Genomic DNA, 72,089 nt, shown 5'->3' with positions numbered 1-72,089 from the left:
CACATGCATGTAGACATCACATTCACAACACATGCATGTAGATGTTATCACATTCACAACACATGCATGTAGACATCACATTCACAACACATGCATGTAGACATCACATTCACAACACATGCATGTAGACATCACATTCACAACACATGCATGTAGATGTTATCACATTCACAACACATGTTTCTCGTATGGCATGTGTAAAACTCGCCTGTGTGATTTATGCAAATTATATTCCATTGTTATATTTGGGCCAATGGGGTATAACGCTCGAAAGAGCATATCTAGAAACGGAGCACGTGGAACGGACAATGCAAACAAGGACGTAAAAAAAATTATCGATGGAACTGTGATCCTGAATTTTGAAAATCCAGCATGAATCACTGCGCGCGTCTTGAAAACCGAGTGTGGTAACTCGGAGCGATATTGAACTAAAACATTCAAACGTACAGCAGCGCACGCCAAAGGGCGCACAACGGAGATAGAGAGAGAGAGAGACCGAAACCAAAGACAAGGAACATGCGTTCAAACAATTGTGTCGTCAGTGTAAACGTAAGATAACACACGCAGGTGTCGAGTTATATAAGGCGGGCGTTACGGGGAGGCCGGTACGCTCGTGGAATCGTCCGCTAAATTGTCGACGACGGCGTGGACAATACCATTATCATCATCAGCCATGATCTCTATCCACTGCTGGATTATTAAGTCAACAGCGTGGAGAATGACTATCATCAATATGAGCCATGATCAATCCACTGCTAGGATTTAGTAAACAGCGTGGATAATAACATTATCATGAACATCAGCCATGCAATATCCACCGCTGTATTATTTAGTAAACAGCGTGGATAATAACATCACCATCAACATCAGCCATGATCTATCTACTGCTGTATTGAGCAAATAACGTGGATAATAACATCGCCATCAACATCAGCCATGATCTATCCACTGCCGGATGAAGTCAATCCCCAACACCACCCCCCTCCTCCCCCCCCCCCCCCCCGTCGCCATCTCCCGCGGTGCTCAAGTGATCCTAGCTCCAACAACACGAGCAAGATGTCCTCGCTCCGTCTCCGCCGTGGATGGCGCTCGGCTCTGTGTTTGCTGCCCTTCCTCTGCGGCCAACCGCGTCGTCAGCCCTGTCGTCGGTGCACGTCACTCTTCACCGGCTGCTGCGATGCGTCTCAAGCGCTCGGGAAAAACTGGGAGCGCGTTACATGTCGGTGTTCGTCACAAGATTGTCAGAACAACAACAGCAACAAACAACAACAACAACAGCAACAACAACGGCAACAGCAGAATCGCATTTCACACGCCTAGAAATATTCAGCGGCCGCGCCGATAGCAACAAAAGTGCGCGTGAGGAATTGGACACAAAACACGCATGCACAAAAACCAAAAATATGCTGGTGTAACTCTCGCGGAAAGGAAGGGTTCCCGTCTCCCCTGGCCATCGCAGAAGTGGAATGACTAATTGCGTCGTGGGGATCCTGCCACAATGCCATTTCGTTGGCCGCTGATGGAGCTGTAATTCCCTTGTTAGGAGTGAAGGCATGCGCGCTGGTGACGCGCTCGTGTGTGTGTGGGTGGGCGGGGAAGACTGAGGAGGTGTTGGTGGGGAAGTGGTGGGTGGTGGAGAGGGATCGGTGAGGAGAGTAGAGGGTGGGGGGTGAGTTCGGGGGGGGGTGGGGTGGGGGCGCGGTGAGAGAGTGTGGGCGGTGGAGGCTCACGCGCGCGCGCGCCCATGAATTCCTAAAATGATGACATTGATCGCCGCGCAGACTCTGGTTATAACACAGCGAGGAGTGATGTCTCCTCGCCCCCGCCACCGCCGCCAGTTGCTTTTCGCTGCGGGGGGGGGGGGGGGAGAGCCGAAAGGATTTGGTGAAGGGGACGCGAGAAGAGGAACGGGTGGGGCGTCGAGGGGGTGGGGAGGATGTGGCGAGGGTTGAGGGGTGGCGAGCGACCAGCGAATGTGTCCGGTGACATGGCCGTCGCGGGCTCTCTTCGCGCTGTCCGAGGTTGCGTGGTGAGGCAAGAGGGGATCGGTTTCATCTGCCGGGGAATGCCGGAGCGAGGCCGCGCGTGCCCAGCCTCGGCCCTTCATACGATGCAACCATCTGCGAGCGTGGCGCTGAATCGATTGACGGTTTGAATTTTAATCAGAGATTTACACTAATGGTGTCGAGGCGGCAGGCGAATGATAGCGATGAGAAAGAGAGGCACGAAGGCCGTTATTTCTCGTGCTCCGATAACAATGACTCGCAACGTAGAACCCTCGTCAAGATGACAGGCTTTAGAGTTGACGTGTAACGTTGCATCAACATTGGTCCAACGGTTCTAACCACACTTTTTTGTTTAATCATTGCAACAATACAACATTAATTTCACCTTTAAAATATACCGCATTGTGAAGGGGGTAGAGCGGTGATGCAGCGGTTAGCGCACAACACTCATAACCCAGCCATCTCAGTTCAATTCCCACTTGTCCTGGCTAAAAAAAAAACCTTGCCGAGTGATATCCGAACCAGTTCTGCACACCCCTTGACAAATACAAATTGACCAGTGTGGTGAAGTATGGTCAAAAACAACGCCGATAACCGAGACGGCGTGGGGAGGGCATCATCCCAGCAGTGTGTTGACAAAAAGGAGCCATGCATCATTTATGACTCCTATTTCTAAAAACCCATTCATGTGTAAATAATAATAATGGCAGTGAACAGGAGTATAAAAGTTGCACTAAAATATAGGGCTTTTTCATGTTTTGAACAAGGTGGCATATACACGTTGAATTTCTGTGTTGATGGGTTTTTTAGAGGGTTTTGCCTTTCCATGGTCGTAACACTGCACTTAGCACCCCCCCTCCCCCCCCAACTTCCCCCCATTGCAGACTGCACTCATCGCGACTGTGCGAATGCGTGCAAGAACATTCCTTGTAGCCAACGGCAAGGCCACGTGCAGGGGACGTGACAACGGCACTCAGTGGCAGAGGCCCGGGGAAGCGTCGCGTTCGTGCCAGGATCAATGCATGCGGACCGCCGCAATGATTATGCCTTTCGCCCGAATTGCAATGTCGCAAGTCGCCGCAAATCGCAAAGAGGCGGAATGTTGCGTGGAAAATTATAAACCGGGAGTCGCGGTCCTTGCCAAACGGCGCGCCGCCTTTCTCGAGCTTGGTAGTGTTAGCGGAGGATGGGGTTGGGAGGGGGGGGTGATGGATGCGAAGCTTGTGGCCACTGTGATGTTTTCAAGGTAATATATGAGATTATATTTACAATGCTACAAGCCAAAGTGAGCGGAGTGAATCTACAGTTCACGGGTGAAGCTGCGCGTGTTACCTTTCAATTTATTTACCCTTTATTTCTCTTAAAAGTATTTTATATCCCAAGATGCGGCCCGTTTTGTGTTATCGGAGATTCTCGGTGAGCAGCGGGAACATCGCGTGGTTTCGGAGAATCACCCAAAAGAAAAAAGACATCACAGAACTACGTCTGAAGGCACTTCAGTTGGGCCCTTCAATTCACACACGGTAGCCCAATATGCATTGCAGTGTTTTTGCATCACATGAAAAAAATTGATGTCTCTTATCCTCAGAGGTAGAATAAGCCAAATTAAATGACAAATCAAAGTTACTCATCTTGCGATGTGTTTGCATGTAAATGCTATATAAATGCAAATTTGTGTTGCATTTTATTAACATGATAATGTTTTTTGTTGTTGTGCTGTCATGGGCAACTGCAATGATAGGCAGCTGAAATACAGGATTTTAACCCAGCATCTCATAAGTGCCAGCTCAATGTTCTCATCATCTGAGCCATCCAGGCAAGTAACGTAAACTTTTTTCACGTACTTTAACTGTTTTTTTTTCCATCACTGCATAGTTACAGCCAAATTACATTTGCAGTCAACTGCTCAACACATACGCACACCGTTCATTAACAAATAACTATCTATAACATGAGAAGAGCGTTTCCCCTTTTTTTCTGGCAACAAACAGGTGTTAAGATGTTAAAACACCAAACTGAAACCTTTTACAAGGAATCATGTCTGCATTAACCACAATGCTTGTGGTCAGAATGCAAACAAAAAATATACTCTGATAATATATGCAGATAATATATGCAGAGTATGTTTTTTGTTTGCATTCTGACCACAAGCATTGTCGTTAACGCAGACATGATTCCTCCTAAAAGGTTTAAGTTTGGTGTTTTAACATCTTAACACAGCTGTTTTGTTGCCAGAAAAAAGGGAAAAAAAAACTATTATCATTTTTTGGTACTGGCAAAGGACGTCCCATGATGTAGATGCTCACCCCGAGCTCTCATTACTCTGATAGTGGCATTGTCTTTGGGCTGTACGCCTTTTGGCGTCCTCTAGTCTAACACCGTTTGAGACGAGGCTCAAAAGAAAGCCGTCTCTGGTGTGGACCAATCAGTTTCAAAGACGATGCGTATATTATCAGTGTGTTTTTTTTTTGTTTGCATTCTGACCACAAGTATTGTGGTTAATGCAGACATGATTCCTTGTAAAAGGTTTCAGTTTGGTGTTTTAACATCTTAACACCTATTTTGTTTGCCAGAAAAAAGGGGAAAACCTATTATAATATTTTGGTCCTGGCAAAGGAGGTCCCATGACGTATAATATGTAAGTGTGGTACTTTTCTGCGTACATTAATTATGGACATTAACGCATTACATTTATACATGCGTTTTGTAAGTAATATGTATGCAATACGGTTTGAAATGTACACAGAGCCATTGATTGCTCATCTGTACCATGTTGAAGTGCCTCAATCTACCACAATGCTATCTACCTTTTGGTAGATAACCTTGCAGTAGATTGACAGCCGTGGCTGAAAAACAAATAGCGAATAGCACAGATGCCCTCCTTCAAGTACTTTATTCTCCGCGCCCTCTCGTGTTTGCCTTCCACATTTTGAAACGCACGTTCAGATTATTTGCCTGCTGCTATGAATTCCCACGTGTGATGGTGATATAAGCCACTTCGATGAGCGATCGTCACGTGTTGACAGGTGGCCATTGAAAAAGAGCTAAAATAGCTCCGTGGCGTTATGCCTGTTAAAATAAAATAGTTGATTTTTTAGTTGCGTATGCATCTATCCAAGAGGACAAGAGCAAATGGGACAACGAACATTGCTAGAAGCCAATGGCTCTTTCTCATAATTAGTAGAATCGACACGTTTTTGATTTCTCCTCATTTTGGAATGATGTCTGTGCCATGCACAGGAGGTTTTGGGCAGATCCCCCTCCTTGAATGCGTCATTCCCATGTGCGACGGAACAGGTTATTGCTGACTGAGATATCCACTTTCATTTATCCCTTTGATTTCTGTTCCTTTGTTGTGCTTTGGAGAGTGTTTTTGGATTGGGATCCTAGGATGAAATGCGCGTTACATTGTTTAATTATTTATTATTGGTGTTGTATGTCCTGTGCGTTTCCCAGTGATTCGAATGGGACAGGTTAAAATTTATATATAATTATTTGTTTTCCAATCGGAAGTAACAGATATGACATAACAGTTGTTAAGATTATGCTTTTGACGCTCTTTGTCTTGATTATTCCTATTTGTCTACAGATTTGCGACGTTTGCTCATCCGATAAGACGGTCGCGTGCGTGCGTCGCTTTCAGTCGGCAACGTGCGGCGTTGCATCTTTATCGTTCGTCTTCTCCGCTGTTGCTCGATGCGTTGCCTTCACCTGCACTGGACCAGTTGTTTCCCGTTAAAAGCCGACAAGAGAAGAATTACATTTCTCAAAAATCAAAACAGTTGGCGCTCGCACACGAGCTGTGTCTCATTTTTTTATTATTTTTTACGCAAAGAGTTACAGGTACGAACAAAACAAAAAAAACCTAACGACCCACGCAAAAAAGAATAATTATCTTGAAAAATGACATTGAAAAACTCGTGTCCCCAGGCCGTCGTGTAACAGTCATTTAGCATTACGTTGTTGCTATGTGTCGGGCCCAGGGCAGATGGCTCAAACCGCCCTCTCGGTAGGAATGCTCTATTTTTGGCACAAGTCTGATTGGGTCAGTAGAGGGTATGGAAGGTATTGAAGACAGCGAGAGAGAGAGAGGAGCGAGCGAGGGAGAAGGAAGCGAGGATTCTCGGAGTGTAGAAAGCCGCTAAAAATTCCACAGGGCACGCAGGCGTGGGCAGGAGAGCACGGGAACCTGCGTCACGGTCGGCGTGCCGCGCGTTTGTTCCGCCGGGAAGGAGGTTGTGACTCCCCCAAGGGACCCGGCTGCTGTGAATAGGCAAAATGCCACGCTCGAGATTACGGGATCGATAGTTTTGGGAAAATTTGTCGAAGTCGGTTGATGGGGTAGAGCATTCAACAAAACAATCTGCATGCATATATGATACGCGTGTGTCCATGTGGCCTCCCCACATCAGCGATCTGATGAATTGCCGTGATTTGGTGATCTGCGGATGGGAGGGTGGGTGGGTGGGGGTGGGGGCTTGGTCACCGTTCGATTCCAGAATTGATTATCTTCTTGTCTCCGCGTTAATCATCTCATTGGTGTGTCCAACGTTGGGAAGCAAGCGGCGAGGTGTTAATTCGGAGGCGCTGGCTTGTCCCTTCTTATAAATTCACGTCCCCGTGAGAAAGTGAATTTATTGGACGCTTCGTCAAAAAAAATTGTTGCCTCCCTCGTTCAGTGCATCCCCTTCTTGTCCACCCCTCCAGTTACACTGTAATACTCAAATTGTTCTTTTTGTTATAACAATTTTGTTTTGCTGAGTCTCGTCGCTCGTTTTTCAGGAGGGCCCCTGCGTGCTTATCGCAGGTAGGGGACAATCATTGCCAGGGGCGGAGCCAGGATTTTGACTTTGGGGGGGGGCTGACTTCAATTTTCTGAGATATCCAGTGTTTATGTTTTCCAATGGGCGCCACAAATGTATTGAACAAATTTTATTGGATTTGAACGCGGAGTTTATTAATAGGTCGGAGCCGCTGATGTGGCTTAATAAGTTCGATAAGTTCGAAAGGCTGCCGCTCAAGCAGCCTGCAGGGGCAGCACACGGTGGCAGCCTGCAGGGCAGCACACGAGGTGGCAGCCTGCAGGGCAGCACACAAGGTGGCAGCCTGCAGGGCAGCAAGAGGTGGTAGCTTGCAGGGCAGCACACAAGGTGGCAGCCTGCAGGGCAGCACACGAGGTGGCAGCCTGCAGGGCAGCACGAGGTGGCAGCCTGCAGGGCAGCACACAAGGTGGCAGCCTGCAGGGCAGCAAGAGGTGGTAGTTTGCAGGGCAGCAAACGAGGTGGCAGCCTGCAGGGCAGCACACGAGGTGGCAGCCTGCAGGGCAGCACACGAGGTGGTAGCCTGCAGGGCAGCACGAGGTGGCAGCCTGCAGCATTTTGCAGCAGCCGGATTTCCGGTTATCCCAATTACCGACTCCCCCCCCCCCCCCCACCGTGGCTCCGCCCGTGATTATTGCTAAAATCCCAATTTACTCATTTGGCAAAAAAAATGTTGCACCACCGTGTGACACCCATGCACACAGGATCTTCAAACGTCCACTATGATCGCAGAGGACAGGTCAGTTAAACGCGTAGGCTTCGCGAACAATATCATTACTACTATAATGAGCGAAGAATGTCTCTTCTTTGGTTCTTTCGGTAAAGTCACGTAGAATGAGAATAAAATAATAAATTGATAAAATAAAATAACACAAAAATATTCTCACGACGTTTCGGCCACAACACAAGCGGCCTTCATCAGGTGAAGGGACGAGACTGTCTGGTAGGACAGCGCTGGAGTGAAAAAGCCACGTTCAGATCACGACCTTTAAGCTGTGTGAGAGGAAACAAAGCGCCTTGACAAAGGAATTAGCATGTAATTTAGCATTGAAATGGCTGAGTGATTAGCTTGTGACTGGTCACAGAAATGGCTATGTTAAAAGTTAAAGCATACACATCCGCAGAGGCACCCCTTGACAAAGGAATTAGCATAGAATTTAGCATTGAAATAGCTGAGTGATTAGCTTGTAACTGGTCACAGAAATAGCTATGTTAAAGGCAGAGCATACAAATTCATCGAGGCACTTAGTACAAATCTTGTACTAAGTGCCTCGGTGAATGTGTAGTCTGGCAGCAGAGGGTTTCAACGAAAACTGTTTGATCTCATCAATTAATGCTGTTGAATCAGAGATGATTTTGTTCGTTTTGGTGACCAGGCTGTTGGTGATTCAACAGCATTAATTGATGAGATCAAACAGTTCTCGTTGAAACCCTCTGCTGCCAGACCACCAACATTATATGGCCTTCCAAAGATACGCAAAGAAGATACACCCCTTCGTCCCATCGTCTCTACTATCAACTCCCCCACCTACAAACTGGCACGTTTTCTTGCTGATATACTGCGACCTTTCACTCGAAAAACCACCTCTGCGGTACTAAATTCTACTCACCTGTTATCGACAATCAAAGGCATTTCCCTGTCCCCAGACGACCTGCTTGTCAGTTTTGATGTGGTGTCCTTGTTCACCAAAGTCCCGGTACCTGACACCATCGCTATCATTGAAGACCTGGTTCATCAAGGACTGCATACTGATGTACGCCCCCCTGGTGAGACATTGCTTAACCAACACATACTTCACCTGGAATGGAACTTTCTACAAACAAACTGAGGGTACCCCAATGGGCTCCACCCTATCTCCGGTTGTAGCCAACGTATTCATGGAAAAAATTTGAAACTGACGCCATCCAGACTGCCACTCTATGCCCGACCTTATGGAAGAGGTACGTTGATGACACCTTTGTCATCTGGCCACATGGCCAGCCTGCTCTAGACCAATTCCGCGACCACATCAATTCCATACACCCAGCCATCAGATTTACCATGGAGGTCGAAAAAGATGGCAAACTACCCTTTTTGGATGTCTTTATTAAAAGGAGACATGATGGTTCAATGAGCCACTCTGTCTACAGGAAAGCTACCCATACAGATGCCTACTTGAAACCGGATTCCCACCACCATCCATCCCAGAAGAACTCCCTCATCAAGACTCTATACCATAGAGCCCAATGCATTTCCGACCAGGAACACATTACCAGTGACCTCAAGCACATACACCAGGCTCTCAGGGCTAATGGTTACTCCGACTACACAATCCGCAAAGCCATCACTCCAGTCATGAAGAAGGATCCTCTTGTGGAGCCACTCAAAACCATCACCTTACCCTACATTGCAGGGGTCACTAAAAAGATCTCCAAAATCCTGAATAAACACAAGATCCAGGTCCGATTCAACACAGTACATAAAATCCGTGATTTAGTTCCATCTGTAAAATATGCTGTTCCAGACATACAGTACCCGGGCGTTTACAAACTAAAGTGCCTCTGTGGTAGTAGCTACATTGGAGAAACCAAACGACATATCTCGAACCGCATCCGCGAACATAAAGCAGACTTGAAACACGGTAGAACGAACTCCTCTGCCGTGGCAGATCACTGTTATAATTCAGTGGGCTCACATGACATTGATTTCTCCAAGACGGAGGTTCTTTGCAAACCAACCGGCTACCATGAGAGATTCGTTCATGAGGCCATTCACATATACAAGCACAGAGACAATTTCAACCGAGAAGATGGATTCTGGCTTGGTAACCATTGGAAAGATGTTTTAAACCATTTCTGTCCTTAATTAATTGTATTTTACGATGACCTTCAGACCGCAGCTCTTTCGCCAGCATTGACTCTTAATACCTCTCACACCACGGTTAATGGTATGGTTTACAACATTGAGTATAATAGCGCCTCGCAGCTGTCTCTCTCCCCCTCCTCTGTTCCGACCATGGATGAACTCGTCCGTCTGAACGGGGCCCGTAGCTATCCGTGTTGCTAAAGTTGAGGGTAAAAATCCACCCATTTTTTCGCCATATAGCATTGTGATATATAACGACTTATTTTTGGTAGCTTAGCTGATTGGGGAATATAGAGTTTATTGATAACATTAAGGTAATTTATATTTTAGTTTTTTTTTAATTGGTTCACTATATAGTACTGTGAATAGCTCAGATGTGTAGGCCTTGACTTCAACATAGCCATTTCTGTGACCAGTCACTAGCTAATCACTCAGTTATTTCAATGCTAAATTCGCCTAGTTATTTCAATGCTAAATTCTCCTGTTTGATTTGTACTAAGTGCCTCGGTGAATGTGTATGCTCTGCCTTTAACATAGCTATTTCTGTGACCAGTTACAAGCTAATCACTCAGCTATTTCAATGCTAAATTCTATGCGAATTCCTTTGTCAAGGGGTGCCTCTGCAGATGTGTATGCTTTAACTTAGCTATTTCAATGCTAAATTCTATGCTAATTCCTTTGTCAAGGGGTGCCTCTGCGGATGTGTATGCTTTAACTTTTAACATAGCCATTTCTGTGACCAGTCACAAGCTAATCACTCAGCCATTTCAATGCTAAATTACATGCTAATTCCTTTGTCAAGGCGCTTTGTTTCCTCTCACACAGCTTAAAGGTCGTGATCTGAACGTGGCTTTTTCACTCCAGCGCTGTCCTACCAGACAGTCTCGTCCCTTCACCTGATGAAGGCCGCTTGTGTTGTGGCCGAAACGTCGTGAGAATATTATTGTTTTATTTTATTTTATCAATTTATTATTTTATTCTCATTCTACGTGACTTTACCGAAAGAACCAAAGAAGATGAATCATTGCAGTCACGAAAGCTTTAAATCGAAGAATGTCTGTTTGCGTGTAACGCGCGTGACGTCACTGCATATGCCGCACCCCCGTCATGAATATTCATGAGCGGGTGGATTCTTACGCTCACGCAGAAGGAAGGTCGATCGGAAATACTTTATTTCGCAAATTCGCTTTAAGTTTGACGTTTCCTTTTTGAAAGTTAATCTAACAAATAATTATACGCAGCAACAAAGTGGATTTTTGTGTCTTCAGCACTTGAGACAAAAGGTAAGTCAAATTTATGCTTCTGCATTATGGTAATATAGACATTTCTCGGTGATTTTCCAGCTATTGTATCGAATTCCAATTTATTTCATCCCCAGCGACCGAAAGCAGAAGAGAATAAAGTTTCAGAGCAGTGAATTTGAACAAATTGAAGGTCAGTTATATAAACAGTGCTACAGTGAACTGCAGTGAAGTGCTTCATGACTTCGCTTTGTGGCAGATTCACTGCCATTAATACAGTGCTATAGTGAAATGCAGTGAAGTGTTTGATGACATACTGTTATGCAAGATTCACTGCCATTAAATTTACACGAGATACAATTATACTCTGTTCAAATTTTTTCGTAAATATTACAGCTTCTGCCCTAGGACGGGCAAACAAGCTAGTCCATAACAAAAGAACTGGAATTTGTAAATGTTGTGCGGTTTACTCTCCAACACACCGGTGTGCTGAACGAGCAACTAATTGGCACGTATTGTATACGTGACAAACATTACTAATCGGCTGTGTCATGTGGTGGCGGGTTCATATTTTTCGCGATCTAAGCCCAAAGAAAGCAACCTTTTTATATTCTTAGCTCTTTCGGTATAGTCACGTTGAAGGGAAACAATAACGTGACTTTACCGAAAGAGCTAAGAATATGAATTACTGCAGTCACGAAAGCTTAAAATCAAAAACAACCTTTACTAAGGTTTAATATCCCCGGTAGTATTAATCAATTAATACAAAAAAATATTGAATTAATTCGCAGTGTTATGAGATGAAATTAGCGTGAATGACGCTGTGTGAAATAAAAATAAATGTAATAATTAATTCATTTATTATGGCAGGGCCCGCTGGATCCGAGCGGTGAACGGTGGCGCTGCAACAGGCGGCGGTGATGGCGTGGAGCCACGTGGGGCCGAGTCACCGCCCTTGAAGAGGAATGCAAAGAGATCCTATAGCCATATTTGCACAGTCACCGAAACACTTTGACGCATGCACAGATGCACAGTCAAATAATGTAAATGGGATGGGGAGGGGGGGTTGCCACAGCACGCATACATTCATTCAAACCGTGTGTGTGTGTGTGGCGTGTGTGGGGGGCACAGGTGGTGCATCTAACAGTCTTCTCAGACAGTCAACGCCTGGCACCTGCTGGGTCTGCCCCGTGACCTCCTGCCAGCGGGTGTTCGTGACCTTAACGTGCACTTAGCCTGGCACAGGCGACGTAGTGACGTCAGCGCCACTTAGTGGCGAATGGCGGTTGTTGTTGTGTATATAGTGTGCGTGCAAGGCTATGTGAAAATCATGATGCATATTCTTGGTTCTTTCGGTAAAGTCACGTAGAAGGGAAACAATAATATGAATCCCTGCAGTCACGAAAGCTTTCAATCATAACGCATGTCCCCTTGTTTTTCCTGTCATGGAACTGCATTTGAATTTGACACGACCGTTAGTGCCAAAGGTCAAGCTTGGAACGAATAATAAGTTGTGCATTGGGGAGTCTCAGGAATCGTTTTTTTTTGCTTTTTCACGGAGGAGCTTTTGATGCAGTTTACAAACGGGGGCCTGCAGCAAGCATTAACATTCTCCAACGACGACGCTTAATCACGTTTATTGTGTTGTGCACCATTGAGTTTTGCGTCAAACTAGGGACCTTTAACCAATAGAGAGAGAGGGCCCTTTGCCTATGAAACATCTAGAAGTTTACCAGCATTTATTCACGGCCAGCCTGCTCACAGAGGCGCATTTAGGAAAACTTCGCATGTGGGTAGGTGCTGATAAGGTGTATACTCACAGAAGGCCGTGCGGCAAATGGGTTGTGTATATATATAAAAATAATAATGCTGATACAAACTTTTATTTTTTTAATGTGCAGAGACAAATCTGGGAAGGGAGGAATTATTTAATGTGGATGAGGCATTGTTTGGTCCATTTAAATAGCAGGCGTGTGGGTCGCTGGCAAACACGGGGCATTGGATAATGGAGCATAATCCTCCCAAGCTGGTTAAATGTCAGCTGGCGCGTACGGCTCCGTCCCTGGGGCTGGACTACAACAGTGGAAAATAGCGAGGGGTCGCTACGCGGAGAGAAAGGAAAAAAAAACGCAATCTGAAGGGCTTAAGGGAGTAACTCCCCTTATCTCAAATTCACGCGGGCTCTCCTCTCCTCTCGCCCGCACGCCCGCTCGCACGGCCGCCCGCCCGCCAGTCTGAGCGTCCTCAGCGTCGTCGTCATCGTCATAGGCTCCACCAGGTAATCGCGGAGGGCGGCCCAGGGGACTTGCGAGGGAAGCCGGAGCGGTTTGAGGATCGCATCGGAGCGCGGTGGCGCACCACCACTACCGACGATCGCTTTTTGGATGCAAAAATAAAGGGGGGGGGAATCGGTGGATCGCTCGCAGATCGCTAAACATCAGAATCAAGATATGTATTTATCCTGGAGGAATCCGATGTGCTGTGAAGCTCTTTTTTCACAGATGTTCAGTCGGGGCGGGTAAGAACGTCACAGCAACAAACAGTACAAAAGCACGATAGGAGTGCAACGTACAAGGTAACAAAAAATCACCCAAACATACAGATACAACTTGGCCATCCCCATCCTACCAAGCAAAGCCCACTTAGGTATTAACTTACTTTTCAAAAGCGACCTTGCCACAAATAATAGCTCAACAACGTGGCTTATCATTTGGACATTTTTAGCAGCAAAGGTATCTAAATAGTCTAAACGTATGTTTCTAAATGTGGAGGGGAAATCCCGAAGGACCCGGAGAAAACAAATTCCACACGACCACAGGGAGAGAGAGACATCGCAAACTCCAAATATACAGCAGGCGTCAGGCTCGGGATCGAACCCACGACCTCCTGCAAACCAGGGACGTGCGGTCAGGGGAGGCAGTGGGAGGCAGAGCCTCACCTGTCATACTCCAATGAAAATAGCTGTTACGAAAAGTAAAAAATAATAATAAAATAACAATTTCTATTTTTCAACTGATCTGTGTTCTGTCATTTCTGTATGATTCCAATAATTTTAAAGTCAATATCGCAAAATGTGCGGAGCTCCGCTGCAAATGCAGGGAGAGTCGAGAGTCGAGGAGACAGCGACGAGCTCAGCCTCCCTTCTGATTGCGCAGCCACTCAGAAACTGGATGGAGCGCGGGCAAAAAGCGCGTGTCTGTTACAATCTCTCTGTAATGATTGTAATCATACAGAAGTGACATTTACAACACCGATCAGTGGAGTATGACCGGTGAGGTTCTGCCTCCCCTGCATCCCCTGACCGCACGTCCATGCTGCAAAGATCCCACACCCCCCGCAATTTCCCGGGAGCTCGCGGTGTGGGCCTGGTGGTTGGAATCGCGAACAGGTCCGTGTTGAAACTTTCGGTGTCATTTCCTCGCGTGCTCGCTCTGGGGGTTTGCTCACGGCAACCTTCGCTCTCCTACCCCAAAAGTTGACAAAAGTTAATTTTTTATATATATATAATTTGGCCAAACGCCTCAGATGTGGGGACCCTACGTGAAAGACAGTCTCGAGAATCAGTTGGACTTTCTTGGAAGTGAAAAAGAAACACATGACCCACAAAACGTTTGTAACGGAACCCATACTCCTCCGCAATACCTCTTGTAAAAAAAAAACAACTCAGAGGCCTGTGCTGCCCCCATGAGGCACCGGTGCTGTGGGGTAACAAGGCTCATGCGCGTGAAAACTCATCTCAAGTTGTTGGGGTGAATGGTCTGCGCGGCTTGGCGCTGTCCACTCAGCACCACGCGGTTGTGCGGCTGCCTCGGTGTAGCATTACACACGGCATCGGGATACTGCTGGATGTTTCTAGAGCAGCGGTTCTTAACTTTTGCTGCAGCCTTGTGCCCCTTTGGTTCTCAATCGTAAAAAAAAAAAAGTATAATGTTAATACACACATAGGTTTGGTGAAGCAAAGTAGTTGTACTTACGTGCCCGTGCCAAATTTGTGTTTCGATGATGTCTCTTCTAAAAAAAAATCTGGGCATGTCTCGCACCCCCAGAAAGGGCATCTCGCATCCCCAGAGGGTGCGTGCACCCCAGGTTAAGAACCACTGTTCTAGATGCTACCCACGCGCCTCAATCTTTGTTCACCCTGGATACGCATCTCACGTGTTATCGCGGATTGTGCTTTGCCCCACATTATATATTATTTATTATAACGCGATTTGTCAAGAACGCGGTGTTCTCCAGGAACGCAACTACTACCGCGTTGTAGGAGAACAGAGTGTACAAAAAAACCCGTGCAGAAACACCCTCCAGTAAACCCCACGCAGAGCTGGGAGGGTTTTTTCCATTGTTCCCGGCTTGCATGGCTACGTACGGAGCGAAAAAAGTTCAACATACTGTACACACACGGCGCGACATCGTGGTGCGGTACACTTGGGGACACGGTGTTGGAAAAACGCACGGATGAATTTGCTCACTTATCCTACTGGACACCTGTGAAAATAAGTTTTAAAGCTCGTCGGATTGCTCCAGCGTAAATCAACGATTCTGATTCTGATTACAGTTGGGGTGGTTGCGGCGGCGTAGTAGTCAGCGCGGCCATGCACTCTGAGCTCGGCGACATAGGTTCGACTCAGGGTCACGGCCACGTCCACCATCAGTGGCGAGTGATGTCTAAACCGGTCCTGCGCAACCTCCCCCCCCCCTTCATCCTCCCCCCTCTCCCTTTAACGACCCGCACTGACCAGGGTGGTGAAGTATGGTAATGGATGCATGACAGTTGCGAAAGGAAGTCCATTTCGTTTCGTCGTTTTGCATGGCGCTGCCGTCTTCGTGAGGAAGCAGAGTTCGGCGCGACATTTGTGAGCGGGAAAATCAACGGTTTGACGCGTTGCATGGTTTGTATAGATGTGCTTGTTCATTGCTAATTATTATAATCTAATTGAGGTCCAATTTAACTAAAATGAAATAAGCTATGCTTTAGTCTTAAATTAATTAATATTTCACGCGTCATATCGATTTAGCTTAATTGTCTTACAAAGGCTAAAACACCGGGGTGCTGACAATTATTGCATTGGTCGTGGTGCTCGTGCCGTTTGTTGTTGTTGGTGATGATGAAGAATGTATGATGATGATGAATTAATAATGCTAATGATGATGACATTGCCTTAAGGAGAGTTATGCGAAGATGAATCAACAATGCTTGTGACAATGAATTATTCATGATGGTGGGAGTAATGATTGATTTATGATGATGACAATGGTGGTGGTAGTAATGAATAATAATGATAAGAATGTATTATGGATTAATTTTGCTCATGATGATGACTTCATGATGGTGATGATGATGTGACTGCATTGACAGTGCTAAAGGTAACGATTGATTGAAGGTAGTGGTCATGAAGTGACAATGAAAATAATGGCAATGATGAATACAAATGAATGAGAGTGATGTTAAAGATTACTTTATGATGAAGAACTAATGATGCTTTTGGCGATCGTCGTGATTAAGGTGATAATGATGATAGCAATGTTGGCAGTAGTAGCGCTAATAATGAAGATGAGTCGTTCTTCAACTTGATAATAATCTGCTGTTCTTTTTGAAAATGCACTTTTTATAATTAAGTTAGTGCTAATAGGGAAAGTTTGTAATAATGAGGCCCACGCAGGCATGGGCACGGCATGGTCACCGAGGTTTTATCTTATTATAAAAAATTTACCGATATAGATGTTCTAATTTTAGTGCTTGCATTATTTAGCAGCCCTGGTGTTTAGCAATGGGCCATCTGGAAATGTCTGCACGCTGTCAGATGTTGAGCTGTGGGATAGTTTACAAGGCATTTGCAGCCCATAAAAAACACAACACGCCCCTCCCGCGTCTAAAGGAACTGTCTCACAGACCACGTAAAATGTATAATTAACAGCATCCTGCTTGCTGAACTGTCAAGCTTTAGGGGCATGCTGAAATGTGGCTACAATGGGATTTATTTTTCTTCAATATAATAGTTGTTTTTCCTTCCACCAAAATCACTCTGAATGTGCCCGATATCGTCAGATTCTGCACTTTGCACTGTTAAACAGAGCCTGAGCCTGGCTTGTCTTTGGATAGGAGACGACTTAGGAATGCCACGTGTTGTAGCCTTGGCCTGAATTCTGGACAGTCGATGGCAAATAAGTTTGAGCAAAACATTCTTAAATCGAGCTGTGTGGAGCTCTGAGTGTAACCCCCCTGTACGCATGGGGTTTCTAATGGGTTCTCCCGCTTTCTCCGACATGCAAACGCTCATGAATGGAATTGGCCAAACATCCAACTGCAGGACCCTAATTTAAAAAAAATATATACTCTTTTCGACTGAGTGAGGCCTTCCAGGATAAATGAAATAACTTAATCATTTTATATTTTAAAAAGTGGGAAGCTTGGTTAAATATGCATTATCTTTCAAGGGAGAACAGGTCACCATAATTGTTTAAAATAGTTTTTTTTTCAAATATTATATTACAGTTATGCTTACATTTGGGTTATGGACTCTATTGACTCTGGCTAAGAATGATCTACGCCTGCAACTAATTCCACAAGGTGTGTAACACGCAAGACAGAAGGCCACAACACAAGTAGCATCTTCAGTGACATGGCTCTTGGCACTGCATCACGGCCGATGTATGTACAGCAGATGCCAATGAGGGGCGATGCACACCAAACAGGTGTGCGTGTGTGTGTACGTGCGTGTGTGTGTGTGCGTGCATGTGTGTGTTTGTGTGCACGTGTGTGTGTGCGTGTGTGCTTGCAGAAATTGTACCGGGTAGGGCTGACGATTCCTCAGCTGGTTCGGAAATTATCCTGCAACGATTGTGAGCAACATCCCGATTCGTATCCCCCCCCCCCCCCCCACTTTCCCCCACCTCCCTCCCCACTTCCCCCCACCTCCTTCCCCACCTCTCTCCCCCCACCTCCCTTCCCACCTCCCCCACTTCCCCCCCCCCTACTTCCCCCCGACCCTCCCCCACTTCCTCCACCACTACCCCCCCCCCCCGCTGCTGGCGGATGCTCCTTCAGATACATCACACCTGGGGGGGGGGGTGGATTTCTGTCACCCCACTATAAATGGAAAACCCTAAAGAAAATGTAGCCCACTTTAGCATCCACAACAGACCGTGTGAAATGGTGTTCGCGGGGTGGGTAGGGGTGGGTGCGGAGGTTGGGACTGAGCAAAGGAACGCGCGCGTGGTCGGTGATCGGGGCGCGGACAAAGTGGGGCTGCAAGTCGGCGGGAGTGGGGTGGGGGTGGTGTATTTCATCCCATTTACAGATTTGGAAACAATAACTCTCTCCTCGACTAATGGGGCCAGGCAGTCACTGCCACGTGGGAGTTCGGATGATAGCCGCGTGCGTGCTGCTAGCTCTATTTTTGTTCCACCCCCCCCCCACCACCACCACACACCCCCCACCCCATACCCATTGAGCCCCCCGCTCTCCTCCCGCGCCCCTCCTTCTCCTCCTTCCTGCCTCCATCAAGGAGCTCCTGCAGTAGCCATCAATTCTTATACCTCCACACCACCGGCTTGCCTGCCTTGCCTGGCCTGGCACGCACGCCCGCTTGCCTTCCGCTGTGCAAAGTCGTCAACTCTTGCACGCTCAACTCTCTTGTTTAAACATTCCCACGCGCATATTTATATATATATATAAATATGTTTATATATTAATAAATATAGGACCCTCTCCGCCCCGCCCCCCGAGATCGCACCTCCGCTCCACCCCTCCCATCGCTTTGGTTGCTGCTAACAAATGACCCCGAAGTGCGTGGTTGATCAATGACATCGTTTGCATTCAATCTCAGCGGAGATTCGATAATCGCGAGCGACTCGTCAGATGCAGGCAGAGGCGTGAAAATGACACACGGGAGCGAGAGAGAGTGGGAGAGATTGGGTGGTGAAGGGGTAAAATTTTCACTTTTCACAAAGTTGTAATATTGCAACAAACATTTTCCCAAAGCACATCTTGCGAGTATCGCTCTCCCGAGCAGACACGGTTCACATATTGGCACTTAAAAGTTGTCTTGCAGAGGGCAAAGGAGAAAAAAAAGACAAAATGATCGACATACCCCATTTGGTGTCCAGGTATGGTATAGTATCACAAAGGGGGTTTATGGGAAGAGGGGGTGGCTAGTGATAGTGCAGGGAACATATAAGGAAAAAGCACCTGGCAAAAGAGACATAAATCCCCTCCCTCTATAGCCTTAACAGACTGTTGGGGCAAGTGCTGTTAGCGAATAGCACCTATGATGACCGCCACGGCACACGAGGGGGTGGGTGGCCAGCAGCACCACGCCCGGCCGCCTTTGTCTCCCCAGTGGCGATGTTTACACACATCGCACCAGCTACTCATTTGAGGCTGAGTCGACCTAGGTGAGGCCCAGAATTGAGTCATATAACCGTCGCTTCGTGCTGGCCGTGAACGGGAATCGAACTGCTCGTAGCCAGCTCTGTGGATTTGCGAGCGAAATGGACCCCCCCAAATCCCCCCCGCTGTGCCGTTCCATGCTGATAACGGGCGCGCACATTCACTCGTTCACTCGGGCTCGTTGTCATCAGCTGCGGGATTCTCAAGAGTGGGAAGCGGAGGGGAGGAGATGAGAGAGAGAATGAGCGAATGGGTTTCCTGCATTTGGCCGATGTGGGAAGCTAGGGGACGCTTTTAGCCGCGACTGCCGAAGGCGACGATTCTCCCGCAGGTGTTCGTTTTCGTGTCGCTGTGGACGCGGGGAATTACCACCGCCGCGATGTTAACACTTGCATGTGTTGCAAAAAGTATTTTTAAAGGACACATTGTCCGAATGTATATTTACGCGCGTTTTTTTTAATGTTTCCACCCCCCGCTCCCCCGACGTTTGAATTCCAACATGACAAACGGTGTGGTCTCACGAGATGAAAAGAAATGATCTGATGAAACACCACGGCGCAGCAATGCATTGTCCTGCGTTAGATAACCGACCCCCCCCCCATCCCTCGATGACATCCAGAGCTACCACCCCGGGCCCCGCGCTCTGGGGGGGCTCGCGTTCTGGGGGGGCACCACGTTCTGGGGGGGGGAACCGCGTTCTGGGGGGGCCCGCGCTCTGGGGGGGCCCGCGCCCTGGAGGGACCCTGTGCTCTGGAGGGGCACCGCGTTCTGGGGGGGTACCACGTTCTGGGGGGGGCACCGCGTTCTGGGGGGGGACCGCGTTCTGGGGGGGGCACCGTATTCTGGGGGGGCCTTGCGCTCTGGGGGGGGGCTGCGCTCTGGGGGGGGGGCACGCTCTGGGGGGCCCCGTGCTCTCGGGGGGGGGGCGCACTCTGGGGGGGGGCGCTCTAGGGGGCCACCCCGCGCTTGGACGTCACGGTGTCAAATGTAATACTTCCGCTTGGGTTCCAAAGCGTCGGGATTTGCCCCGGGACCTCCACCCCCCTCTATGGACGGGCCCTGATGACATCTCTAGAGACGTCGCTTCAGTTATAATTATTTCAACTCGTAACGCGCCGCTTCCGCACACCATTCAATCGCTCGTTCTCTCAAGAGAGAGAGGGCAACTCAGAGGAGATACAGACGAGTGGACGGGCAGCAGCCACGCAGTGAGCCAGTGCCAAATTCCCCCTCGGCAAGCTCTGCGATCCTCTACATGTGAAGGAAGTTTCGGCCAATTAATGAGTTTTTATATGTGGGGGTGGGGGGGGGAATCATAGCACATGGAGAAAACTCAGGCGTGCAAGGGAGCAACGCTCTACCCCACACAGATGGAACAGGTGGAGATCCACATTTGCTGCACCGCCTTTTCCTGGCAAGCCAGGGCACGACAACTACTAAACGCCCGTGGGAAGGTGGTTTCAGAATTTTCGTGTTCAGCCGCCAACCCTCGCTGTCTCAGAAACATTTCTGGGTCGTGGGCCACGTGCATCAAAATCTACCACCGCCCCACACGGACATCTTCACCAACACTGGATACCCTTGGAAGACTGTTGCATTCCAATAAGTGTTGGTGAAAAGCCACATCGATACGATGCGGTTGTTTTTGTATGTGTGTGTGTGTGCAGGCAGCGGGCGTTCGACACTTCACGTGGCCTCAGGGTGCACATAGCCTGGCACAAGCGTCGTGGTGACGTCACCACCACTTAGTGGAGAATGGCGGTTGTTGTTGTTGTGCAGGCATTGGTCGCTTGGTTTAGAGCAGTGGTTCTTAAACCTTTACTACAGCCCTGCACCCCTTTGGCTCTCAATCTTAAAAAATTAAAACGTGTATAATGTTAATAAATACATAGCTTTTGTGACTGTAGGGATTCATCTTCTGGGTTCTTCGGTAAAGTAACATAGAATGGAGATAAAATAATAGAAATAATATTAATAATAACAGAATTAAATTCTCACGACGTTTTGGCCACAACACAAGTAGCCTTCCTCAGGTGAAGAAACAGGACTGTCCAGAAGACAGCGCTTGAGTGAACCCTGCCAAGCTTGGAAGCGTCTTTTAAGCTGTGTGGGAGGAACAGAACGCCTTGACAAAGGAGTTTACATATAAATTAGCATGTAACTGGGGGATTAGCATGCTGTTGGTGTGAGGGATGAGCACCACGGAGGGCGACGAGCTCGGATCAGAGGAGGGGGGAGAGGAGTTTACATATAAATTAGCATTTAACTGGGGGATTAGCATGATGTTGGTGTGAGGGATCAGCACCACGGAGAGCGACGAGCTTTGTTCAGACGGACGAGTCCATCTATGTACGGAACGGAGAAGGGGGGAGAGGAGTTTACAAATCAACAGTAAATTAGCATGTAACTGAGGGATTAGCACGATGTTATTATGAGGGATTAACACCACGAAGAGCGACGAGCTTTGTTCAGACGGACGAGTCCATCTATGTTCGGAACGGAAGAGGGGGGCGGGAAGAGGAGGAAGCAGCCACGGTGCGCTGCTCTGTCCTGTGTTGCATTATAACTATGCTATAAACTAGACTACTATACATTACAATATTATACCTTCCAATCTAAACTACATTGTATAACATCGTATCCATAGACAAACCCCACCCTTGAATTATACAATGCGTTACTATACAGTACCATATACGTTAGACTATAAAATATTAGACTTGTAGTATTACACTATGTATTATTCTACTAACCCTACTGTATACCATACTGTTGTATATTCACTATACAATTACGGTACTATATATTGCCTTATGTATTATGTTAAACATCACACTGTTATACTATTTAATATTATACAAAATGCTATAAGCTATACTATTGACCGTCGTGTGAAAGGTATTAAGAGGAAGTGCCAGCGTATGGACTGCGGTCTGAAAGTCACAGTTAAATACGATCAATCAAGACCCGAAATGGTTTAAAACGTCTTTCCAATGGTCACTAAGCCGGAATCCATCTTCTCGGTTGAAATTGTCTCTGTGTTTGTATATGTGGATAGCCTCATGAACGAATCTCTCATGGTAGCCAGGTGGCTTGCAGAGAACCTCCGTCTTGGAGAAGTCAATGTCATGTGAGCCCACTGAATTATAACAGTGATCTGCCACGGCTGAGGTGTTCGTCCTACCGTGTTTCAAGTCTGCTTTATGTTCACGGATACGGTCCGAGATATGTCGTTAGGTTTCTCCAATGTAGCTGCTACCACAGAAGTAACTTAGTTTGTAGATGACCGGGTACTGTATGTCTGGAACCACATCTTTTATAGACGGAACCAGATCACGGATTTTATGTACTGTGTCGAATCGGACCTGGATCTTGTGTTTATTCAGGATTTTGGAGATCTTTTTTGTGACCCCCACAATGTAGAGTATGGTGATGGTTTTCAATGGCTCCTCAAGAGGATCCTTCTTCATGGTTGGAGTGATGGCTTTGCGGTTTGTGTGGTCGGAGTAACCATTAGCCTTGAGAGCTTGGTGTACGTGCTTGAGTTGTCTAGCAATGTGTTCCTGGTCGGAAATGCATTGGGCTCTATGGTATAGAGTCTTGATGAGGGAATTCTTCTGGGATGAATGGTGGTGGGAATCCGGTTTTAAGTAAGCATCCGTATGGGTAGCTTTCCTGTAGACAGAGTGGCTCATTGAACCATCAGGTCTCCTTTTAATTAGGACATCCAAAAAGGGTAGCTTGCCATCTTTTTCGACTTCCATGGTAAATCTGATGGCTCAGTGTATGGAATTGATGTGGTCGAGGAATTGGTCTAGAGCAGGCCATGTGGCCAGATGACAAAAGTATCATCCACGTACCTCTTCCATAAGGTCTGGCGTAGAGCGGCAGTCTGGATGGCGTCAGGCTCAAATTTTTCCATGAAAACGTTGGCTACAACCGGCGATAAGGGGGAGCCCATTGGGGTGCCCTCAGTTTGTTTGTAGAAAGTTCCATTCCAGGTGAAGTATGTGTTGGTTAAGCAGTGTCTCACCAGGGGGGTACATCAGTATGCTGTCCTTGATGAACCAAGTCTTCAATGATTGCGATGGTGTCAGGTACAGGAACTTTGGTGAATAGGGAAACCACATCAAAACTGACAAGCAGGTCGTCTGGGGACAGGGAAATACCCTTGATTGTCGAAACCAGGTGAGTAGAGTTATAACGCAACACAGGACAGAGCAGCGCACCGTGGCCGTTTCCTCCTCTTCCCCCCCCCCCCCCTCCTCCGTTCCGAACATAAATGGACTCGTCCGTCTGAACAAAGCTCATCGCTCTCCGTGGTGTTTATCCCTCATAATAACATCATGCTATTCCCTCAGTTACATGCTAATTTACTGTTGATATGTGAACTCCTCTCCCCCCTCCTCCGTTCCGTACATAGATGGACTCGTCCGTCTGAACAAAGCTCGTCGCTCTCCGTGGTGCTGATCCCTCACACCAAGATCATGCTAATCCCCCAGTTACATGCTAATTTATATGTAAACTCCTTTGTCAGGGCGCTCTGTTCTTCCCACACAGCTTAAAAGACGCTTCCAAGCTTGGCAGGGTTCACTCAAGCGCTGTCTTCTGGACAGTCCTGTTTCTTCACCCGAGGAAGGCTACTTGTGTTGTGGCCGAAACGTCGTGAGAATTTTATTCTGTTATTATTATTGTTATTTTTTCTCCATTCTACGTGAATTTACCTATAAATACATAGGTTTGACATTAATATGCTCATCATAATACTTGATTTGAAGCTTTCGTGACTGCAGGAATCCATGCTCTTTGGTTCTTTCGGTAAAATCACGCAGGTAAAAAAATAAAATAACATAATAAAAGCAAAAAATAATATATCATAATATATTAACGGATATTATTGTTTGTTTTATTTTATTTTTCGACCTGCGTGACTTTACCAAAATAACCAAAGGGTATCATCATAATACCTTCGGAAAAAAAATTTGGCCATGTCTCGCACTCTCAGAAAGTGCATCCCGCACCCCCAGGGGGTGCGTGAACCCCTGGTTGAGAACCACTGGTTTAGATCATCAACTCAAGGACACTCGAGAACCCGGTTTAACCACTGGCAACCGAATGGATTTGAACCCAAAATCTCAGCGGTGCCAGCTTAGCGCTCTTGTCGCCTGAGTCGTCACCGCCACCACCACGTGGAATTCAAGTTGAATGCGCAGTGTAATGCCTACCCCGGAGCACTTTTCCCACACAGCTTGCGTTCTCACGACGGAGAAAGCAGAAGAAAAAATAATAACCGGCACAATGTGAGTTTTTTTTGTTTCATTCTCAGAGCTAAAATTATTCAGTCGAAAAACCTAAATGTACTGCCATGGGGATTTGTGTCATCATTGGCGACTGGGTTGAGATCATCAACTCACAACACCTGAGGCCATCTTTCGTCTGTTGTCCGTCCCCCGCACCTCTGATTAGCACGGTGGACTACGGACGGCGCTTGAAAGAAGTTCAACCCACGTACTTAACAACACGATGGCTGAAACACCAGACGCAATCCAAGCTCTCGGCGGTGCTGGCCGAGTGTTCTTAGCTCAGAGCTCCTCCCCACCTCTGTCAGTGATGTGGTTCGTGCTCACTATTGTCCTAGCTGACGCTCCCGTGTTTAAGTCGATCATAGATCAGGATAGTTGATTGAAACGTCGTACTCGAATTGTAAATGTTGTTGGTTTACCCTTCAACACACTAATCGGCACGTGTTGTTTTACGTAACAACCCCTTACTAATTGGCTGTGTCGGGTGGTGATAGGTGAACGACGCATGTATATTTACTCAATCTAACCTAAAAAAACCCCTTTTATTATGAATCACATCGGTCGCGAAAGCCTATGCGTTAAACGAATTGGCTCTCCTTTCATTCATCCATTCATTCATTAATACAATTATCAACACAACTTGTAATGAGTAGCAATTGAACGCGTAAAAGAACGTTCGCGAGCATATTCACTTCAGTCACTCTCCCCATCCTGCGGTCATTTTCTTCGCCACGCTTAAATTTTTCCCACGGCTACTGCCACGGCCATCGTCTCCAGGAACGTCATCCATCGGCACCTCCGCCCGTCCACGTTACGGACTCGTCCCGTCAGACTCGACCGTTTCCTGTCATCCAACTTTAGGCAGCTCGGTTCAAGAGGCAGTGTCGGCTCTGGTGTCCGCCGATTAAAGCTGAATGCTTGTCGTCACCGGCAGTTTTGTCGTCGTTGTTGTTGTTGCATTGTAGATCTTTTATCTCGTGTTCAGCAAAAGTGTCAAGAAACAAAAAAAAACTGGGGGAGGGGTGGTACGGATGCTGCCTCCTCCACTGAGAACCTTGCGCGTCAATGTCGCGTCTCCGCCTCGCGCGCGAAGCGATCTTTTGAAACTGCGTTCGTGCCCAAATGCTTGAAGGGAGAGTTTGTGTGTGGGCTGTTCGCGTGTGGATGTATGTGTGTGAGCGGGATTTACGTGGAAGAGTCACTAAAAATTATCTTTGGGATTTTTTGGTATGTGTGTGTGCAGTAGCGTAGCAATTAGCGCGCTGCACTATAAACCCGGCGACCCGGGTTCGATTCCCACTCACGGCCAACACCAGTGACGATTATCTGAACCGGTCATGGGCCTCCCCTAGGTCGACTCGGCCTCAAATGAGTACCTGGTGCGGTGTGTATACATCGCCACTCGGGAGACAAAGGCGGTCGGGCGTGGTGCTGGCCACCCACCCCTCATGTACCGTTCCGGCCTTCATAGGTGCTCGCTAACAGCAATTGCCCCTACAGTCTGTTAAGGCTATACGAAGGATCGTTGCCTTTGTTTATCTTTTGTGTGTTTGTACGCGTGTGCGTGTGTGCGCGCGCCCGCTTGTGTGGTATGTGGGCTGCGGTAAATCGGTTTGAAAATGTCATCTGAAAAGGAAGAAGAATGAATTCGAAGAAGAGGAGGAGGAATATGAAGAAGAAGACATATATACAGTTTCATATTAATATACCAAATGTTAACTTAAACAATTACAATGTTTGAATGCCAGTGTTAAAATATAATGACCCTATGTGTCCTGACTTGTGGGCCACCCTATACGACCTCGGGGAGGCCCAAGACCGGTTCAGATGATCGAATCCCCCGCCCCTCCAACATCTGCTGCGGGTTTCACTGCTCGAGTCTTGAGTCTCAGGCCCGCCAGTGGAATTCCGAGGGACGGCTCCAGCTCACGCTTAGGTGCTCTGGCTCAATCGAGCCGGCCGAAAAGTCGCCGGATTTCACGTCAAGCCCCCCCCCCCCTCTGAGCCACACTCAGGATGCCCGTGAGCCGAGTGTGAGCCACACCACTGACGGAGCCGCTTACTCACCGCGGTCTTTGAGAGCAAAGGAGTGGCTCAAGCCTTAGCGGGGGCTCGAACCCTAACTCTGAAGCTTCGAACTCTCGCAATGGTCGCAACGCTAATCCTAGCACAGACCCTGTAACGTCAGCAGCATTGGATTGAGCTTCTTATGAAATACTTAAAGAGGCTAAGCGGTGCAGCGAGCGCGAACTCAGCCCATGAGCCCTCCAGAGGCCAGTGGTCGTTTTAATATCAAAAATGCTTCCATTGACTGCATGAAAACCTCTCGAGAAATATTCAAGACGTCTTTCAAGGCCCACTTCAATTCCAATTATTTTAATCATCCCAAACGGATGTTAACCTACTATTATAATGAGAGCTCCTCTAATGATTTAAACATGAAATAAGGAAATCCTTGATTATAATTTAGTGCAAATATGTAAGAATTTTCACGTGCAACCAATTCATTATTCATCACTTTTCTCTGTAATTGAGATCAAAAGTGGCCAAGATGAGAAGCCTTTTTTGTTGCTGCTGCTGCCGGATGTGCCCTGTGGTGTTTATGGTAAATAAACAGTCTCCCCAGGGTGGCCCAGACGTCAGGGACTCTGAGCTGGCTCTGCCGAGACCCTGGGTTCAAATCCAGGCAGCTGCTTGTGGCGATGACTAACACTGCAGTGTTCTCCAGTCCAGTGAATTGATGCGGACGGCCTCAAGCGTCGACGCTCGCCACAACAAATCCGTCACGCTTAATTTGTTTCCGCCGTCCAACTTTGGCGAAATGTCAACTGCGACAATTAAAATAATGGGTTGTGAATGTCACGTGACGAGCGGCACCTCTCATAGGCTGGCGGGTAGGCAGAGGTCACTGGAAGGAATCTCAGAGGTAGCTCTGTGAGATCCGCCTCTGCGCGCTCTTCTCTCATGCAAAATATCCACTTGGAAATTGACGATAGGCCGGCAGACTGAAACATATTGTGGCGGTGTTGTTTTATATATATAAAAAAATCGAAATATCCCGCAACTCAATCGTAAGTCGGAACATTTGATATTGCGCGCTCTTATGAATCCAGTCCATCACGAATTGGCATTGATCACACGTATTGAAGTAGGCTTTCTAAAACAACAGCAACAACGTTTTGAGTCTGTTGCGGAACTGGCTCCGACTCTGGGATGGATCACGACCACGAGCCGGTAGCGCGGTCCACCAGCTCTTTGGGCCGGAGACCCCGAAACTGCGCTTGCCGTTTCGCACGAGGATTACATATCGCGGTTTACGCGAGGTTTACATATCGCACGAGGTTTACACGCGGGTACAGCAGCAGGTCGCCGCGAGCCAGCGGATCGTAGTCGAAGTCGATTTGGGTCTGTTGAAGCTGGTACGCACCGATCGGCGAGATAGGAGGCAGCTGATTGATGGAAACTCCTGAATACGAGTAGAGCAGAATTTTTACGCAATGCTGAATTTAATAGGGAGCCAGTGCGGCTCGTCACGTGTCAAAATCTCCATCGCATCGTCGTATTTCTGTTTGCTATCGGACGAGTGGGAGTATTCAACGCCGACTGGAGCGGCCCTAGTTGAGCGGAAGGAGATGCCGCCGCCGCCGCCGCTGCTGTTACTGCAGTCGTCCACGCGTCTGATTAGATTACGAAATGCGTGGGCGAGCATCCTCGCAGTTTCCACGGTCAGCGCACGGCGGACTGCGCGCAGCTGTCGAAGCCGGTACAAGCACCATGCAAGTCAGGCGCCCTGACGCGCGTATTTCGAATGTTCAGTTCGCGATGGACGAGGATGCCGAGGCACGCGGTCGCCTTGTCCGACATTGGGGTGTCGCAGCCGTCCACGTGGATAGGCTAACATTTGACTCCGGAAAGCTGATGGCGAGTTGTTGCGCCGAGGGCGGTGATCATTCAGTTAAAAACTGTCCCGATGCAATTCACGGTGAACGCACCCAAGAGGTGATTGAGCTCCCAGTTCATTTGTCGATCACCCGCGTTGTGCGTTTGACACGCGCTTTGTGCGCAGCTTGATTACCAAGCAGCGCTCTGAAACCCGGCGACTCGTATTGGACTCACGCTCACAGTCGACACCAGTGACGATGCATTTAAAAACTGGTCCTGGACCTCCCCTAGGTCGACTCAGCCTCAAATGAGTGCCTGCTTTGGTGTGTGTAAACATCGGCACTGGGTAGACAATGACGATTGGGCTTGATGCTGGCCACCCAACCCCTCGTGTTCCGTGCCGGCCTTCATAGGTGCTCGCTAACAGCACTTGCCCCAACAGTCTGTTCAGGCTATAGGGGGATCTTTGTCTTTAAAAAAATGCAAATATATGCATGTTATGTAGTATTCTAGTATGGGTCCGTTTTGTAAAAGGTTATGTAACAAATAACTGCATTGGAATGTGTGGAAACATCGCCGCTCGGGAGCCATTAGGCTACCGTGCCGGCCTTCTTAAGGGCACGCAAGCAGCACGTGTCCCAACAACGGCTGTTAAGCCTACACGGCGGGATCTTTGTCTCTGTGGCTCGAGAGTGTGGGATTTTAGTCGCCCGCTGCCGACGGTTGGAGGTAAATGATGAGCGGAGACTGCTGAAGCAACCGGAACCACCCTCTGGGCGTGTTTTTTTTTTACGGCTTCGCTACTGCGTAACTCTCCAAGACGGTGGTCACTGCATCGTGCGCTTTCAGATGCGCTTCTGCGGCCCGTCTGGAACGCTCTTTCTGATATTAGGAAGCGACTGGAGCTATGCACTTTTAAATCATCATCTAGACTGCAAACTAAAATTCTTCAGAAGGGCTCTCTGTATTTAGTTTGTTGTCCTTCCCCCGCACCCCTGATTAGCACGGTTGACTACATACGGTGCGAAAGAAGTTCAGCATACATACAGACAACGTTGGGGGTGGGTTTTTTTCTGGCTGTATTTAGGCGCGACGTTTTGGCTGCACGTGCTGGGGGCATCTTTAGCTCCCGCAGCGAAACGTCGAGCATATTGCCCAGCAACGCGTGGCACGAACCGAAAACACGCCGGGGGGGGGGGAGGGGGAGGGTGGATACCAGAACCGATCCCCAACGAAGGTTCCTGGCTGAGTCTCAGGACTCCCATTTTCAACAGGCTCCTGGCAAGTTGCACGTTTCGCCAGCTCCTCTTTCATAGGAAGCAGCGCTTTGCGATGTGGGAGAAAAGCCACCGAGGATTTGTGGGTGGTTCTGGATGACACTAGAACTGATTTGTTTGGCTGAAAGTGGTCTGGCTAATACTCCGGTCTTATCTTCATCATCACCGGTCATGGTTTCTCCACTGCAGGATTGAGAGCCGTATCACGTTGTTGTCATCTCTGATGATCTTGTGAATAACCAAAATTACGGGGGGGGTGGGGGAAATGTAATTGGATGTTTGTGACGAAGGAATTCCTGGCATCGTTATTTGAGTGTATCATTGCAAGTTTTTGCACACAGTGCAATTAATGTAACTGCCAGCAGACTGTCAGCTGTGTTAATAGGACGTATTAGCAATTGAGCATGCTTAATTTGGTTATGTGTATGAGACTGCGTGGCATCTCAAAATAACAATTCTCCCCGCTCTTTTTTTCGCATGAAATTTTTCAAACATTTCCAAAGTTGCACAGCCCTTCCTTGCTATCGCTTAATGCAAGTGTCACCAATTAAAATATAAAGTACCACGCTCGCGATGTGCGCGTCACGTGGCGTGCGTTGCAATCTATTGCGAATTCCGAAAATTGCGTGCAAATTGCATGCGAATATATCTCTGTGCTATGATGTCAAAATGAATCGGATTCAGCCCGATGGCTCCGTGCGAGAAGGAGAGGCTCGCGATCGGTACGTTGCGAGTTCGACTCCTGAATGAGGGGGTTGACCCCTGACCCATCATCCCATCTGGGGTCAATATAATGAGTTCCTCTTCGTGGGAGAGTTGACGGCGGTTGTCCTATGGATAGACTTGTCCGTGACATAGCAATATGGAATTTCCACCACTCGGTCAGGGCGGCAAGCAAAATGAGCACCGCTTCAATACTGATTTGAGCATCACATTAATTTAGATTTATTTTTTGTGAATGGGATGTAACAATCAAGACTGAAACAAATGAAACAGACAATACAAACTAGACAGTATAAATGAGACACCAAATCGTGGCAATTCCACCAGCTGGTCGTGGCTATTCACGTGTCTTGTAACTCAACACTGTGGCGACAGCTAGGGTTGGTGTATCACCGCAACATATGTTATGAAACTCCCTTACGGTGGGCATGGAGGTACTATATATATACCCTGACTCGACAGGAGACGGCAGAAGAGTCAAACTTGGACTCCACCTGTTCCATCTGTAGGGGATAGAGCGTTGCTCCCTTGCTGCCTTTGGTTTTCTATGGGCACTCCGGTTTTCTACCACACATTGACTCATGAATTGGCTGAAAACACCTTTACATGTGTGTGTGCGTGTGCTATGTAGAAGAGCCATTGCCCAATAACGTCGCCGATTGCATATGTTTTTTTGTGCAGCATTATTGACGAGTGTGTTGAGTTGTGATTTTGTTATTATATGTAAGAGGACTGCAGAGCTCGGGCAATTGTTTCCGCCGGCTCCTCACTGCGTGGCTCCTGCTGCGTTCCCGTGTGTCCGTGGTTCCTCCGCGCGCCTCTGAGTCGTCATTCCTCTATCTCTCTCTCGTAGAGAGCGAGGACCGAATAACGTGCGGCTCATTATGCAAGTTGAAATTATTATGATTATTCATTTATGGAATCGCCGACGGATGGTCGCTTACAAGTTTTATTATCACCGACTGCACATTGCTTGGGGATGTGCTTACCTTGGTTGTTAATATTCATGCGCGGTTCCAGGACCACAACACAAGAGGCCTAAAGTCGACAAACTGATCTATACTATACGATTTTTTAAAATTTTTCCAGTTCAGGCCCACTTTAGCTAGATAGCTTTTTTTCATAAGTGACCTGGCCACAAATGGTAGTTCAACGAAGTGGCTTATGTGTAAAATACTCTAAACGCGTGTTTCTAAATCTGGAGGGAAAAATCGGAGGACCCGCAGAAAACTTCACGCGACCACAGGGAGAACATGCAAACTCCAAATATACAAGCGTCAAGATCGGGATGAAACCCACAGCCTCCTGTATACCAGGCGAGATAGTTAACATCTCGCCACCGCGGCGACCATCTTTACACAAGTGCACAGATATACCCCGGGCCTACGACTAGATACTCCTGGCATGTGTGCAACCTCGTCAGATCTTGGACTCCAAGCAGGGCGGAAACTCGGGGCAGAGTGCTGGATGTGCGACCACCACGCACGGTAGCTTGTTATGGGCGGTGGGGCTACGTGGTTGGGCAGCGGAGGTCTGTGCAGAAAAATGCAGCGTTTTGCTGCACTTCTATGCACCCCGCCTTCGGGAGCCCGCTCTGAACAACGAGGCGAAGCGTTTACAAAACAAACCCTCGCGGCATGGTTTGGGGAGGCCCTCGTCCAGCAGTAGATTGACATGGAGATGAAGTTCACGCAAACTAGCTGGGCATGCGACGCGGTCCAGTTCGGCAGCAATTGCCACCCCTTGCTTATTAAGGTTGACTTTATCTGAAGTGAGTCGCAGCGATGATGAGAATGTTTACAAATAGAGGCTGGCAATGCAAATCATCGTGTGAATGGTCCTGGCACTTCTGTGCGTGTGTGAAACTACTCGACATTAATTATAACTATCTGTTGACTCCAACGCCAAAACCACGCTTAGTGGCGTTTGTAAATGTTAATTTCTTTCCCCTCCCCCCTTCCAAGTGATTAATTCCTTCCATTAAATTTATTTTTTGAGTAAAAACTCGCCCTCCCACCAAAGGTGGCATCGCGATACTTTACTACAGTACTAATTTACACGAAAGTAGTCCTACCCCGTAAAATCAAGAACTAAGTTTAATACCATTGTGCCGTCTGCATCGTGTGGAGGGATGAAGGCAGCTTTCATTCGCTACCAATGCAGCTCACGGTTCACCGCTCTGTTCGGGATGCCGGTCGTGGGAGGATGACACCGCCACCACTTACGAAGTCACTTCGAGAGCAACGCTCCTCGTTTGTGTCCGTGAACAGGCGGCTTCGCCGCACGTCAATCGAGCCCACACGCTTCACGCTCACAACTTCCACTGATTTCAGTGGACAAAGAAAAACAACGTTTTATTCCGGATTTTTATTTCCGTGCAGTAATTGGTGACCAACTCCGAGCAGAGGTCATAAACTCGCTTAACCTGAGACGACACAATTTTAATCATTTGTGGCTGCCTGTATTCATCAGCGGCACGTCAGCTGAGCGCCTCTGACATGGCCATTGTGAACCTCGTGAGCGTTGAGTGGCCACTCTATCGAGCATGCGAGCGGAGCAACTGGACTGGGACCCATGGCCTCCGGGAGCCAAGTGGCCGGATACAAAGAGAGGGGGGCCGAAATTTGACCAGGGCACCACCCCCCTCCAACCACCCCCATTTCATTTCTTGTCCCTAGCCAAAAACCAACTGGTTATTGCTGAGAGTGTAATAACAGCAAAGAATGAGTCATCTGCTTCACGGTGGACGTTGAAGGGGCCCTGGTGGTGTCTTTCGCGTAAAAAGAGATCGGGCCATTGTGCGCCTAGACTAGACCGTGAATCACTAGATTTGGGATCACACAAACACAGGGCAGACCCCAGCACCTGCGGGCCAGGTGCTGGGGGCCAGGTGCTGCGATCACTTTGTGCCGCACAGGGGACAGCTGCCACTGGGCGGGGGGGGGGGGGGGGTGTGCCCCCTTTCAAATGCGTTGTACCGAGCGGTGACGCGGTTGCGTCCTGAGAATAAGGACCCCCCCCGCACCCCCCCCCCCCGCCCGAAAAACTCTGCCCCAAAGTCCACGCTTTGAAGAAATTTCAGAATGTCGACAGGAAACACAGAGTGCATGTTAAAAATGATAACGTTTATTAATGACCGCAAACTATACATTTTGCAATAAAGTTGATCTGTATATTCTGACGGCTGGTGCATCTGAAGTTTCCGTGTAAACTTGTGGTGTCTAAGAGGGAATGGACTGTGCATTCCGCAGTATTGGCTATAAGCACACTATCGAAGCATAGGATATCCAGTACAAACCTGGACAATGTCTAAATCGTGCAATTTTTTTTATATATACGTACGTATGTTTTTTTTTTCACTTTATCATTTTTGCTTTAAACCTTAGCAATAAACAAGTCCAAAAACACCACTTGTGTGAACGCAAAACAAAGGTCCATTACGTAAACAGTGCACATCAGTAACACAAGCAGGCAGTTACGACTACTGTAAACCTTGTAAACCAGCATATATGGAATGTTTAAGGTCAGGCATGTGGGCATAGCCTGTGTGTCCGTGTGTCCGTGCGCGCACGTGCGCGTGTGTGTGTGTCTGTCAGGCAGTCAAGACACCGGTTTCGTTGCCACTGCCGCCACAGCTGTCTTCGTTCTACATCTGTAGAGCCTTCAGACACACGAAAGCTGACGTAAGCATGCCTGAATTGACTCGGAAGTTTACTTTTTTAATTCCACCCCCCCCCCCCAACTAAGATTCGATGCCATCTAATAAATTCGCCTCTCGAGAGCAACCCTCCCCAAAATTGAGGGCGAGAGATTTGGCCGCCAGGTGGCCGAGATTGTGGGATCGCGAGCGGATCCTCGTCGGGGAAGTGGCCGGGGGCGACCTGGCCACGGCATCTTAAGTTGCCGTCGTCCAAGCGCCTCCTGCCGCACGAATAACCAATGCACGGCAGGAGCATGCCCAGTAAACATCACGGCAACGGCATATGGAGCGGGGAGCATCTTTTGGAAATAGGATCATGGGCAGCAATGACAACGACAACAACAACAAACTTTTCAAGTGATTCAAGATTTGGTCCGGGGGTAATTGCCCCGAGACGCTTCCGCTGGCAGTTGTCTCTGCGTGCGAGCGCCGTGGTGTTTATTGGATTCATGTTCGTTGCGTCAGAGGCTTCATTCGCGAGGCTTGCGTGCCGTTAGTCACTCGTAAATATTCGCGGCTGCGGCGCCGGTCAATATGTAATTGTCTCTCCGGCATTAGCGTTTAGGCTCGTAACAGTTTATCGTAACGCAAACTCGAACATGTCAGCAGCTGAAACGGCGTCGCTATATTATCCGTAAGGACAGCGCTTGAATTTTAAACGCGATAAACAAATTTGTATATCCGAATTCAGATTCTATTCGATTTTGTTTCTCTCTCGTTTCTTAATTGACTGCCAACGCGTATAGACGATGACTGATCCAACCTACGCATACATAGCACGTCAACTACGCACACACAATGAAACAGCATCAGTTTTTTTTTTTTTACGCAATGTAGTCACTGCACAGGCATGTTCAGGTTTTAACGTGTGTTGCAAATAGGACAGTTCAGCCAAACAGTTGCTGTTACCATCACAAATACAAAACAGGGCTTATGTGTGACTATTACAATTATCGATTGAAACCCCCGCCACCACCCCACCCACTCCCCCATCGTGAATGTTTTTGTTTACGCCTTCGAAACAACGGCGACAAAACCCGCAGCGCGTCACTAAGCCTGCCTGCGGACGCCGCGCGTTAAGACAATTTTTTTGTTTCGGGCAGAAACGGGCTCGCAAATTTGTACCGCCGCTAGAAGTGCGGCGGCGACGCGACACGTGCCACAAGTTCTGGGGGGTGGGGGGGGGGCACACTTTGGCTCCAGTCTAACCACACGCGTGGCGGGGGCCTGGCGGTGGGCATGCGCGTGGTCTGACACGCGTGTGGTTGGACACGCGTGACCCCACCACGACCGCCTCCCCACCGCCGCGGCTCCACTACGGACCGACTCGTCGAGAACCGAAGATCGATTTTTGTTTTTTGGTCTGTTCCCCCCTCCCTCCCCCCCAATTGGACGAGCCCTCGGTCGTGCTAGCAAGCTGACGCTGGTGGGCGGCTGAAAGGCGTTTTATTTTTTATTTTTGTTTGTTACTCTGTGCGTGGAAGGGAAGCCCTAAGGCAGTGCAAATTAAAATCTGGCGGGGGCTCAGGCGAGGTGTGTCTGGTCAGGACACTTACCGGCGGGGCCAGGGCAGAAACTAAGTGTCCGCGCAGCGGTCTGTCCATGGGCTTAAGCCCGGTCAGCATGGAGGCCAGCGAGGACACACGCGCTTCTCGCTCAAAGCCTCCGTGGGAACTGTCGCGAATCACAACGACACTGTGCTTGGATTCACGCTGACCCGACAGCAAGTCCCTTTATTTATTCGTCCGCGTAATGTATTCATGCGTTCATTCATTCATTCATTACCAAGTGTCTTGAGTTTAGGGGGGGGGGTTTGTTACTTTTTTTTTGCAAATCCGCCACCGCTCGTTCATCCAATTGTTCTATTGGCATGCAGCTGCAGAGAGAGAGAGAAGGGAGAATTTGGCTCCCATTCTATGACACCGTGGCCGCGGCCCCCTGGCACGAGACGTTGGCAAGATGACCCTCGAGTGATTTCACGGGCCTTTGCCTGATTTCTCGTCGAGGATCCGTCTGGCCAGCACTTGCCTGGGCTAACAGCTCGCAGCGGTTGCCGTGCGGCGCGCCTGTCCACTCTGCGCGAACAACAAAAATCAGCCTCGCTCGCGGGCAAGGGGTGCGTTGAGCGCCGACGGAACGTGTGGCCGTAACAGGTGGCTGTAGCTGGCAACCGGGCGGCAGGTTGATGGAACCAATCTAGGAACACGTGCGGAAATCCCGGCCTCGTCCCCGAGCGGATGCGGGTGACGGCGATTTGAGCGCGCTTAGGTCACCGCGATGCCTCCGCTGTGAGAGCCTCTCCGAATGTCAGAGTTGCGCACAATGCTTTCGCGAGGAATAACGTCACCGCTGTCACACACACGCACGCACGCGCGCGGCACACCGGAAAGCCTGCAAGCAAGCGACGGCACATCGTGAAATGCACACCGCGGAAATCACTGGGCATGGATAGAAACAATGACAACAACCTCGCTTGCCTGCAGGGATCGTTCGCCCACCTCTTTTTGGTAATGCTCACATTTATGCGGCCAAAATTGGGGCTACACACACACACGCTCCAACTAGGACTAAACGTCTAACTCGCATATTAACTAATCGAAGCTGATGTTAGTCTAACTACTACCGCTAACTCTAATCTACACGCAAACAAGACGTGACTTGCAGATAAATATTATTATTGAATCTTGGCGGCATAAACTGAAGTATTACCAAAATCGCTGTGTTTCATTTTTTAAATCGTATTATTATTATTCCCACGTCCACTGTTAAGTTTGTTGACGCGGGTGACTGTGTCGCGTTCGTTGATGGGTTGCGGCAGCTATCGCGCGTTCTGCCCATCGCGATGATTTTCTCCACCCTCCCCCCACCCCGCCAGGATTAGGTGAAGGAGAGAATTGCATCTCACGACGGTCAAGACGGCTGTATTCTAGAGTGTACGGACTCCCAGCGGGCGACAAATCCAGTTAGAGTGTAGCTGCTGCAGTTTATTATTTATTTATTATTATAGGAGTGACACAAAGTTACAATCCGTACACACGACGACAAATCGCTCGGGAGAGGTGGGTTCGTGTGGGTTTGTATCGTTCTTAGCCTTACAATTAATAAAGCATGTTTTGGTCCATTTTACAGTGTTTCACGGACAACGGGGATCAGTTTCTTTTAAACGGTTGCCATTTTTTGGTTTTTATTTTTTTGTTAGGTGTTGTTCTCTTTTTTCGTAGCCACCTGTGCATTTTTTTATTTTTAAAGTATTTTTTTTCTTTTTTTTTAATCATCATTACATACATGTATGTACAAAAATATAGTGCAGGCAGATGTGAGCGAAATAAGCCAAAGGAACAAAATAAACTCCCAAAATAATGTGTGGGTGTGTGTGTCAGCTACGAACGCAAATAAATACGTCTAAATATCGGTAACGTAATTAATAAATAAGTTTTAAAATACGAAACTGAAAAAAAATGTCAAAAGCCGCGCAAAATTCCACGGGGGGGGGGGGGGTGGGTGGCGGAGATGGGGGCTGGGTGAGGTGGGGGACAGTGATGTCCACTTGACAGCGCTACGAGTAAGGTGACCGGTGTCTGGGTGCCTTTCTTTTTTTTACTTTCAATCCTAAAAGAAATACCACCGCATTCGGCTGGACTTTGGCCTGACCCTCTGCCTATACTTGGGGTACTTTCTCTTGCCTAGGACGGTGGACAGGTATTTTTTAACGGCCATTTGTTTGCGGTACCGGCTGTACAGGTCGGTGAATAGTCCGTCCGAGTGGCGCTTGGACGGTTCGGCAATGCTGCTATCGTCCCCGTCTTGCACCGAGCTGAAACAAAGAGGCGGGGCGGTGGGGGGAGGGGGGACGTAAGGGGGAGAGCACAACGCCGCTCAGACATTCGCTCTCACGTCGCTTTCATCCTCGGTCTTATTAACGTACGCATATTTAACAACAACAGCAGCAGCAAAAACAACTACACGCCCCGATACGGTTAAGATCAACCGCAGGATCTGGCAGCGCGAGAGAGGACGGGAGGAATGGCGAGCAGCGGTAGCATCAGCCGTACCCAGCCTGCGGTGACGTCTTGTCCTCAACATCTGATTATATATGCACGCACACACGTGGCCGGTCGTGAGCCACCGATGAGGATTGTAACGTAAGAGAAGGGCCTAATGGTGTCGTGTCATTATGCGTTGCGTGGCGAACTGGCGCGGGGCGGTGCGTCACCCCTCGTGAGAGAGAAGCGTCTCGTGGAAGATCGCAGCCGCCGCTCCCGAGACCGTTGCTATCCACGCACCAGCGGGCAGGATTTTCTGAAAGGGCCACGCCGTCGAGACATGTCCCCCAGCCAAGATGTAAAAATTCCCGGTTGTCATCAAGTAAAAATATATATGTAATAAATAAATAAATAGGGCTTGATTTGAAGCTTTCGTGACTGCAGGGATCCATACTCTTTGGTTATTTCGGTAAAGTCACGTAGTTAGAAATAAAATAAAATTAAACAAATCACGGGCCGGCATTTCTTTTTAAGTGTGGCCGTGAGTGACCCGGCTGAGACCATCAACTCGCTCTACTTGAGGGCCCGCCTTGACATATTCGATTTTAGATTCGATTTATTTAAGCGGCGAAATGGCCCGACATAACGTCTGGGCTCAATTTTACGTGCGCGCTGATCGCGGGCGCCTGGTTGAGACCCGGTTTCGAAATCAGCATCTCGGTAGCCTGTGGCTCGGTTTGCTCTGACCTCCCCCCCCCCACCGAGGCAAGCCGGGGCCACCTCTGCGGCTCGCTGATTCTCAATGGGAGGCAACGCGTGAACCGCCTTGTTAGCGCAGCATCGGGGTGACCCGAGCGTTCGTGTCAACGCCGCAACCCCCTGGCCCTCACATCGGCACCTGCCCAGTTCAACGGCTCAAGATGACGATGCTAACGAAGACAAATCTGGGGTGAACGAGGAGTCCGTTTGGTGGCGAGATGTTAACTACCTCGCCTGGTATACAGGAGGTCGTGAGTTTGATCCCGACCTTGACGCCTGCTGTATATGTGGAGTTTTCGTGTTCTCCCGGTGGTCGTGTGGATTTTTCTCCGATTCCTCCTGTTTTTCCTCCACATTTAGAATCAACATCACGTGTTTTTAAAGTATTTGGCTGCTATAAATGTCCACGTGATCAGCTACTTCGTTGAGCTCTCATTTGTGATGGGCAGGTCGCTTCTAAAAAAGAGCTATACAGCTCAGTGGGCCTTACCCGGTAAAATAAATAAAACAGTAAAGAGTTAATAGACATCATGGCTCGATTGGTTAATCGTTTTTAGGGCGCCCATGTCTCCCGTCTATTCGGCCATGCATCTGTCATATTATTACAGATGCTCTTACGATGTATGGTTCTGTCTTAATTAAGTAATTTGTCGATTGTTTATCTTCATAACCTATATATGTCTTTATTCGTCGTTCCTGTAGGTCTGCCTCGTGACCTCCTTCCATCGGGCGTTCGACGTTTCACGTAGCTTTAAAGTGCACTTAGCCTGGCACAAGCCCCGTGATGATGTCGCCGCCACTTAGTGGCGAATGGCGCTTTTTGTTGTTTATTTATGTAAGCTGCCCTACGTTGCGCCACGCCGTGCACCGTTGCTCTGCAATCGATCGCTTTGTCACCCAGGTCTCCTTTGAATAAAATAAAAGTGCTTTTCATTGTGCCCTCACTTTCTCTGAACAAAGACTTTGATGGATGGATGGATGGACTGTGCCCAACTGTCATCGTCTTGGCACGTCCCACCCCTGTGCCGCTATAGCGGGGAGTTGGGGGTGGGGGGGTTGTGGTGGCGTGCGGCGGGGGTTGCTATTCACCGCCATGGACGAAATCTCGCTCACGGAACCGATAACGGCTTTTGTTTGCTCGCGACAGATAACCCCATGAAACGGAGCGGACGAACGTGCGTGCGGCGCGGCCAACGCGTTCCCAGGCGAAGTCGAATTGCCCCGCTTTGACCGGGATGGATGCGGCTTCTGGATATGAATTGAGTGGCGCTGACAGGCGAGGGCGAGACAGGCGGAGGTCTCTGTCTCTTGCCACGCGAGAGAGCTCTCGCACGCACGCACGCTCGCACACACACACACGCACGCACACACGCGCGCAGTGCGCGTGGCGATGGGGAGGTTCAGAGGAATCTGTTCGGGCTGTCGCTCGCGCTGTGAGAGATTAAAAAAATAATAATAGAAAATCCGCGAGGTGATGCGTGTCAGATTGTTCACGCAAATTAATTCATTTAGTCATGCTTTGTTTTAATTATTGAAGGGGCTTTTGTTTTTTACTCTGTGGCTACTGTTCGGTAACTTTCTGGACGACGACTTTTAAAAGTGGTTATCCGCAAAAACTTTATGAAAAATGTAATTCTCGTCAGGCCCCATAGTGCAGTGCACATTCCTCCAACTCCAACCCTCTCTGTCTCCCTCACCTCTTTATGCGCTATGCAGAAGGGCCATTGGCCCAGACCATCGCCAGTGGTCTACTTTACTTTTTAAGGTCACGGTGTCATTGACGAATGCGTTGAGATTTGCCAACGCAGCATCAGCAAATAGACCGTTCTTAAGTCATTGATTGGCTTCCTTTGCCTATCTACGTCACGGCTATCCTCGCCCTGATGTCCACCAGTTAGATACGTGCACCGCTGTCTCACTACCCGTAGACCTAATAATGATAATAGGAGCTGCTCACAAGTGGCCGACACGATCAGGGTAGGTTTCTCCAGAAATGCGATGTCGTTTCTGTCCTCGGGACGTTCTAGGGAAGAGAGATGCGGGTTGCATTGTGGGTACGTCACGAAAAATTGGATGGGGCACTCTAAATGCAAAAGCGATGATCGGGTAACATCTTGGTCAATTTGTTCCCATTAACAATTGACGATAATACATGTATTATGAGCAGCGGTTGTCAACTTGGCAACATGCCTCTCTTATGTAATGTTTGTCCCAAAAATAAAATGTTTTTTTTTTATCTTAGATTAAGGAAGCTATTGCCAACATTGCCTCAAACACGACCCTTTTCAGATGGTGACCGACCTTCAAACAGATTAACCAAGTCCTTATCAAAATCTTATTGACCACAATGCTTAATTATTCCAATTGGGGAATTTTTCATCGCTCATCACGTTATATTCAAAATCTAAACAAGAGAAATTTCACATATCACGGGCTTTCTTTTATTAAACTGCCATGCGAGCGCCTTGCAGCAAAAAAACACTCGCATCGCAAAGGTGCGCGGTCGGAAAGTCCCCATCGCACCAGCTAATTTCTCACATTTTGCCCCATCCCGCCAGTCTCTTCATCGACTTTGCTGAAGGTCTCGCTAGGAACGCCCTGGGCTGGCCCTCAGCGCTCTGCAATCGGAGTTGAGGTGTGGGGGGAGGAGGGGCAGTGCTCAGATTGTCCACATTACCGTGTCCGAGGACGACAGCGGGACTGACTTTCCAAACGTAATGGAACCTGAAGTTCATTTAGCAATCGGTCAACCAGCTCCTCCAGTACTTTTCGACGCTTGTAGCGCCTGATTGTCAATTTTCGGGTGGCGTTGGTGGTGGTGGGTTGTTGGTGGTGGGCGTTCAGTCTCCAATTAAGGGATCTATTTAAGTTTTTCTACACGTCTGTACCCGAACATCTACAGCAACAACAACAACAACAAACACAAATTGCCCTTTCCAATTGACGCACCCGAGGCAGATGTGGGTGGCCGTGTCGCACCCTGTGATCCCGTCTTACGGGAGTCTGTGCGTTGTGCTTCAGCAGAGGGCTCCAGCTTTTGCGGTGTTTGTTTTGTTTGTTTGTTATTTGTTCAGCGACTCGGCAGCACAGCGAACTTCGTTCGGATGATGAACAGGAGAGGCCTCAACTGCGTTCGTCATTTCCCGCCGTCCTTTAAACAGATATATTACCAGCACTGGGCGGATGATGCTATAGGGCAGCGGCTATTTTCCTAAGACCTTATTGAGGCTTTGCCCAAAACATCAGTATCTTTTTCTCGTGTTTCTGTGAGGACGTGTATTTTATGCTTTATTTACCAACACATGAATTGAAGAAGAGTGGTGCTCCGAAACGTCAGCCGAATACATTTTATTTATTCCGTAGCAGTGAATTATTGCTGTGTTACAGTGGTTAATTAAGGCACTGGGGATATAAACCTGGTGAGCTGAGTTCAATTTTCCCAGTCACAGCGAGTGGTATCTGAACAAATCCGAGGCAAACCCCCTTCATGAACCCGTATTGACCTGCGAGGTGAAGTATGGCCAAACAACTCCCGTGATCGGCATTTAATATCTGAGGGTTATTACCTTCGTGGTAAGTTCCCATTCATGCATTTATTACAATGTATACCTCCAACTAAAGCTGTGCAAAATGGAATATAACATGGACACACACACAGTACTACCCAATATATGCACAGTGCAATATATAACAAATTGTCTTCGTTTGAAAAAAATATATATATATCGATGAGAGATGGTTGGAGGCACGCGTGAAGTGCAGGGATACGATGAGGATATTGCCGAGGTGAGGTATGATGCCGTACCAGAAGCTAGGGCTTTCAATAGTGGAGGGCATAGTGGGTGGGATGGGGGGTTCCGGGGCCAGGGGCACACCACGCCGTGTGGTCACCGCAACGCCTTCGAACTAAACCGTAAAAATGTACATCAGACCCCGTGACGTCGAAGCGAGGCCACCCCCCCCGCCCCCCCCCCCTCCAAAGTGCAGGGCCCGGGGCGATCGGCCCCCGTTCGCCGTACCCAAGGGACGGCACGAATCTGAAGCCCGTATAGCGTCACGACCTCTGATGCACCCCCATGCCCCCCGACACACACATTCATCTGTGCCCTCCCGTGCGTAAACAGGACTCTTCCTCTTACCGTTTTCCTGCAATTAATTTCCTCAATATGTTCTTGGCCGCCTTTCTGCCGTAGTACTTGCTGTAGAAATGGGTGTAGATGGAATCCGCGTGTCTCTCCGTTCTGTCGGGGGAATAGAGAGGGGTGGGGGAGGGATATATACTGTGTATAAACAAGAGTAACATTTACGGGTAAGGTCATTTGTGTTCTGTGACATTGCATACGAGGCTGTGTGTGGAGAGGGGTAGTGTAGCGGTTAGCGCGCTGCGCTACGCACCTCGCGTCCCGGGTTCGATTCCCCCTAGGTCGACTCAGCCTTAGATGAGTACTGAGCCTGGTCCGATGTGTGAACATCGCCACTGGGGAGACAAAGGCGGCCGGGCGTGGTCCTGGCCACCCACGCTCTCGTGTGCCGTGCCCGCCTTCATAGGTGCTCGCCAATAGCACTTGCCCCAACAGTCTGCTAATAAGGCTACGGTACGGGGGATCTTTGAATTTGTGTTCATATAACTGAGAGCAGTAGCGCAACCAGAGAGCTGAGTTCAATTCCGGGCCACGGCTAACATCAGTGGCGAGTGATGTCTAAATTCGGCCCAAACACCTCTCACTGTCGACAAAGCCTTGAATGAGTATGAGATGTAAACATGAGCGCTTGGAAGACAAAGGCGGACGGCGTGCAGCTGGCCACACGGACCACTCGTGTGCTGTGCCGGCCGACCCTTAATAGGTGCTCGCTAACAGGCTATACGCCAGGGGATCTTTATCTTTGTAAATGTGAACAGCAGCAAGGCGTCAAACGAGAGAGAGAGAGAGAGATATCGGATAGCATTAATGAGATACCATCCACTTACGCACGCATAGCACAGGATACGTAATGTAAGAAGATACGTGTAATGAGTCGGTACCGATATGACATAAACGCCCTTTGGCGATGACACAGCGAGTTTCGCCAATGTAATAAATGCATTGTCACGATACTATACTACAGCGATTCATCATTATTACTATTGTTATTTATGAAAGCTCTTTGACCATCCACTGCTCCAATGAAGGCCCCCGTCCCCACGCTGTGTCGGGCATTGGGGCTGTTTGACCATACTTCACCACGCCGCCGCAGCCTGAGCGAGCTGGCGTGGGCACAGGGAAAAAGGGGGAATGGATTCGGCGCGGGCTGCGGCGCTAACCGATGCGCCACCGCTCCACTCCGACACGGTGACAGAGAGCCGCGTGTGCCCAATTGCTCGCTCGCTCAGAGACGGCGCTGGCAAAGTCCTTCGCGGAGGAATGCATCGCGAATTGCGCGACTGCACGCGTGCGTAACGTTGTGTAGATTATTACGCTATGTAACACGATTTTTGTTCCTGAGTAGTAAGTGTTATTTTCTAATTGCTTATGCCTCTAAAGTACAGAAAACGGCTATTATTATTATTGTTATTATTGTTCCCCACAAACTTTGCTTTTGTGACCAGGACTTTACGTGAAGGAATGACACAAATGCACACCACGTTTTCTCATTGAAAATAGGTACATTTCAAAATATCACTGTCCTGGTCACAAAAGCAAGGTTTTTGGGGAATAATAACCCATTTTCTATACTTTTGAGGCATGAGCAATTAGAAAACAACACTTACTACCCAGGAACAATTTTTGTTTTGTTACACAGTGACCACCTCATTCCTGTTCCCCAACCCTGTTGCCAGCATTGCACGCGCAAAGGCGGGGGTTTGGGTGAATCACCCTGCGGGTGTTTATTTTAAGTCCGCTCGCTTCAACCCACCAAGAGGCTCGCCGAGTGGCGCGCGACTTCGTCTTCTTTTCCCTTTCAGGAGGAGGGGCCCTGCCAAGTTGTTTTTTTTTTCGTGGAAAGGTGGGGGGGGGGGGGCGATGAGACTGCCGCGTTTCGAGTTATTTGCCTGCCGCCATGAAAATATAAGAATAGGGTTTTCTTTTTTTTGCCCATTTCTAGAACTGAAGCAGCAGGTTGTTAAGATGTTCAAACACCAAATAAAAACCTTTTGCAAGGAATCAAGTAACTGCATTAACCACATACAGTCATTGTGGTGACCATGCGAACAAGCATGCTCTGATAACAGATGGCATTGTCTTTGAAACTGATTCGGCCTGGCCTCGTCTCACGAGTGTCAGACTTATTTCTTATTTCGATTTAAAGCTTCCGTGACTGCAGGGATTCATATGATTGGTTCTTTCGGTAAAGTCACGTAGAAGGGAAATATTAAAATAATAAAAATAAAACAATTACATTCTCACGACGTTTCGATTGCAACACAAGCAATCATCATCAGGTGTGAAAACCACAGCAAGAAAATTTGAAAAAAGTGTCGGTTTTTATTTCTTATTGTTTTATACTTTGACACTGGCAAACAAGAAGGTCCCATTTCGACGATACGCCACTTCGTTGGGCCATCATGGTGCGATGGCCAGGGCGACTACTGGAATAAAGAGACAATATAGCTCAGTTGGCCTCACCTGATAAAATAAAATAAAAATCGTGGTAGTATGCGTATGTATCTCTCAGGTCCGCTCCTGAAGCAGACGGCGCGGATTTTGTAGGGATGATTCTCCCGCAGTTGTTACTCGGGGCGGCCGTGAGATCGGAACCGCGATTCTCTACAAGAAGCGGCGAACGCGCTTAACGCTGGGCCATGTCACCGGGACTTGGATCATTATTTTTGCAGAGCGGTGGCGCTAGTGGTTAACGCATTGCTTCATCACTGCGAGTGATATCTGAATCGCCTGCCCCCCCCCCTCCCACCCACTCACCACTGCCCTCTTTACTACTAACCCGCAATGACCGGCGTGGTGAAGTATGGTCAAATAATCCCCGTGAACGTGGACAAGAGGACTGTCTATGACTATGAATGATCAAAATCTAACACATGCAAAAGCCGTTTTCTCAAATTTTTGCCCTATAAATAAAGAGGTGATGCTACGCAGTCGGTGCTTCCAAGGAACTGCGCCTATCGCTCTGTATAGCCACGTGGGAGTTCCCAGAAGGCTTAGCCAGTATTTGAAGGATGCCTTCACAACGGTTCTACCCGGGTCTCTCTTGCTCTAAATATATTGAGATGGACCTTAAGTCCCAAGCGCCCCTCGCCTATTTGCATGTACACAAAAACCCCACAACATTCATTCGCACAAGTATGCAATACTGTATTGCTGCCGACTTATCAAAGGTCACGCGCGCATACTGACGAGGACTCTCGAAATGTATTAGCGAGTTATTGGTTACGTGGTGGAGAGGGAGAGCAGGAGAGGATAAGAGGTTTGGTTGGAGTTCAATCTCAAAACGTTCCTGGGCAAACAGACCAACTACTTAGATTTCTATCTTTGGATTCGAAGTCACAAGTTACACGGTTTATTTCGTTAGCTATCGACACGATATTGATGTACAAACACCCGATGCTGTCCCGGGGGTGAAGGGTCTTCGTCGCGAAATGCGGCAGACATTTCAAAGATGCGCCATGACTGGATCGGACACGTGCTTACCAATTAACGTCGGTTACCAACAAACAAACTGCAGCAGCAGCAGACGATCATCATTAAGCCGCTCAATTGGATCGATTGTAACGCAGTGGGTGATGGAGCTGTAGGGGATGAGCTGTGAGTGAGCCGTGACGGTCTGGGGGGCCCGAGTGTGTCCATTCCCTCTCCCCCTCCATCGATCCAACAACCACCTATCTGTTCGATGTGCTTCGAAGAAGGGCCATTGCCCGAAACGTTGGCCTCGTATCCTTAAATGTTTCATGGGAAGCGGTATGCTGCGAATGCGTTCGGTCTGTGTTTGCTCGTTGTGTTCCTTGGCGCGTCGACGCTTTGCGCGCGACTGTCGATGGCGGTGTCGGGGTGTCCGTTACCTCTTCATGGCGTTGTAGAGGAGGTTGTAGAGGGCGTGATCGTCTTGTACGGGGCTCTCGGGGGGTTCGACTCCGTCGGGCGGGGCGTCCTCCCCGACGAATGAACCCAACTGCGGCTCGTAGTCCAAGTCGTTGCCCAGGCTGCTAGGAAACATGATGGTGATGGGGGATGATTTTTGGTGGTGGTGGTGGTGGTGGTGATGGAGGTGGTGATGGTGGTGGTGATTTCGGTTATTGATGATGGATGGAGGTAGCGGTGGTGATGATGGTATATACAGTATTGTGTTTGCGTAATGCTTGCTCGGTCAGAGTCATCATCATTGCAATATTCGTCACCAGCATCGGCATCAATTAGATTACCATCGCCAGCGTTTGTAAGAGCACCATCATCAGCATCTGCAGCAAATTCGTCGTCACATTTCATCGTAATTTTGTCAACCGTTATCATCACTCCATTGTTATCATCATCATCATCTTCAATTTACCGCAATTGTAATCATCGTCAATCAAGATGCAAGTGTTGGCGAGTGGCCCTATTCGTCAAATGATGGTGGCCCAATGCCCCAAAGTGCAATTAGACAAAGACCCCCCGTATAGCCTTTTAACAGACTGTTGGGGCAAGTGCTGTTAGCGAGCGCCGTTGAAGGCCGGTACGGCACACGAGGGGTGGATGCCCAGCACTACGCCCGACCGCCTTTGTCTCCCCAGTGGCGATGTCTACACACCGCACCGGGTAGTCAATTGAGGCTGAGTCGACCTAGGGGAGGTCCAGGACTAATTTTAGATAATCGCCACTGGTGTTGGCCGTGAGCTAACCCCTCACACGCTACCGCTCGCATACGTACATACATACACACGCACATACATGCGCGTACACGCATACATACAAACACACACGCATATAAACACACACGCACATAAAAAAACGTATAAACGCACACACACACGAATATAAACACACACACACCGCTGTATAATACGACCAATATTCCGTACATCGGTGACTAATAATACAATTTTACAACGCTCACATAAAACAAGGCAGTGTTGCGAGGGCGGCCCTTTGCAAGCGAGCAAAACAAACAGAAATAATGAGAGCCCCCTTATTGTCGGGCGTGCATTTTTGTTGCTGTTGCAAGTTCCCTCCTCTCGTCGCCGGTTACGAGCCGACGAGCAATCGAAAGTGCGTGTGGCCGAGAAGTCCGAGAGAGAGGAGAGAGAGGGGAGAGAGCGGAGAGCGAGGGGAGAGCGGAGCCATCAAAATTAACGAGCGTCCCAGGAACGTGTTTGCGTGCTCGCATGCATAATCGATAGCTCCTGAATTGCTGGGCAGATGTATTTGGTCAATTTAACGAGAATGATCGTTCCCCGCCAGTAGCGCGCTAATAGACGCGAGAGAAAACCAACCACCCACCCACCACTCCACAACCCACCTATCCACCCACCCACCGCGCTTCTCTGTGTAAAATGATCCGCTAACATTGTTCCCAATGACATTAGGTCCACCCTCCCACCCTCCCATCAGCCCTACAGGGGATCGCAGCTGCGGCGGCGAGAGATGCAATTACGGCCCAGAAAGGCAAAAGCGATGAAATATTCAGAGCCCGGTGCAAAGTTGTATTCGAGGCGGAGTGGAAGGGATGCGTACACCCCCCCCCCCCACCGCCACCAATGCACGTTGGGTTGCACGCAATGGCCGTGAGAGCTCCGTGTTTTTTTGTTGTTGTTGAGCGAATCTGTTGCTCTTTAATTGAAGTGAATTCTCCCAGGACATGTGCGTATGCGGAATGCTGCTGCTACTGCTGATAGTCGGACATCAATGTTAAGCAACACGCCCTTTGGCCATTACTGACCGTGCGGTGTTTTTTTTGTCGAGCCACAGAGGCCCAAATGCGACGCGAAAGCCGCGGCGAGCTAAGTTCGATTCCCTGGACGAGGCTAATACCTTTTGGCAACCGCGTGCCCTGAACGCTGTCCTGCTGGACTTCCCTTACTTGGATCGACTATCTTTGTGCGGTGTGTCAACATTGACACCGGTGGAGACACAAAGGCGGTCGGGCGTGGTGCTGTCCACACCGCTTGCTGCTCGCTTACAGCGTAATCCCCAGCGGTCTCGACGGCGAAAAGGAGGCGACCTCTGCGCGTTGTCTACCCTTTAGTCCACGTGTCTGCGTGTGTGTCTATGCATCGCTACTTGTGCGTCGTTATACCTGTGTGTGTGTATCAATGTGTACGTATCCGTGTACCTCTGTGTGTTTGTCTATGTACGTATGCGTGTGTCTCTCTGTAACTATGTAGTGTCTATGTACATATGTGTATGAGTGTACCTATGTGTGTGCCTGTCTGTGTGTGTTTGCCTCGAAACCTGTGTGTGTGTCTCTGTAAGTATTTCTGTGTCTGGGGAGCGCTAGTGGTTAGCGCACTGCGCTATGATCCCGGTGAACCGAGTTCGATTTCTGCTCACGGCCAACATCGGTGACAATTATCTGAACCGGTCCTGGGCTTCCCCTAGGTCGACTCAACCATTGTGTCTCTTTACCTCTGTGTCTATGAACCTGTGTCTATATGCCTGTGTCCGTGTACAGCTTGTATATGTATATACACACGTATGTATATCTGTATTTATACGTGTGTATTTTCCTGTGTACCTATGCGTGTGTGTGTCTCCGTGTCTGTGTATGTCTGCGTGTGTATACGTGTGTGTGTGCGCGCGTGTGTGATAGCCACGTGAGTGGGGAGCGGTAACGTAATGGTTAGCGCACTGCGCTACGAGCCCGGTGAACCAGGTCCGATTCCTGCTCACGACCAACGCCAGTTACGATTATCTTAATCGGTCCTGGGCCTCCCCTAGATCGACTCAGCCTAAAATGAGTACTTGGTGTGGTATATAAACATCGCCACTGCGGAGACAAAGGCGGTCGGGCGTGGTGTTAGCCACCCACCCCCTCGTGTGCCGTGCCGGCCTTCATAGGGGCTCGCTAACAGCACTTGCCCCAACAGTCTGTTACAGGCTACACGGGGGGGGGGGGGGATCTTTGTCTTTCAGCCAAGTGAAAGTCGCGTGCTTACCGCGCCGTTGGGTATGGAGGAACAGCCGCCAGACAGCAGGCACCGTGATAGCGCAGGGTAGCGATGGACAGCAGCATGACGGCTTGGTAAGGCAGTTTGCAAGTCATCATTCCGCGCTGCGGCAGTCACACGAGGAGAGAGAGAAGGGAAGGGGGGGAGGGGGGGAAACATGATGCACTGTTCTATCCTAGCGCACAACGGCAAGATGTTTCATGAGCTAAATGCCGATGTCAAGGTCTGCTGGCCACGGCGCGAGATCTTCAGGAGAGAAAGAGAGAGCGTTCGCGTCGTTTTGTTATTCCTCCTCCTCCTCCTCCATTGAAGGAGCGCAGCCTACGCTGTTGTTATCACGCGGTCCGTAGTTTTGGTTGCGTGGCCATAGTCGCACCCGCTACTGTGGCTTATCTTTAATGTTCAATTCGTTGCGTCTCGTTCCTCATCCGCCTCTATCGTGTCTGTCGGCTGGGGCAGGCGGCAGTCGGCCGTCGTAGTAGTAAAAGGTGGAGGCGTTTGTAACTTGAGGATACTCATCCGAGCACCGTGTTTCAATTTGGCGCCGGGCGCGGAGGGGACTTTTTTTTAAATCCCTGGCACGCGTCCGAGGCTGCGTTGAGACGCCGCGACACGAAGTGCGAGCAGGCGTTAACTCTGCAAATTCTCTCCAGACTTTTGTACGCAAGAGATTAACTCCCCGCGCGCTTCTTCGCCGTTAACTTAACCCGCTTGGCTCGTCGCGTCTCGTGATACAAAATAAGGCGCTTAGCCCCCCCCCCCCCCCCCCCAAAAAAAAGCACCTTTCAGTCGCATTTAATAAAATACACTGAACGGTGCTGTTGCTTGCTGCTGCTCTCTCCGCGATGTTTGGACTCCACGCGTTGGAATGTGGCGTGTTGCTGTTGTCTATTGAATCGTCCATTTGAACCCAGATCTCACGATGAACAAATACCGCAACTCCTGGTTTCGATGCATCGTCTACTTGTCATTAATAACGTTGAATCTTTCTAAATGTGTATTTGTGTTTATAAAAAAAACAACGTACCCATTAAGTTGATCGTAATATTAGCGTAGTGAATTTAGAAACACATTAAACAACGTTCAGAGGGATAAGCAGTTTATACAAGCAATAACTGCAGATGTAAAATATCTGTCACTTTATCTTCCAGTTAACACAAGCCCTGCAAATAACAATCCTTCCAGCTGCATGCACTGATCTCGCAAACAGAACGAGCAAATTATTTCTACAAAGAGAGAAACGCGAACCGTAATCGAGGCAGCGTTTCGGTACACAAAGCGGCCCAGTTTAATGCGTGTTGCTTATAAAAAAAGAAGCTCTAAAAATAAAATCGACTTACGTGCTTTGCTGGTTCGCGGTTTTGTCTTTTGGGCTTGCCGGTAAAAGAGAGGAACGGAATTCTCAGTCGCCGCCTTTCTCGGCTCTTCAGCAGCCAGGAGCTGTCCACAATGCGCGGGTGCTGATCGCCACGCCTGGCTCTCTGCGCTATTTGGCAGAGTCGCTCGACCCAGAGTGGGAGAGGCAGGGAGAGAGAGAGGGAGAGAGAAACGGAGTGCGAGAAATAAAGAGAAAGAATATATATCGCCCCCCCCTCCCTGTTCTTATTATTAAGCTGCGCTTCTAAACCTTAAAATAAAAGCGAGACATTTAACGCGGTCTGGTTACAGCCGCTGGCGGAGTGGAGAGGCGAGCGCTCGCCAGCGGAGTAGCCTCTTGTGTACGTCGGTCAAGGTTTTTGAATCCCTTCCCAAAGCCACAGAGTAACGTATATGTAGCGTCCAAAGACGTCATTCGTGATGTCTTTGCGCGGATGCGTGATCTCTAAACCCTGGCTTTGCAACGCCCGCGAGCCGCAGAAACCGCGTTGGCGTAGATGGTTAATGATGCCAAAAAGCGTCAGGCGCACTTCCTCGTAAGTTACCAATTCAAATAAATTAATGTCCTTCCATCGGTGATGAGTGCTGACGCGTCTGATGAGGGGGTGGGTACAGCGGCTATGGGCAGCCAATAATCGAATTTCTTTTATTTTTATATGATATTTATTCTCGCCGCAACGGGGAAAAAAATCTAGCGTTGCTATTTTTAGCATCGCTGCGCTCGAAAAGTTCAGCCTTCGTGAGGCTGACTTGCACGTGGAAAAACAAAAGTGGATTTTATTTTTTTTGTATTTCCACCATCGCTTCATTTCGGCGAGTTAAAATTTTAAATCGCTTAGCTCTGGCGCGCTTCGTTGTGCAACTCGAGAGCGCATTTTTTGCGCACTAAGGAGCGTAGAATTAATTTGCGTTTAGGTATCGCGCGAACAGCTGGGGCTGGTTGCTCGCGAAAGTTTGATATAGTTTTACGCCTTTAAGGCATGACGACGAACAAACCCTCTAACGGCTGCCGAACTCGGAAGTTTTTTTTTTCTAACGCGAATCTATTTTCGCCTTCCACGTGTACTGGAAACGGGTGTTATAAATAAAACACAGGCGCGAACGGTGTTATTTTTATATCAACGTTTTAATACAATTTGTGCAACGTGTGCATGAGTGTGTGTGTGTGCTTGTGCGTGGGGAGCGATAGTATAGCGGTTAGCGCGCTGCGCTACGAACCCGAGTACCCGAGTTCGATTCCCGCTCACGGCCAACACCAGTGACGATCATCTGAGCCGGTCTTAGACCTCCCCTAGGTCGACTCAGCCTCAAATGAGTATCTGGTGCCTGTGTGTTAAAGCATCGCCACTGGGGAGACAAACGCGGCTGGACGTGGTGCCTGGCCACCCACCCACTCGTGTGCCGTGCCGACCTTCATAGGTGCTCGCTAACAGCACTTGCCCCAACAGTCTGTAACGGCCATACGAGGGATATTTGTGTGTGTGTGTGTTACGTTGCTCCTTGCGAACAACGACTTGCATGGGCTGTGCGGGCTGTGCGGGGGGGGTGGGGGGAACCTTCATTTTCGTGTATCGGGACTTGTTCGAAATGTAATTGTCATTATCGACGGTTTAGCAACGGGTACGAGTTCGCAGGCTTGCGACCGGACCTGCGCGTCATATAAATAGCCCGTGCAGTGCGAACACCTCGATCGCGTGGCGGCGGTGATAATGACTCTGCCACAGGTACTCGCCCCGCAAAAAGGCTCCACCGGCCTCAATATAGCAAAGACGGCAAGCCGAGTCTCATTACTTGCTAGACTGCCGCCCCGGCTCGTAATTGCATCTAAATATAGCTGGTGTGGTAATGCAATCACGTGTGCGTGCGTGTGTCTGTGTGTGTGCCCCCCCCCCCTCTTCCTCCCGTGTCGTGTGTCTATATGTGTAAGGGGAGCGGTGGTGTAGCGGTTAGCGCGCTGTGAGACGAATCCGGCGATCTAGGTAGACTCGGTCTCAAATGAGTACCTAGTGCGGTGTGTACACATCGTCACTGGGGAGACAAAGGCGGCCGGGTGTGGTGTTGCTGGCCACACACCCCTTCGTGTGCCGTGCCGGCCTTCATAGGTGCACGCTAACAGCACTTACCCCAACAGTCTGTTACAGGCTATACAGGGGATCTTTGTCTTTGTGTGTACACAAGCGTTATCCGACTTTTGACAGCGGCGTCGTATACGTTTTATTATGTTTAACGAAGTGTACACAACCTGGCAGTGTATCCCGCTCCTACCTTGACGGAAGCGCGGCGTTTACTTATGCATTATTATTTGCGGTGAGTCAGTCAAGAACAATGACTTTTGTTGGCTCAGACTTTTTTTTTTCCACTAGTTGGACAGATTGAAAGGGCAGGTGTGGCTGTGTATGGTGACGCGTTGTTGATTATTAATGTACATCGAATAATATATATATATGCGCGTGTGTGCGTGTGTGTGTGTGTGCTCGCCGGCCATCGTAGGTGTTGGCTAACATGACTTGACCCCTTACGGGGAATCTTTGTCCTTGTCGCAAGGGAACGCGATGTTTTGGTTTTGGATGGTGTGTATGGGAAATTAGCAGACCGCAGAGCATCACTTTTCTCAAGTATTTATCGGTATAAGCGAATCTTTTTTTTTTCACGTGTTCACTTCGCGCAAATGTATATGCGCGCATGTTCAGCGTATGACAGTGCCGTGTAAACACCTTTGAAACATGCGGTCAGCTTGCTTTCCAAGAATTCACGCCAAACTGCGCACGTTCTACTCGCAACGTGTAGCCATATAGGGAGACACATATAGGTTTCGCTTTATTGCCCATTGCTGCCACCTATGGAAACGCTATCATCTTAACCATCAGCAGATCGCTGCGTTGATACCCACTTCAACGTGGTTCGAGATCCCCCGTATAGCCTGAACAGACCGAAGGGGCAAGTGCTGTTAGCGAGCGCATATTCAGACCGCAACGGTACACGAGGGGGTGGGTGGCTAGCACTACGCCCGACCGCCTTTGTCTCCCCAGTGGCGACGTTTACACACCGCACCAGGTACTTATTTGAGGCTGAGTCGACCTAGGGGAGGCCCAGGATCGGTTCAGATAATCGTCACTGGTGTTGGCCGTGAGCGGGAATCGTTCGTAGCGCAGCGCGCATAACCTCTACACTACCGCTCCCCACCTACACACACACACACATACGTACACATGGATACATACATCATCCACACACACAAAGACATGTACGTGACCGCGCAGCCTGTGCGTCTGTGAAATGTAATCGGGCACGAACGATTAGCGACTTTTTTTCGTGTTCGCCGGACACAATTTTTTTGCGGACTCGATAAATCGAGCGCAACAACCGCCCCCACCCCCCCACCCAAAAAAAAGTGTTAAAAAAGAAGAAAATGCGCTGCGCAGACACTGGACGGGTCAGTCGTCGTTTTCTCAGTGTCTCGGCAACGCCGCGACAGCTCACGGGGGTGGTGAGTCACCCCCATCGCCTACCGCCTCGCCCACGGAGCCGGAGGCGTTCGCCCCTCTCTCGTCCTCGCAGATTCTCGAATTCGAATCCGGCGGGCGGCGCCCTGGGATTTGCCGCGGCTGTAAATGACCGTCATGGTGGGAATTGCCTCTGCGCGCCGCCCGCTTTTATGAAATCCCGGCCACCCGGGGTTCCATTCCCGTTCACGGCCAACACCCAGTGACGATTATCCGAACCGGTCATGGGCCTCCCCTAGGTCGACTCAGCCTCAATTGAGTACCCGGTGCGGTGTGTAAAGATCGCCACTGGGGAGACAAAGGAGGTCGGGTGAGGTGCTGGCTACCCACCCCCTCGTGTGCAGTGCCGGCCTTCATTGGTGCTCACTAACAGCACTTGCCCCTACAGTCTAAGGCTATACGGGGGGATCTTTGTGTTTTGTGTGTGCGTGTGTGTGCTCATGACCGGCTCTGGTTTAACAGCAAAGGTCTCACTCCGAATCAGTCGAGCGGCAATGTCTTTTCATCTTTTGCGTAACGCTGTGTGGAAGCTACCTGGTCTGTCGCTCCGCACGAAGCTTCAGGTCTTCTCGGCCACGGTCATTCTCTCCCTTCTCTACGCTTGCGAAACGTGGACCCCCCTAATGGAGCATCTTCGCCGGTTAGAAACATTTAGGCTGGCCTGCCTACGATCCATCCTGGGTTTAACCAGGCTGGATTGTGTGAGGAGCTCACGAATCCTTGAAAGATCTGGGCAAAGTCCCATCGGTGAGCTCCTCCGGCAGGCAAGGCTGCGTTGGCTGGGTCATGTAGCCCGCATGCCCAGCCATCGCATGCTTAAACAGCTTTTGTTCGGCAGAATCGAGGGGGCTAAACGGGCGCGGCACGGGCTAGAGAAGACATGGAGCGATGTGGTACAGGAGGACGTGGTGCTGAGTGAACTTGCCGATGACTGGTACCAGCGGTGTCAAGATCGGCCCCTGTGGAGGAGGCTCGTGAAGGACGCTACTGGGCAGTTGGAGGCAGTGGCCTTCCAACAACAACGGAGGGCGGAGGAGCGACGCTCACAACAACGAGCGGAGCGCCGGTGGCTAAAGCACAGCAAGTTGGCAAAGTAGGAGGCACAGGTGGTGCATCAGTCAGTCATCTCAGTCAGTCGACCCGTGGCACCTGGGTCTGCCCCGTGACCTCCTGCCAGCGGGCGTTCGACACCTCACGTGGCCTCAAGGTGCACATGGCCTGGAACAAACGTCTTGGTGACGTCACCGCCACTTAGTGGCGAATGGCGGTTGATGTTGTGTGTGTGCCGGTGGCGTCGGGGTTCAAATTTGCCAAGATTGGGATCACTCGTTTTGGGATTACGGCGATAGGTCGCTCCGTGCTGGCAGACGGTACCTCCGATGAGCACGGTTACCTGCGTACGGTGCGAAAGCAGTTCACCGTACAGACACAACGATACCCCTTGCAAATTAGAATGATTCTGATCTCTTACAATACAAGATACTCTACACTTCTTACTAGAACGCCCCCACTACAAATGTTCAAATACCCTGACTGTGACTACCCTGGCTATGAGTGACTACCCTGGCTGTGAGTGACTACCCTGACTGTGAGTGACTACCCTGGCTGTTTGTGACTACACTGGCTGAGAGTGACTACCCTGGTTGTGAGTGACTACTCTGACTGTGAGTGACTACCCTGGCTGTTTGTGACTACCCTGGCTGAGAGTGATTACCCTGGCTGTGAGTGACTACCCTGAGTGTGAATGACTACCCTGGCTGTGAGTGACTACCCTGACAGTGTGTGACTACCCTGACTGTGAATGAATACCCTGGCTGTGAGTGACTACCCTGGCTGTGTGTGACTACGCTGACTGGGGTGACTACCCTGACTGTGAGTGACTACCCTGGCTGTGTGTGACTACCCTGGCTGTGAGTGACTACCCTGGCTGTGACTACCCTGACTGTGTGTGACTACCCTGGCTGTGAGTGACTACCCTGGCTGTGACTACCCTGACTGTGTGTGACTACCCTGGCTGTGAGTGACTACCATGACTGTGAGTGACTACCCTGGCTGTGAGTGACTACCCTGGCTGTGACTACCCTGACTGTGAGTGACTACCCTGACTGTGAGTGACTACACTGGATGTGTGTGACTACCCTGGCGGTGAGTGACTACCCTGACTGTGAGTGACTTCACTGGCTGTGAGTGATTACCCTGACTGTGAGTGACTACCCTGACTGTGTGTGACTACCCTGGCTGTGTTTGACTACCCAGGCTGTGACTACCTTGGCTGTAAGTGACTACCCTGACTTTGAGTGACTACCCTAACTGTGTGTGACTACCGTGACTGTGGGTGACTACCCTGACTGTGGGTGACTACCCTGACTGTGACTATCCTGACTGTGACTACCGTGACTGTGACTACCCTGACTGTGACTAGCCTGAGTGTGAGTGACTACACTGGCTGTGTGTGACTACGCTGACTGTGTGTGACTACCCTGACTGTGTGTGACTGCCCTGACTGTGGGTGACTACCCTGACTGTGAGTGACTACCCTGGCTGTGAGTGACTACCCTGACTGTGACTACCCTGGCTCTGAGTGACTACCCTGGCTGTGTGTGAATACCCTCACTGTGGGTGACTAACCTGGCTGTGTGTGACTACCATGACTGTGTGTAACTACCCTGACTGTGACTACCTTGGCTGTGGGTGACTACCCTGACTGTGAGTGACTACCCTGGCTGTGAGTGACTACCCTGGCTGTGAGTGACTACCCTGACTGTGACTACCCTGACTGTGAGTGACTACCCTGACTGTGAGTGACTACCCTGGCTGTGTGTGACTACCCTGACTGTGAGTGACTACCCTGGCTGTGAGTGACTACCCTGGCCATGTGTGACTACCCTGGCTGTGAGTGACTACCCTGGCTGTGTGTGACTACCCTGGCCGTGTGTGACTACCCTGGCTGTGAGTGACTACACTGGCTGTGAGTGACTACCCTGACTGTGACTACCCTGGCTCTGAGTGACTACCCTGGTTGTGTGTGACTACCCTGACTGTGGGTGACTAAACTGGCTGTGTGTGACTACCCTGACTGTAGGTGACTACGCTGACTGTGTGTGACTACCCTGACTTGTGTGAATGCCCTGACTGTGAGTGACTGCCCTGACTGTGAGTGACAACTCTGACTGTGAGTGACTACCCTGACTGTCTGAATACCCTGGTTGTGAGTGACTACACTGGCTGTATGTGACTACCCTGGCTGTGTGTGACTACCCTTGCTGTGAGTGACTACCCTGACTGAGTGACTACCCTGACTGTGAGTGACTACCCTGAATGTGAGTGACTACCCTGACTGTGACTACCCTGGCTCTGAGTGACTACCCTGGGTGTGTGTGACTACCCTGACTGTGGGTGACTAACCTGGCTGTGTGTGACTACCCTGACTGTGTGTGACTACCCTGACTGTGACTACCCTGGCTGTGGGTGACTACCCTGACTGTGAGTGACTACCCTGGCTGTGAGTGACTACCCCGGCTGTGAGTGACTACCCTGACTGTGACAACCATGACTGTTAGTGACTACCCTGACTGTGAGTGACTACTCTGGCTGTGTGTGACTACCCTGACTGTGAGTGACTACCCTGGATGTTTGTGACTACCCTGGCTGAGAGTGACTACCCTGGCTGTGAGTGACTACCCTGACTGTGTGTGACTACCCTGACTGTGAATGACTACCCTGGCTGTGAGTGACTACCCTGGCTGTGTGTGACTACGCTGACTGGGGTGACTACCCTGACTGTGAGTGACTACCCTGGCTGTGTGTGACTACCCTGGATGTGAGTGACTACCCTGGCTGTGACTACCCTGACTGTGTGTGACTACCCTAGCTGTGAGTGACTACCCTGGCTGTGACTACCCTGACTGTGTGTGACTACCCTGGCTGTGAGTGACTACCATGACTGTGAGTGACTACCCTGGCTGTGAGTGACTACCCTGGCTGTGACTACCCTGACTGTGAGTGACTACCCTGACTGTGAGTGACTACACTGGATGTGTGTGACTACCCTGGTGGTGATTGACTACCCTGACTGTGAGTGACTTCACTGGCTGTGAGTGACTACCCTGACTGGGAGTGACTAGCCTGACTGTGTGTGACTACCCTGGCTGTGTTTGAATACCCAGGCTGTGACTACCTTGGCTGTAAGTGACTACCCTGACTTTGAGTGACTACCCTAACTGTGTGTGACTACCCTGACTGTGGGTGACTACCCTGACTGTGAGTGACTACCCTGACTGTGACTATCCTGACTGTGACTACCCTGACTGTGACTACCCTGACTGTGACTAGCCTGACTGTGAGTGACTACACTAGCTGTGTGTGACTACACTGACTGTGTGTGACTACCCTGACTGTGTGTGACTGCCCTGACTGTGCGTGACTACCCTGGCTGTGAGTGACTACCCTGGCTGTGAGTGACTACCCTGACTGTGACTACCCTGGCTCTGAGTGACTACCCTGGCTGTGTGTGACTACCCTGACTGTGGGTGACTAAACTGGATGTGTGTGACTACCCTGACTGTAGGTGACTACGCTGACTGTGTGTGACTACCCTGACTTGTGTGAATGCCCTGACTGTGAGTGACTGCCCTGACTGTGAGTGGCAACTCTGACTGTGAGTGACTACCCTGACTGTCTGAATACCCTGGCTGTGAGTGACTACAATGGCTGTATGTGACTACCCTGGCTGTGTGTGACTACCCTTGCTGTGAGTGACTACCCTGACTGAGTGACTACCCTGACTGTGAGTGACTACCCTGACTGTGAGTGACTACCCTGACTGTGACTACCCTGGCTCTGAGTGACTACCCTGGGTGTGTGTGACTACCCTGACTGTGGGTGACTAACCTGGCTGTGTGTGACTACCCTGACTGTGTGTGACTACCCTGACTGTGACTACCCTGGCTGTGGGTGACTACCCTGACTGTGAGTGACTACCCTGGCTGTGAGTGACTACCCCGGCTGTGAGTGACTACCCTGACTGTGACAACCATGACTGTTAGTGAAAACTCTGACTGTGAGTGACTACTCTGGCTGTGTGTGACTACCCTGACTGTGAGTGACCACCCTGGCTGTTTGTGACTACCCTGGCTGAGAGTGATTACCCTGGCTGTGAGTGACTACCCTGACTGTGTGTGACTACCCTGATTGTGAATGACTACCCTGGCTGTGAGTGACTACCCTGGCTGTGTGTGACTACGCTGACTGGGGTGACTACCCTGACTGTGAGTGACTACCCTGGCTGTGTGTGACTACCCTGGCTGTGAGTGACTACCCTGGCTGTGACTACCCTGACTGTGTGTGACTACCCTAGCTGTGAGTGATTACCCTGGCTGTGACTACCCTGACTGTGTGTGACTACCCTGGCTGTGAGTGACTACCATGACTGTGAGTGACTACCCTGGCTGTGAGTGACTACCCTGGCTGTGACTACCCTGACTGTGAGTGACTACCCTGACTGTGAGTGACTACACTGGATGTGTGTGACTACCCTGGTGGTGATTGACTACCCTGACTGTGAGTGACTTCACTGGCTGTGAGTGTCTACCCTGACTGGGAGTGACTAGCCTGACTGTGTGTGACTAACCTGGCTGTGTTTGAATACCCAGGCTGTGACTACCTTGGCTGTAAGTGACTACCCTGACTTTGAGTGACTACCCTAACTGTGTGTGACTACCCTGACTGTGGGTGACTACCCTGACTGTGGGTGACTACCCTGACTGTGACTATCCTGACTGTGACTACCCTGACTGTGACTACCCTGACTGTGACTAGCCTGACTGTGAGTGACTACACTAGCTGTGTGTGACTACACTGACTGTGTGTGACTACCCTGACTGTGTGTGACTGCCCTGACTGTGCGTGACTACCCTGACTGTGAGTGACTACCCTGGCTGTGAGTGACTACCCTGACTGTGACTACCCTGGCTCTGAGTGACTACCCTGGCTGTGTGTGACTACCCTCACTGTGGGTGACTAACCTGGCTGTGTGTGACTACCATGACTGTGTGGGACTACCCTGACTGTGACTACCCTGGCTGTGGGTGACTTCCCTGACTGTGAGTGACTACGCTGGCTGTGAGTGACTACCCTGGCTGTGAGTGACAACCCTGACTGTGACTACCATGACTGTGAGTGACTACCCTGACTGTGAGTGACTACCCTGGCTGTGTGTGACTACCCTGACTGTGAGTGACTACCCTGGCTGTGAGTGACTACCCTGGCCGTGTGTGACTACCCTGGCTGTGAGTGACTACCCTGGCTGTGTGTGAATACCCTTCTGTGTGTGACTACCCTGGTTGTGAGTGACTACCCTGGCTGTGAGTGACTACCCTGACTGTGACTACCCTGGCTCTGAGTGACTACCCTGGCTGTGTGTGACTACCCTGACTGTGGGTGACTAAACTGACTGTGTGTGACTACCCTGACTTGTGTGAATGCCCTGACTGTGAGTGACTGCCCTGACTGTGAGTGACAACCCTGACTGTGAGTGACTACCCTGACTGTCTGAATACCCTGGCTGTGAGTGACTACACTGGCTGTATGTGACTACCCTGGCTGTGTGTGACTACCCTGGCTGTGAGTGACTACCCTGACTGAGTGGCTACCCTGACTGTGAGTGACTACCCTGACTGTGTGTGACTACCCTGACTGTGAGTGACTACCCTGGGTGTGAGTGACTACCCTGGCTGTGAGTGACTACCCTGACTGTGACTACCTTGGCTCTGAGTGACTACCCTGGGTGTGTGTGACTACCCTCACTGTGGGTGACTAACCTGGCTGTGTGTGACTACCATGACTGTGTGGGACTACCCTGACTGTGACTACCCTGGCTGTGGGTGACTTCCCTGACTGTGAGTGACTACGCTGGCTGTGAGTGACTACCCTGGCTGTGAGTGACTACCCTGACTGTGACTACCATGACTGTGAGTGACTACCCTGACTGTGAGTGACTACCCTGGCTGTGTGTGACTACCCTGACTGTGATTGACTACCCTGGCTGTGAGTGACTACCCTGGCCGTGTGTGACTACCCTGGCTGTGAGTGACTACCCTGGCTGTGTGTGACTACCCGTTCCGTGTGTGACTACCCTGGCTGTGAGTGACTACCCTGGCTGTGAGTGACTACCCTGACTGTGACTACCCTGGCTCTGAGTGACTACCCTGGCTGTGTGTGACTACCCTGACTGTGGGTGACTAAACTGGCTGTGTGTGACTACCCTGACTGTCGGTGACTACGCTGACTGTGTGTGACTACCCTGACTTGTGTGAATGCCCTGACTGTGAGTGACTGCCCTGACTGTGAGTGACAACCCTGACTGTGAGTGACTACCCTGACTGTCTGAATACCCTGGCTGTGAGTGACTACACTGGCTGTATGTGACTACCCTGGCTGTGTGTGACTACCCTGGCTGTGAGTGACTACCCTGACTGAGTGGCTACCCTGACTGTGAGTGACTACCCTGACTGTGTGTGACTACCCTGACTGTGAGTGACTACCCTGGGTGTGAGTGACTACCCTGGCTGTGAGTGACTACCCTGACTGTGACTACCTTGGCTCTGAGTGACTACCCGGGGTGTGTGTGACTACCCTGACTGTGGGTGACTAACCTGGCTGTGTGTGACTACCCTGACTGTGAGTGACTACCCTGGCTGTGAGTGACTACCCTGGCTGTGAGTGACTAACCTGGCTGTGTGTGACTACCCTGACTGTGAGTGACTACCCTGGCTGTGAGTGACTACCCTGACTGTGACTACCATGACTGTGAGTGACTACCCTGACTGTGAGTGACTACCCTGGCTGTGTGTGACTACCTTGACTGTGAGTGACTACCCTGGCTGTGAGTGACTACCCTGGCCGTGTGTGACTACCCTGGCTGTGAGTGACTACCCTGGCTGTGTGTGACTACCCGTTCCGTGTGTGACTACCCTGGCTGTGAGTGACTACCCTGGCTGTGAGTGACTACCCTGACTGTGACTACCCTGGCTCTGAGTGACTACCCTGGCTGTGTGTGACTACCCTGACTGTGGGTGACTAAACTGGCTGTGTGTGACTACCCTGACTGTGGGTGACTACGCTGACTGTGTGTGACTACCCTGACTTGTGTGAATGCCCTGACTGTGAGTGACTGCCCTGACTGTGAGTGACAACCCTGACTGTGAGTGACTACCCTGACTGTCTGAATACCCTGGCTGCGAGTGACTACACTGGCTGTATGTGACTACCCTGGCTGTGTGTGACTACCCTGGCTGTGAGTGACTACCCTGACTGAGTGGCTACCCTGACTGTGAGTGACTACCCTGACTGTGTGTGACTACCCTGACTGTGAGTGACTACCCTGGGTGTGAGTGACTACCCTGGCTGTGAGTGACTACCCTGACTGTGACTACCTTGGCTCTGAGTGACTACCCTGGGTGTGTGTGACTACCCTGACTGTGGGTGACTAACCTGGCTGTGTGTGACTACCCTGACTGTGTGTGACTACCCTGACTGTAACTACCCTGGCTGTGGGTGACTACCCTGACTGTGAGTGACTACCCTGGCTGTGAGTGACTACTCCTGCTGTGAGTGACTACCCTGACTGTGACTACCATGACTGTTAGTGACTACCCTGACTGTGAGTGACTACCCTGGCTGTGTGTGACTACCCTGACTGTGAGTGACTACCCTGGCTGTGAGTGACTACCCTGGCCGTGTGTGACTACCCTGGCTGTGAGTGACTACCCTGGCTGTGAGTGACTACCCTGGCCGTGTGTGACTACCCTGGCTGTGAGTGAGTACCCTGACTGTGAATACCCTGGCTCTGAGTGACTACCCTGGCTGTGTGTGACTACACTGACTGTGGGTGACTAAACTGGCTGTGTGTGACTACCCTGACTGTGGGTGACTACGCTGACTGTGTGTGACTACCCTGACTTGTGTGATTGCCCTGACTGTGAGTGACTTCCCTGACTGTGAGTGACTACTCTGACTGTGAGTGACTACCCTGACTGTCTGAATACACCGACTCTGAGTGACTACCCTGGCTGTGAGTGACTACCCTGACTGTGAGTGACTACCCTTGCTGTGAGTGACTACCCTGGCTGTATGTGACTACCCTGGCTGTGTGTGACTACCCTGGCTGTGAGTGACTACCCTGACTGTGAGTGACTACCCTGACTGTGTGTGACTACCCTGACTGTGAGTGACTACCCTGGCTGTGAGTGACTACCCTGACTGTGAGTGACTACCTTGGCTCTAAGTGACTACCCTGACTGTGGGTGACTCACCTGGCTGTGTGTGACTACCCTGCCTGTGTGTGACTACCCTCACTGTGACTACCCTGGCTGTGGGTGACTACCCTGGCTGTGAGTGACTACCCTGACTGTGACTACCCTGGCTGTTGGTGACTACCCTGGCTGTGGGTGACTACCCTGACTGTGTGTGACTACCCTGACTGTGTTTACCCTGACTGTGGGTGACTACCCTGACTGTGAGTGACTACCCTGACTGTGTGTGACTGCCTTGGCTGTGTGTGACGACCCTGGCTGTGACTACCCTGGTTGTGTGTGACTGCCCTGGCTGTGGGTGACTGCCCTAACTGTGGGTGACTACCCTGGCTGTGTGTGACTGCCCTGACTGTGGGTGACTACCCTGACTGTGAGTGACAACCCTGGCTGTGAGTGACTACCCTGGCTGTGTGTGACTACCCTCACTGTGGGTGACTAACCTTGCTGTGTGTGACTACCATGACTGTGTGTGACTACCCTGACTGTGAATACCCTGGCTGTGGGTGACTTCCCTGACTGTGAGTGACTACCCTGGGTGTGAGTGACTACCCTGGCTGTGAGTGACTACCCTGACTGTGACTACCATGACTGTGAGTGACTACCCTGAGTGTGAGTGACTACCCTGGCTGTGTGTGACTACCATGACTGTGAGTGACTACCCTGGCTGTGAGTGACTACCCTGGCCGTGTGTGACTGCCCTGGCTGTGAGTGACTACCCTGGCTGTGTGTGACTACCCGTTCCGTGTGTGACTACCCTGGCTGTGAGTGACTACCCTGGCTGTGAGTGACTACCCTGACTGTGACTACCCTGGCTCTGAGTGACTACCCTGGCTGTGTGTGACTACCCTGACTGTGGGTGACTAAACTGGCTGTATTTGACTACCCTGACTGTGTGTGACTACCCTGACTGTAACTACCCTGGCTGTGGGTGACTACCCTGACTGTGAGTGACTACCCTGGCTGTGAGTGACTACTCCTGCTGTGAGTGACTACCCTGACTGTGACTACCATGACTGTTAGTGACTACCCTGACTGTGAGTGACTACCCTGGCTGTGTGTGACTACCCTGACTGTGAGTGACTACCCTGGCTGTGAGTGACTACCCTGGCCGTGTGTGACTACCCTGGCTGTGAGTGACTACCCTGGCTGTGAGTGACTACCCTGGCCGTGTGTGACTACCCTGGCTGTGAGTGAGTACCCTGACTGTGAATACCCTGGCTCTGAGTGACTACCCTGGCTGTGTGTGACTACACTGACTGTGGGTGACTAAACTGGCTGTGTGTGACTACCCTGACTGTGGGTGACTATGCTGACTGTGTGTGACTACCCTGACTTGTGTGATTGCCCTGACTGTGAGTGACTTCCCTGACTGTGAGTGACTACTCTGACTGTGAGTGACTACCCTGACTGTCTGAATACACTGACTCTGAGTGACTACCCTGGCTGTGAGTGACTACCCTGACTGTGAGTGACTACCCTTGCTGTGAGTGACTACCCTGGCTGTATGTGACTACCCTGGCTGTGTGTGACTACCCTGGCTGTGAGTGACTACCCTGACTGTGAGTGACTACCCTGACTGTGAGTGACTACCCTGACTGTGTGTGACTACCCTGACTGTGAGTGACTACCCTGGCTGTGAGTGACTACCCTGACTGTGAGTGACTACCTTGGCTCTGAGTGACTACCCTGACTGTGGGTGACTCACCTGGCTGTGTGTGACTACCCTGCCTGTGTGTGACTACCCTGACTGTGACTACCCTGGCTGTGGGTGACTACCCTGGCTGTGAGTGACTACCCTGACTGTGACTACCCTGGCTGTTGGTGACTATCCTGGCTGTGGGTGACTACCCTGACTGTGTGTGACTACCCTGACTGTGTTTACCCTGGCTGTGGGTGACTACCCTGACTGTGAGTGACTACCCTGACTGTGTGTGACTGCCTTGGCTGTGTGTGACTACCCTGGCTGTGACTACGCTGGTTGTGTGTGACTGCCCTGGCTGTGTGTGACTGCCCTGACTGTGGGTGACTACCCTGGCTGTGTGTGACTGCCCTGACTGTGGGTGACTACCCTGACTGTGAGTGACTACCCTGGCTGTCAGTGACTACCCTGGCTGTGTGTGACTACCCTCACTGTGGGTGACTAACCTGGCTGTGTGTGACTACCATGACTGTGTATGACTACCCTGACTGTGAATACCCTGGCTGTGGGTGACTTCCCTGACTGTGAGTGACTACCCTGGCTGTGAGTGACTACCCTGGCTGTGAGTTACTACCCTGACTGTGACTACCATGACTGTGAGTGACTACTCTGACTGTGAGTGACTACCCTGGCTGTGTGTGACTACCCTGACTGTGAGTGACTACCCTGGCTGTGAGTGACTACGCTGGCCGTGTGTGACTGCCCTGGCTGTGAGTGACTACCCTGTCTGTGTGTGACTACCCGTTCCGTGTGTGACTACCCTGGCTGTGAGTGACTACCCTGGCTATGAGTGACTACCCTGACTGTGACTACCCTGGCTCTGAGTGACTACCCTGGCTGTGTGTGACTACCCTGACTGTGGGTGACTAAACTGGCTGTGTGTGACTACCCTGACTGTGGGTGACTACGCTGACTGTGTGTGACTACCCTCACTTGTGTGAATGCCCTGACTGTGAGTGACTGCCCTGACTGTGAGTGACAACTCTGACTGTGAGTGACTACCCTGACTGTCTGAATACCCTGGCTGTGAGTGACTACACTGGCTGTACGTGACTACCCTGGCTGTGTGTGACTACCCTGGCTGTGAGTGACTACTCTGACTGTGAGTGACTACCCTGACTGTCTGAATACACCGACTCTGAGTGACTACCCTGGCTGTGAGTGACTACCCTGACTGTGAGTGACTACCCTTGCTGTGAGTGACTACCCTGGCTGTATGTGACTACCCTGGCTGTGTGTGACTACCCTGGCTGTGAGTGACTACCCTGACTGTGAGTGACTACCCTGACTGTGAGTGACTACCCTGACTGTGAGTGACTACCCTGACTGTGTGTGACTACCCTGACTGTGAGTGACTACCCTGGCTGTGAGTGACTACCCTGACTGTGAGTGACTACCTTGGCTCTAAGTGACTACCCTGACTGTGGGTGACTCACCTGGCTGTGTGTGACTACCCTGCCTGTGTGTGACTACCCTCACTGTGACTACCCTGGCTGTGGGTGACTAACCTGGCTGTGAGTGACTACCCTGACTGTGACTACCCTGGCTGTTGGTGACTACCCTGGCTTTGGGTGACTACCCTGACTGTGTGTGACTACCCTGACTGTGTTTACCCTGACTGTGGGTGACTACCCTGACTGTGAGTGACTACCCTGACTGTGTGTGACTGCCTTGGCTGTGTGTGACGACCCTGGCTGTGACTACCCTGGTTGTGTGTGACTGCCCTGGCTGTGGGTGACTGCCCTGACTGTGGGTGACTACCCTGGCTGTGTGTGACTGCCCTGACTGTGGGTGACTACCCTGACTGTGAGTGACAACCCTGGCTGTGAGTGACTACCCTGGCTGTGTGTGACTACCCTCACTGTGGGTGACTAACCTTGCTGTGTGTGACTACCATGACTGTGTGTGACTACCCTGACTGTGAATACCCTGGCTGTGGGTGACTTCCCTGACTGTGAGTGACTACCCTGGCTGTGAGTGACTACCCTGGCTGTGAGTGACTACCCTGACTGTGACTACCATGACTGTGAGTGACTACCCTGAGTGTGAGTGACTACCCTGGCTGTGTGTGACTACCCTGACTGTGAGTGACTACCCTGGCTGTGAGTGACTACCCTGGCCGTGTGTGACTGCCCTGGCTGTGAGTGACTACCCTGGCTGTGTGTGACTACCCGTTCCGTGTGTGACTACCCTGGCTGTGAGTGACTACCCTGGCTGTGAGTGACTACCCTGACTGTGACTACCCTGGCTCTGAGTGACTACCCTGGCTGTGTGTGACTACCCTGACTGTGGGTGACTAAACTGGCTGTATTTGACTACCCTGACTGTGTGTGACTACCCTGACTGTAACTACCCTGGCTGTGGGTGACTACCCTGACTGTGAGTGACTACCCTGGCTGTGAGTGACTACTCCTGCTGTGAGTGACTACCCTGACTGTGACTACCATGACTGTTAGTGACTACCCTGACTGTGAGTGACTACCCTGGCTGTGTGTGACTACCCTGACTGTGAGTGACTACCCTGGCTGTGAGTGACTACCCTGGCCGTGTGTGACTACCCTGGCTGTGAGTGACTACCCTGGCTGTGAGTGACTACCCTGGCCGTGTGTGACTACCCTGGCTGTGAGTGAGTACCCTGACTGTGAATACCCTGGCTCTGAGTGACTACCCTGGCTGTGTGTGACTACACTGACTGTGGGTGACTAAACTGGCTGTGTGTGACTACCCTGACTGTGGGTGACTATGCTGACTGTGTGTGACTACCCTGACTTGTGTGATTGCCCTGACTGTGAGTGACTTCCCTGACTGTGAGTGACTACTCTGACTGTGAGTGACTACCCTGACTGTCTGAATACACTGACTCTGAGTGACTACCCTGGCTGTGAGTGACTACCCTGACTGTGAGTGACTACCCTTGCTGTGAGTGACTACCCTGGCTGTATGTGACTACCCTGGCTGTGTGTGACTACCCTGGCTGTGAGTGACTACCCTGACTGTGAGTGACTACCCTGACTGTGAGTGACTACCCTGACTGTGTGTGACTACCCTGACTGTGAGTGACTACCCTGGCTGTGAGTGACTACCCTGACTGTGAGTGACTACCTTGGCTCTGAGTGACTACCCTGACTGTGGGTGACTCACCTGGCTGTGTGTGACTACCCTGCCTGTGTGTGACTACCCTGACTGTGACTACCCTGGCTGTGGGTGACTACCCTGGCTGTGAGTGACTACCCTGACTGTGACTACCCTGGCTGTTGGTGACTATCCTGGCTGTGGGTGACTACCCTGACTGTGTGTGACTACCCTGACTGTGTTTACCCTGGCTGTGGGTGACTACCCTGACTGTGAGTGACTACCCTGACTGTGTGTGACTGCCTTGGCTGTGTGTGACTACCCTGGCTGTGACTACGCTGGTTGTGTGTGACTGCCCTGGCTGTGTGTGACTGCCCTGACTGTGGGTGACTACCCTGGCTGTGTGTGACTGCCCTGACTGTGGGTGACTACCCTGACTGTGAGTGACTACCCTGGCTGTCAGTGACTACCCTGGCTGTGTGTGACTACCCTCACTGTGGGTGACTAACCTGGCTGTGTGTGACTACCATGACTGTGTGTGACTACCCTGACTGTGAATACCCTGGCTGTGGGTGACTTCCCTGACTGTGAGTGACTACCCTGGCTGTGAGTGACTACCCTGGCTGTGAGTTACTACCCTGACTGTGACTACCATGACTGTGAGTGACTACCCTGACTGTGAGTGACTACCGTGGCTGTGTGTGACTACCCTGACTGTGAGTGACTACCCTGGCTGTGAGTGACTACGCTGGCCGTGTGTGACTGCCCTGGCTGTGAGTGACTACCCTGTCTGTGTGTGACTACCCGTTCCGTGTGTGACTACCCTGGCTGTGAGTGACTACCCTGGCTATGAGTGACTACCCTGACTGTGACTACCCTGGCTCTGAGTGACTACCCTGGCTGTGTGTGACTACCCTGACTGTGGGTGACTAAACTGGCTGTGTGTGACTACCCTGACTGTGGGTGACTACGCTGACTGTGTGTGACTACCCTCACTTGTGTGAATGCCCTGACTGTGAGTGACTGCCCTGACTGTGAGTGACAACTCTGACTGTGAGTGACTACCCTGACTGTCTGAATACCCTGGCTGTGAGTGACTACACTGGCTGTACGTGACTACCCTGGCTGTGTGTGACTACCCTGGCTGTGAGTGACTACCCTGACTGAGTGGCTACCCTGACTGTGAGTGACTACCCTGACTGTGTGTGACTACCCTGACTGTGATTGACTACCCTGGGTGTGAGTGACTACCCTGGCTGTGAGTGACTACCCTGACTGTGACTACCTTGGTTCTGAGTGACTACCCTGGGTGTGTGTGACTACCCTGACTGTGGGTGACTAACCTGGCTGTGTGTGACTACCCTGACTGTGTGTGACTACCCTGACTGTGACTACCCTGGCTGTGGGTGACTACCCTGACTGTGAGTGACTACCCTGGCTGTGAGTGACTACTCCGGCTGTGAGTGACTACCCTGACTGTGACTACCATGACTGTTAGTGACTACCCTGACTGTGAGTGACTACCCTGGCTATGTGTGACTACCCTGACTGTGAGTGACTACCCTGGCTGTGAGTGACTACCCTGGCCGTGTGTGACTACCCTGGCTGTGAGTGACTACCCTGGCTGTGAGTGACTACCCTGGCCGTGTGTGACTACCCTGGCTGTGAGTGAGTACCCTGACTGTGAATACCCTGGCTCTGAGTGACTACCCTGGCTGTGTGTGACTACCCTGACTGTGGGTGACTAAACTGGCTGTGTGTGATTACCCTGACTCTGGGTGACTACGCTGACTGTGTGTGACTACCCTGACTTGTGTCATTGCCCTGACTGTGAGTGACTTCCCTGACTGTGAGTGACTACTCTGACTGTGAGTGACTACCCTGACTGTCTGAATACACTGACTCTGAGTGACTACCCTGGCTGTGAGTGACTACTCTGACTGTGAGTGACTACCCTGGCTGTGAGTGACTACCCTGGCTGTATGTGACTACCCTGGCTGTGTGTGACTACCCTGGCTGTGAGTGACTACCCTGACTGTGAGTGACTACCCTGACTGTGAGTGACTACCCTGACTGTGTGTGACTACCCTGACTGTGAGTGACTACCCTGGCTGTGAGTGACTACCCTGACTGTGAGTGACTACCTTGGCTCTGAGTGACTACCCTGACTGTGGGTGACTCACCTGGCTGTGTGTGACTACCCTGCCTGTGTGTGACTACCCTGACTGTGACTACCCTGGTTGTGGGTGACTACCCTGGCTGTGAGTGACTACCCTGACTGTGACTACCCTGGCTGTTGGTGACTACCCTGGCTGTGGGTGACTACCCTGACTGTGTGTGACTACCCTGACTGTGTTTACCCTGGCTGTGGGTGACTACCCTGACTGTGAGTGACTACCCTGACTGTGTGTGACTGCCTTGGCTGTGTGTGACTACCCTGGCTGTGACTACCCTGGTTGTGTGTGACTGCCCTGGCTGTGTGTGACTACCCTGACTGTATGTGACTACCCAGGCTGTGTGTGACTACCCAGGCTGTGGGTGACTGCCCTGGCTGTGTGTGACAACCCTGACTGTGAGTGACTGCCCTGGCTTTGGGTGACTGCCCTGGCTGTGAGTGACTACCCTGGTTGTGAGTGACTACCCTGGCCGTGTGTGACTGCCCTGGCTGTGAGTGACTACCCTGGCTGTGTGTGACTACCCGTTCCGTGTGTGACTACCCTGGCTGTGAGTGACTACCCTGGCTGTGAGTGACTACCCTGACTGTGACTACCCTGGCTCTGAGTGACTACCCTGGCTGTGTGTGACTACCCTGACTGTGGGTGACTAAACTGGCTGTATTTGACTACCCTGACTGTGTGTGACTACCCTGACTGTAACTACCCTGGCTGTGGGTGACTACCCTGACTGTGAGTGACTACCCTGGCTGTGAGTGACTACTCCTGCTGTGAGTGACTACCCTGACTGTGACTACCATGACTGTTAGTGACTACCCTGACTGTGAGTGACTACCCTGGCTGTGTGTGACTACCCTGACTGTGAGTGACTACCCTGGCTGTGAGTGACTACCCTGGCCGTGTGTGACTACCCTGGCTGTGAGTGACTACCCTGGCTGTGAGTGACTACCC

At 50.2% G+C, this 72,089-nt stretch overlaps 1 protein-coding gene across 4 annotated transcripts; it reads right to left on the bottom strand.

Annotated features, from left to right (window-relative positions):
• Positions 1 to 33,590: 33,590 nt before the first annotated feature.
• On the bottom strand, positions 33,591 to 51,941 carry LOC116945199 (uncharacterized). Of its 4 annotated transcripts, XM_032959474.1 has the most exons (8): positions 51,343 to 51,938; positions 49,991 to 50,106; positions 46,922 to 47,065; positions 43,068 to 43,169; positions 40,886 to 40,951; positions 37,917 to 38,000; positions 35,743 to 35,860; positions 33,591 to 34,147 (listed from the first exon to the last, which is right to left on the bottom strand). In XM_032959474.1, the coding sequence occupies exons 2-8, from the start codon at positions 50,098 to 50,100 to the stop codon at positions 34,133 to 34,135; spliced, it is 639 nt and encodes a 212-aa protein (XP_032815365.1). In that variant the 5' UTR covers positions 50,101 to 50,106; positions 51,343 to 51,938; the 3' UTR covers positions 33,591 to 34,132. The 4 variants fall into 4 exon arrangements, with proteins under 4 accessions (XP_032815365.1, XP_032815362.1, XP_032815363.1 ...); XM_032959471.2 differs by having other exon boundaries at positions 33,591 to 35,860; positions 51,343 to 51,941; XM_032959472.2 differs by having other exon boundaries at positions 33,591 to 35,860; positions 46,922 to 47,062; positions 51,343 to 51,937.
• Between the last annotated feature and the right edge of the window lie 20,148 nt (positions 51,942 to 72,089).

The sequence above is a fragment of the Petromyzon marinus genome, chromosome 23 (genome assembly GCF_048934315.1).
Source record: "Petromyzon marinus isolate PM22_M1 ecotype Great Lakes invasive population chromosome 23, UKy_Petmar_22M1.pri1.0, whole genome shotgun sequence".
In the NCBI taxonomy this organism is placed as follows: Eukaryota; Metazoa; Chordata; class Hyperoartia; order Petromyzontiformes; family Petromyzontidae; genus Petromyzon; species Petromyzon marinus.
Note: the sequence above shows the minus strand (reverse complement) of the source record. Positions and strands in the feature narration are given on the sequence as shown.

Bases quoted from the DNA above. Each gene is read 5' to 3' on its own strand.
- LOC116945199 (XM_032959471.2), bottom strand. From the start codon at position 50,100: ATGATGACTTGCAAACTGCCTTACCAAGCCGTCATGCTGCTGTCCATC. The intron at 47,066-49,990 runs GTAAGCACGCGA...CATGTTTCCTAG, and splicing joins CCTCCATACCCAACGGCGCG to CAGCCTGGGCAACGACTTGG. The intron at 43,170-46,921 runs GTAACGGACACC...TTCCCCCGACAG, and splicing joins CTCTACAACGCCATGAAGAG to AACGGAGAGACACGCGGATT.